Source organism: Chenopodium album, chromosome 20 (assembly GCF_948465745.1).
Source record: "Chenopodium album chromosome 20, dcCheAlbu1.1, whole genome shotgun sequence".
Taxonomy (NCBI): Eukaryota; Viridiplantae; Streptophyta; class Magnoliopsida; order Caryophyllales; family Amaranthaceae; genus Chenopodium; species Chenopodium album.
Window position 1 is genome coordinate 14,206,583 of NC_137853.1, and position 72,089 is coordinate 14,278,671.

A 72,089-nucleotide genomic window follows, 5' to 3' on the forward strand; every position below is an offset into this window, starting at 1 on the left:
TTGGTGCTCCAATAAACAAAATTCTTTAGCACACTCCTCCACTGAAGCCAAGTATCGGTCAGTTGCCACATCCACAACTAATATAATGTAGGTTCGTAAGTTGCTAACAGGATTGGGTGTTCATATTCCTCGCACTCTAGTCAGTTATTGTGACAATCTTAGTGCTACTTATCTTAGTGCAAATTTAGTTTTTCACTTTAAAATGAAGCATCTAGTTGTTTCTTTCTATCTCATCCGAGAACAAGTACAAGGGTACATAAAGGTGGTTCATGTTTCTACGGGAGATCAACTTGCAGATTTTCTCACTAAACCATTGTCCGACCGCGACTTGATATTTACTTGTCAAGATCAGACTTTCAGAACCATCGTCTGACTTAAGGGGGCATATTAGGGATATTATCTAGTATCTCAAATGATATTATCTCATACATATACTTACCAATTTTAGCTATTTTATATATTTTGGTTGACTATCTAGCTTTTTTTCTTTCTAATCTTTAATTAAGGCATTATTCTCTCTTAGCTATACATAATATTCTTCTATTAAAAATTATTATTATTTTCCTAAGTTAGATAATTTTGTGCACATACTTAGGCTAATCTTGTACTGTACAATATAAAGGCCTTTATTGAATAATATACAATTAATGTCTTCTTTCAGTGTAAATATTCATGTTCAAAATATATTAAAAAAGATTTCTATATACATACTTTTATGTGCCCATATATTTTAACTCAAAAGATAGTAATAAGGTAAATCATCTTGATTATCAAATCTTTTTAAATAAAGAAAACGATAAAGACGATTAATAAATTACTTACTTCAGGCTACGATTGTAAACATTTTCCCTTATTTATTAAAACATAATGATTACATACCTAGAAGATCTCTAAATACTCATGATCAAAATATATTATAAAAAATTTTATATATACGTACTTCTATGTGCACATATATTTTAAAAATTGCAACCATTAATCCCAACTTTGCTCCATCCGCTGTTATTAATCCCAACTTTCATTTATTTACTTTCACTCCCAGCTTTGCACCCTACTAATTTTTATCACTCCCAACTGGTCATCCAACTTGATATTGCAAGTTACCTGACACGTGTCAACACGTGAAAGGTCCAAAAAAATTAAAAAATAACATGTCAAAAAAAATAAAAATAAAAAAAATTCAAAAATAAAAAACTCAACCCCAAACAGCAGCAGGTGGCAGCCCTACTATCTGCGGGCTGTCTTCGGCACGAAAAAAGCAAAACAAGGAGAAAGCTCCTACCGGAACGGGAGGGGGCATCTCCAGCCTTCATTTCCGCCCCCGGCCCCCACCGGTTCCGTCACTTTACCCCTCCGTTTTCGCCCCATTCCCCCTTCCCATCGAATTCCAACCCTTCGTAGCCTTCCTTGTCGAATTTCAACCTACCCGCTGCCTTTCACTTATATATGGTGCATGAGGATGTTGTGGAAGAAACAATGGTTGGCGCTTTCCATCGGTAAAAACCGATGAAAGCCCCTTCAAAAATCAAGAATGGAGGTTAGTACTGTTTTTTTAGAGAGAGGAGATATTTGTTAACTATTTAATTTTAGGAAAAATACACTTAAATAATCCCAACTTTACTCAATTTATTTTAAATAATCCCAACTTTCGATTATTCTGCAATAATCCCAACTTTCACTTGCGTTTTCTTTCTTCAATGCCGATTACCGATAACCTGGAGAAAGGATTAATTTTTTTATAAATACATATAATTTCCACGTGTCGCTTGTTTATTGGGTTAGAAAATTTATAATTTTTTTTTTAAAAAAATGAAAACTTAAAAAAAAAAAAAGAAATAAAAAATCCAAAAGCCTACCACGGCCTCCCAGGTAAGCACATGATTTACTGACTTGCTTTGACACACTTTTCCCTCCTTAAATTAAGCGCAAATTCTATGCTACTCCTGGAGTACTATGTGCATGGTACTCCAGGTTTATAAAATTTATGTTATTTTAATATGAACTTCTTGTTATTTCAATTTATATGTTATTTTAAAATTAGTATATGTTATTTTATAATTGCAAGTTGTTTTTTTTTTCAACATTAAACCTTTCGCTTTACTCCAGATTTATAAAATTCATGTTATTTTGATGTTAACCTCTTATTATTTCAATTTATATATATGTTATTTTTTAAATAAGTACATGGAATTTTAATAAATGAATTTTTTTTATACATGATTTTAAAGTAAATAAGTAAATAACATATTATTTTAGCAAAATAACACAAGGTTTTAAGCAAAATAACATAAGACTTAGGCAAAATAACTCAAGTATATTGGGTATGGGGTAGTGGAGTACCGTGATCCAGGAATATATAATACTAATTGAAATTAAGTGTGTGCCTAAATTGAATGCGATTATCTAAATAAAAATAGAGGAAATATGAAACAGAGATAGTATATTTGTTGACTGAAATCCTAAGTTGATGATTTAACGTACTTACTTAATTTTGCTCAAACTTATTTTTGTTTGAAAATTTTAATTTATTTATATTTGTTAGTTTTCTTTTTTTAATTATTAAAAAAAGTTGTGGAGTACCCGAAAATTTCAATTCATTTTGTTGTGAAAATAAGGGAAAATATCAGGGATTGAGAGAGAATTAATCTGTTCATGTTATTCCATATAATAGGGGTATATATGCATAGAATATTATAAGTAGGGTTTGCTTAGATAAGAATAAACTCTAGATCTAGAATATTCTGGAAACATACAAAGAGGATAATGGATATCCACACAATATTTTCATAACACTCCCTTGGATGTTCATTATCGAAGATTGTGCCTTGTTAAAACCTTAATAGAAAACATTCTATATGGGACAAAAGCCTAATTAAGGAAAAAGAGTACAACATTGTTCGTAATACGCTCGAGATGCTGCCTCATAAAAATCCTTACCAGGAAAACCTAATGTGGGACAAAACCATAGTCAAGGGAAAAAGAGTGCAGCGCGTATTTTCTTCCCCTGATGAATACATAGCTTGAGATCTTCTAGTGCCGCAACAATGAATCCAAAATGTTTGGATATCTTCTCATATGTAGTAAGTAAAATATCATTACTTAATCTTCAATTCTCTTAAACTCTGAAGTTGCATCTTCAATTCTTCAAGTCTTCACGTGAACATGTGAAGTGTCTTCATTTCACCATACATGTGTTTATTTCCAATATCATTATTTCAAATCTCGATCTGTTTAGTAGTTGATTTAAAAATTAAACTAATACGATTATGACTTCTTCTGGAAGTCGTTAATGATAGAAATTGATGATCATTATTCGATCAAACTTCATTAATAATAATTTGATGACAAAACTTGATATCATTAATGTCATTCTTTAATTTCATATGAATTAATATAACACATGTAATTATATACATTTATCATGGTTCTTCTAGACCATAATAAAATAGTTTCACGCATATTCATATTCTTTAGAATATTCATAATTAACATGATAGTTCTCTTGTTAATACAAATAGTAATTCTCACTAACTTTCATATGCGCAATCTTCAGGTTGAGATGTCACTAGACACATTGACTTATCAAGAGTTTGATAATAATTGAATTGCAATATTCAAGATAAAAACTTTGTTGGGCTGAATATTTAAATACGTCGTACATCTCTTCTTACATGATTCGTAACATGCTATTCAATCGATGACATCAATAATTTTATCACAAGTATAAGCCCATTGGAACATAAGTATTTCTTTCTAATTTTCCATCAAAGTTGTAGATATGTCTTACTATACTTTGAATGAACATTGACATACACCATAATTATTATATAGACATTAAAGCATACAATATGAGATATAAAAATATGATAACATAATAAACAAATTATACAATGAGTAACGCATTTACAACTTCGAACATATGCAATGAATAATCCAATAACCTATGACTCACACATGCATATGAACATACATAATACTCGAAATAATGCAAGACACTGTACATTGTGGATTTTAAAAATCCATATTTCTATGGACTTTTGGTCCATGATAAATTTTATTATTATCATTATGTCGACATTAAAATGGACATATATGCCAGATCCCTTACTCACTAGTTCATTGTATCATGCATATTCATTATTTATCGGTTCCATCATATACTGGTATCATCATATAATTTCTCAAGGTACAATTTTAATTTGCATGCTATTTTGACAATGATATCTGAATACATTTTTCATTGGTACCATCATAATTTTTCTTACATCATAGGCCATCTATTATAATAACTCAGATATCTATACAACTTCAAAGGTATTTCATACACCTGGTATTAATATACTATTACACTTTTAAAAGTGTCAACTGCACTATCTTGCCATATATTACATCTTTATTTTGGAACCGATTATACAATCTACACTTCAGGTGTAGTGATTCAAGTATATACAATTGGCAAGCTTTATCTCAATGTGCAACATATCTTGATAGCATATGAACAAAAGTTGGCTAAAAAAACATTTCAAATTACCATTATATATATAGGGATCATCAGTTTAATCAATTTTTGCCAACTTACTCCAATTCTCCCCCTAAGTTGGTAAAATATCTCATATATAGGGGCATCACAATTCTTCACCAACTTAGTATACAAATTTGCAATAAAATTCATTTCATAGGAGGATCATAATCAATAAAATTTATCTCTCAAAAAAATTATATTAAACAAGCTTTTATCTCTTCTAGAGAGCAATTCTAAATCATTTCTTCATTAACTATACATTGCATAACGCCACATGTATTTATTATTAAATCTTTCATAATTTGTTCTCTTCAGGAGATCAATATATAATTCAACGTTAATGGGGAGACATATGTTGTGCAGTTGAATTTCCTTTTTTTTCTATTTCTTATGTGTTGACATATTATAGCCCTAATCAAAAGAATTGTTATTCAAGCATAAATCACTTGCTTGTAATTTTGCTAGTTGGTGATCTTCTAGATCTTTAAAGACTTAAATAGTGTATTTGGTGAGCTTCTAGTCACCTGATAGTTGACAATAATATATAAGTAATTTTAGTGAACTTTTGGTCACCCATTACTCTTTTATATAAGAAATCAAAACTTATCAACCCTTGAAATTTCATATATACAAATTATTACGAATCACAATCCAAATATAGTGCAATCTCAATGTTATGTCTTGTCATTCAATTCATTTCATATATTTAACATTGAGAGAGCGTCAGCACATTATCAATAAAACTTCAGGTTTGCATAGGGTAATTATTAAGACCCGAATGGCCTAATTTAATTATCACATCCAATCACTTCTCTAAAATTGAACTCTGGTCAGTTTTCTAACACTAGTGATAACTTTATTAAACTTACTTCATGCATGGCCATGAATGTGATGTGATATTAGAACACCAACATGTGTTCTTTATATAATTGGCAAGACAATCAACTAATATTTTATCCAATAATTACTTATATATACTCTGCTGGAGTTTTAACTATAATCTTGATATATGTTAATCTTGTTCGATATTTCATATTCTTTTGAAGTCTTTTATATAATCATAAGACAGATTGATTTTTACTAAAAATGATTTTATTCTAGAAATGTAATGGGATTTATCATTTCCTCAAATTTGTCATTGTCAATATTTGCTCTATTCCTTTTCCAAAGGTTCTTATTTTTTTTACTGCAACGCTTCAAACGTGCTTTAGGATCATTAGTAACCGATGTTGTCCCTTTGGGACAATAATTTTAATTGGAGCATTTACAACTAGTAATGATCAATGGCATTCATTTATTGACATTGATATTAAAGCTAATGTATGCACTACTGACCATCAATATATCATACAATTCATGTGTAAGGATTACATATAATAACGAAATGAATAATATCTTCCCCTAATCCTTGCATATGGGGATATGAAATAAATCTAAATTATCCAACAACCTTGATGTCATGTATCAGGCAAAGAAAAATATTTTTATAAAACTCTTACTTGTTCCTCTTACTTAATTATATTAATCTTTATATTGAAAATTATGTAAACTATGGGCATAATACATTCTTCAAGTTAATTTGCTCAAAATAGCATGTTTAATTAATTTCTTGAACTCATAACACTATTCTTTGCTCAAATACTTAAGAACATTTTCATAAGTTATATATGATCAAGAAAACAACATGCATATATACTTGTTAATTATTCAATAATCATGAGATTTCTCATTCATTTCCAAAAATGAGGTAATAAGTCTCGAATGACATATATAGGAACACATTAGTTTTGTGAACGGAGAATAATCCAGTCAACATACTTTCAAATCTATTAGACATTTCTAGATTGTTCTAGAAGGTTTCTAACCCATTTAAATTTAAGGAACTTCAGGTTCATACATCATGTTCAATTTACTTTCATTCCAATAATCCAATTTCAAGTAGGTACATAATACTATAATTGAATTTAATCACACATCGATCAACATAATAAATATACTATGCGTGTCATTATAGAGCATAAACATGTAAATTAATAGTAGTACACTGTTTTACCAATTTTAATAGTCATTAACATTAGCTCATCACAATGCAAAACTGTCAAATAAATACTAGCATGATTTATGGTCAACAATAAATATTCATGCAGTCATTAAAATACGTCTCATGAACACTTCATGCATAGCAGTTAGAACACTTCATGCATAGCATTTAGAACACTTCACGCATCAAGATCACACTACAGATTAGTATTACCATAAACATTTCAATATATAGCATTTGGTCTCATCATCTTAGTTATCACAGTTATAATCATTATACTTAAATCTGAAAATGATATGTCATTCAAAGAGATATCATATATTCCACCATAACATTTATTTATATATCGATCCCATAAATCACAATATTATCTACAGTATCATATGAAAGATGAATTATTGTATAAAGCTCATAAAAAACTACAAATGATCAATCTATATCAAGCATGAGTATGTATAGTGATCAAATATTATACTTCAATTAGCTAGATAATCTATAGTATTGTGCATATAAGAACAAAATATGATCATGACAGTAGCAGCTATATAATTGGAAAACAATAAAAAGACTTATACTAGCTAAGTTATAGAAACTATAGAACTAGGAAATATTAACAAGCTATAGGATATAGCTTGACTAAACAAGAAATCAAAATTAATCAATGTCGAACTAGTAAGAGTTAGTAATAGAAAATTGATACAGTTGTTGGAGTTAATTGATCCAACTACGGCTTGTATATCTCAAATAAGATGTTGCAATTTTAGTTTAATTTCCAACAACAGTATGTTAGAGATTTATTAAATTAGATAGTAAGTGCTTGATAGTGTGAAGATGTGATGAGCCCAAACAAAGAATATATAGTCGATTTGCCGTCAAGACTCAAGAGGCTTATACCAATTATACAATTACAATTAAAAAAGATATATACTATTTAGTGGATTATTCCTTGTGGAAGCTATACAAAATTCTGCGTAATATGAAGCCATATGATCCAATTCTCTTAAATCATTACCTACTAGCATATATATTGTACATGCTGCTAATGGAGGATCATGAATGGGATCAAGATTACAACAATTATTATACAAGTCAAACAAGAAAGTGTAAGGCGCGGTTTTATACTTGCAATTACCGAACTTTGAAACTGAACTTGCATGGACGGTATTGTGGCCTTGTGGGAAATAGTTTTTAACCAATGTATATAAGGGATTAGTTTTGTTATTACATTATTTTGGAATATCACTCCAAAATTTCAAGTTGTGGCAACATAAATCTGAAAATAAATAAAAAAAATAAAAGTCGTAACAAAATAACAAATAAGTACAAATACAATGCAAATGCAATGGTATATTAAGATAGGCATGAGAAAAAAAAAACAACCGGAAGCCATGTGATATTGGTTGGTATACATCAACAATACATAAAGTTATGTGTAGTTTTGTGGTGGTTTTTCATGTGGACCTCAAATTTGTAATTGTATTGATTGAATGCAGTGCATCAGTTATCTTGTATTTGTGTGCCACTTAAATTTACTTCGGCTGTCCTCTTATTTCATGCAAAATTCAAGGCTTCTATGTTGGTTTTAGGTTGAAGTTCCCGATACAATTAAACCCACGCGATTATGTTTTATGTGGAACATAGTTTTGCTAAGAAGTCTAAATTTGAAACATGAGACTCAACTACTTAAAGAACCGATTTTGAAATAGATTATATATTAACTATTTGCATAAGAATTAAATCAAATGAGAGTCTGAAAAGATAGGTAACTATAAGAAAAAATGTACAAAATAAGAGAGATTCCAAGTATGGAAGTTGATGTTAGAAAATGGTGAATAATGTAGATTTGCTAAAAACATTAAAAGTATAAACCAACAAAATTAAGAACTGTAAGAAAATACATTATAAATGGATGTACCACTATTATTTTTATTTATTTATTTATTTTATTTTATTTTTTGACAAGATGGATGTAGCACTATGATAAAGTAAAAACAACAAATAATATTAAATATAAACAAGAATTTAATTAAATATCTTACTACGGTTGTTTCACCAAGATATTTTAGAACTTGGACACAAATAAAACTAGGGAACTTTTTAGAAGTGAGAACTCATCAATTACCTTTCTCCTACTACTTCTAAGGAGCCTTGCTCGTTGAATCGGTTCGAATTGAACTTTTTTTAAGTTTCAATATATAGTGCCTTCTTCTTATCATAAAAGAAAAACTAATGATAATGATAACAGTAATAATAGTAGTATTTCAATTTTAATAAAAATTTTAAATTCATCTTACTTGTACGTAAATTGGGTTAAGGGGACGGAAACTAAGGTATGATCACATGTTTTGTAGTGATGACGGTTTTACACAAATATTTCGCCTTAATATATACGAAGATGTCAAACAAAATTCCAAATTTTTGAAGATTCAATTCCTTAACACTTAAACTTTACTTCAAATATAAGATGGTGAAGTAATCCTCGTTCTATGGCTAGCTTTCTGGCCCACCAATAATACTAATTGCTATGTACATTCAATGTGTTTACTTCCGTCCCAAATTTCGCTATATCCAATTCATAATATGGCAACATCAAGATGTCAGCCGCCCAGCCATCCAGGACCAACTAAATTCCAGAGCCATATATGAAAAATTTAAAATGAAATAAATATTAATCTTATTATGTCGAATTCTCTTGGAAAAAAAATTCCTCCATTGTTTAACAATTGCAATAATTTGATTATATTGTTTGCTACATAAATTGGAATATTTAATAATTAATACCAGTAGGAGTATTATTAATTATCTGTAAACATTATTACGGAGTATAAAGCTTGATTGTTATTTTTATTTTTATTTATTTATTTATTTTTTGACACAAGCTTGATTGTTTAAAACTTAATAAAAAAAAAAAAAAAAAATCTTTCCAAAAATAATGCAATAAGCCAAACTGTAATAAATAAGAAATAGTCAAAGGAAGTGTATACTATGCATGCGAATAAGACATAAATGTAAGCACCGACAAGAAGAAAGAAATGAATAAATAAAAGAACAAGCTTTCAACTCTGTATTGAAGGTAAACAGATTTTTGTTTTTGTTTATTATAACTATTCATTTAATTATGTATTTATTTATTTGGACTTTTTTTTAGGAAAAAAGAAGAGCTGCGTTTGCTTATGTGTATGCTTATGTCAAAGCTCTAAAGCTTACCCTTTAAAGATTAAATAAATAAATATAATAATATAAATAAAACTAGTTAGGTTCATATGTCATGTCACTAAATTCATATTCAATGGACTCACAGTAGTATAAAAATCTTGCACGTAACAAGCAGAATTCAAATCATCCTCACAATATACAAACTAACCATCTTTTCATGCAAAAAGCTAGGCATGGCTTTAAAAAACTTTGACCACCACCATAATCAGCTACATTTTGTGATGTTTCCATTAATGGCACCAGGCCACATGATCCCAAAGATAGACATGGCTAAGTTGATAGCAAAGCAAGGTGTTGCAGTCACTATAGTCACCACTCCAGTGAATGCCGCCCGCTTCGAATCAACCATAAACCGTTCTATTGAAAGCGGGCTGAATATTCGACTATCTCAGCTTGAGTTCCCTTGGCAAGAGGCCGGATTACCGGAAGGATGTGAAAATGTGGACATGCTTCCTTCTTTAGGCTATGCAATAAATTTTATTAAAGCTGCTGCTAAGTTGCAAGAACCTATGGAAAAGTTGCTTAAAGAGTTGCAACCCAAACCAAGTTGCATAATTTCTGATTTCGGGTTCACTTGGACGACTGAAGTTGCTAGAAAATTTAACATCCCAAGGATAGTTTTTAATGGGATATCGTGCTGCTCTCTTCTCAGCTTGCACAATTTGATTGCCTACAACGCGATTGCAAGTGTAAACTCAGACAGTGAACCCATCCCGGTGCCTGGTTTGCCTGATAGAATTGAGCTCACCAGAACTCAGGTGCCGAATGCGGTACACCAAGCAGGGGATCCTTTAAGGGTGGAAATGCGAGAGGCGGAGAGGACAGCGTTTGGGGTGGTAGTGAATTCATTTGAGGAGCTAGAATCAGAGTACTTGAAGAGATGTAAGGAGGCAAAGGGGAAGAATACTATATGGTGTGTTGGGCCTGTTTCGCTCTGCAATCAGGATGAGTTGGATAAAGGAGAAAGAGGTAACAAAGCTGCACTTACCGTTGAAAAATGCATGAAATGGTTAGATTTACATAAGCCTAGGTCAGTGATATATGCTTGTCTTGGAAGCCTCTGTAACGTTGTTGCATCACAAGTTATGCAGCTTGCTTTCGGGTTAGAAGCATCAAATAAGCCTTTTATCTTGGCTATGAGAGAAGGTTATAACCTAAAAGAGGTGGAAAGAATGATAGAAGAAGACGGTTTCCGAAAAAGGGTTGAAGGGAGAGGATTAGTTATACTAGGTTGGGCACCACAAGTGCTTATACTGTCTCATCCATCAGTAGGCGGATTCTTAACACATTGTGGTTGGAATTCTACTCTTGAAGGCATATCTACTGGTTTGCCGTTGGTTACTTGTCCTCTGTTTTCCGAACAATTTCTGAATGAGAAATTTGTGGTGGAAGTTTTGAGGGTTGGTGTAAGTGCCAGGGTGGAAAACCCGACGATGAACCCAGGTGAAGAGGTAAGGGGAATCTCTCTAGATAAAGAGCACGTCAAGCATGCTATAGATTTAGTGATGGAAGATGGAAAGGAAGGTAAAGAGATGCGAGAGAGAGCTGCAAGGCTTGCAGAAAGTGCTAAGAAAGCAGTGGAAAAGGGCGGATCTTCTGACAGAAATTTGACGTTAATGATCCAAGATGTCATCCAACAGATAGAGAAACAAAGCGAGGAGGTCAATAACAAAACAAACTAAAGCATGATTTAACAGAAAATCACATCTGCTGGTAGTTTTGTTTTTATATTGCGGTTGGTTCATAGTACTAACCTTAAGTCTTGGTATGACCTATTTTCTTCTTGTTGGATCGGATTGCTGTATTCAGTTAAACTTCAGACATAATTACAGGCTATATGTCTGAAATTAAGCAGTCAATTTCTTAAGATGTAACATATATAGAAGCCATTATAGAGGGAAGAAAGCACTATAAGGTGACAAACTTGGGATTGCAATTATGTCAACTTCCATGAGTAGTTTATCACATAAGGTAGGTCAGCCTAATAGATGCAGATCTTATCACATAAGGTAATCGATATTATCAACTAGATGCACATCTTAACAATCAATGTTTCATTATTATCAACTAAATTGATCTCACACTTTAGAATATATCCCTCTTGTTTACTCCTATAATCAATTTATAAGAGAACAATAATTTCTGTTATAGTACTTTAATAAAGCCCTTTACAAAATGTGAGTCTTAAAGCAAAGAAAAAGAGCAAAGTTAAGTTAGAAAGGGGTTGAAGAATGTTAAGACTGGTTAAGTTTCTAATACGCTCCAAAGTATTTCAAAACAAGATTTGATTGTTTTAGCCTCAAATTTTATTTCTTGATGGCTACTAATCTTTACCAGAATCCCTGTTTCATGGTTATTAAGCAAATTCGGGCATGTAAAATGCATGCAATTTGCAATACCCTACTCTAGCATTGTAGAGATGCTGGTCTAGTCAAAAGCCCTTGGAAATTGGATTCAAATTTGTTACTATAGAAATGAAAGTTAAATATTACTGTATTTTAAAGACTGTCCATCAAACATGACATAAATCTAACCAACAAAGGAATCAAATGTCATGCATGCCTTATAATACTTCAAAAAATTAATCAAGTAAAGATTCTAGACGTGCAAGTAAAAGGTTTCAACAAAATTGGTGAAGTATATAGCAAAGTGTCTTACCATTGACCGTTTGGGACCACAACGACCCACAATGCCCCGGAAAGACAACATAGGCCGAGAGCAATACTAGTATGTTGTCCACTGCGTTTAGAAAAGGCATTCATCAGCTTTTGTACGTGCATAAACGCTTCACCATGTCCTTCAGGAGCACTGCGCACCTGTTAATACAACAGACTGCGTAAAATGTAATTAAACTTCGATGTCAGTAAAGTCGCAAAAGCTGCCCATCAGCACTTGAATTGTCAAAAAGGAAGAACATTGTCAAGTAAATATATTAACAACAGAAAGGAGTGAAAAAAGGAAGGATCACATTGTAATGGAAAATATGTGGTGTACACTGCACAGCAATTGAATTGCACTAATACAACAGACAGCAAATCTTAACATGTTAATTGCTATTACTGTACAAGTGTGAAAGGCACTGTTTTTGATAACTCAACTGTAAATAGATTCATATGAACATAAAGAAAGCAGAGGTTACACCCCAAGCCATAATCTCTGCCTTAAAATAAAAAATGTACACATGGTCATTTACAAAATTACATGTCACCTTCCTCTGTGGTTAGTATGCGACCAATTTCTGTACATTTTGCTCACTATATGAGAATAGGCAACAATTAACTGAGCATGACTACAGACACAAGAGCTACTTTTCCTCCAAAGTTGAAGTGCATCAAGATGAGCTTCACCAACAAAAGCGGTACAAACATTCCTTGTGACTCGTGAGCGACTTTGTAAAGATGCTTTGACTTATAAGACACTAGGTGTGAAACCTCGCAAGCCTATCCCAATATTTCTTCGATATGCAGATACTATAACATTTTTAAGGGCCTTTCCGATTTGACTCTGCCTGGTCAAGTCGAGCTGATCTCCAAGAAAGTGAATAGCTAGATTTAAGTAAGATTCCCAATGATGAGGAACACGCTGCTCGGACAATAGCGTCAGTTGAGTGACTCATTTTGCTGACCAGCATGTCAAATACCTGCACAGTTCTATAACTTAGGATACTGTCTAAATCATGCTAGGGGTCCAAATATAATTTTTAATAAAAATAGCAAACTGGATGTCTGGATGATGTTTTCTGGACACACCATGCAGTGGTTGTTAGGGTTGCACAGTGTTTTAGCCCTTTTAGGTGTACCCAGAAGCATCATGTTCTTTCAGCTCCCAGATTTCAGAAAAGAATAACATATGCTGAACAAAAATATTAAGACATAGATTTGAAAATAACATTAAAATAAACTAAAATAACATACGTTGGAAAATATTAGTGAACGAAAAAAAAAGCATTATTTTCATTTCATGATGATGTTATTTTTACTTCTCCATTCTTTTTTACTTGACTTGTTCATTTATCATGCTTGCTAATGCATAAATCTAACCACCAATATCTTTCTTTTGTAATGAGTAAATTAAATAATAGATATTAGGATAGGATTTATTGAGATGATTGAACAAGATCTCACAGGACTATACTATTTTTTACACATACATCACAAAAGACTGTCAAAAAGTGTGTGTAAAATTGTAAATAGTGCAAAAGTCAAATTAGGTCAAGTAAAAACGAGAGATGAAGTATTAATCGTCATGTTATGTCTTGTTCATAATAACATGTTTTCATTTCAACATTATGTAAAATTTTGTCCATTTTCATAATTTATTTGCGTAATTTCATCTTCTCGTATGCTATGGTTTTGGGATTATGAAGAACATGCTGCTCAAGAGATTGAGAGTGCAATCTAAGACACCCCCGTCTTCAATTGTTGTCCTCTTAGGTAGGGGCACATTATCCAGAATACATAGTAGGTCATAGAAAATTTAGAATAAAAAAATAGATTAATAGAGAAAGATTTAGTGGAGGGCCTCACATCACATAGAATAAGAAGAAAGAGAGTGACACTGGGATAGTTAGAGGTAGGGCCCACATCACATGGGTTCAATGAGTTATGTGGGTTAACGGAATTTCATAGGACTATACTTGAGAACAGAGGGAGTAATAGGCTAGGTAGCATTCAGTCCTCAGCAAGGGATGCACAAAATATTCTTAAAATAAGGCAATATATATGTAAAGAATCCCCAAACACTATCAATATACTTCAGAATTTGTAGAGTATCATACTGGATGTACTCCCTAGCCATTGGTTCGGAAATAACCTGTGAGTAATAAAGAGCCAAAATTCGTTGATCATCTGTCTGTGAGAGCATACTACTGCAGAAATACATAGCATTAGCCTGAATTATAGGCCAAGGAGCATCAAACGCCTGCATTATAGAGGGAATATCATTAGACCTCGTGTTCTTAGAAGCTCTACTATGGATCAACAAAAAAATGATTATTAATTAGACTACTTCACAAAGTCTAGGAGAAATAACAAGATGATATATGCCTCAGAGCCAAATTTCGTTGAAAATCTCTCTCTCTCTCAAACACAGTAATGCAAACGGTCATGCATACGCACATACCCACTCATGCACACACATGCACCACTCACAATTTTCCTTTGTTTAACAGTTTTCACTTTTGCCTATGTGTATTAAGATCAAGAAACAAATAGCAAAAGGAACATAAATTAAAACAAAAGCATATTAGCAGCAATCTAATACAGCAAAATCTATTCCTCATACAAATGATTTTGGTTCAACATAGGTATGAAGTAATTTCTGAGCAAGATCCTACCTGAATAGCTGAAGCCAAGTAAGTTCCTATCCTAGAAGCCATATTTTGAGAAAAATGCTTTGTCAAGTCTTTGACAAAATCTTCATAGTCACTTCTGTAAAAAGATATGATATGAATAATAACAAAGCAAAAAAGCTCATTATCAACTAGAGCTCTTGGTAACAAAATCATACCGATGATCAGAATGAAAATAATGGGTAGTCAGAAGAGTAGAAGTTCCTTGCACATCCATAAATGACACAATTTGCTTGAGAGATTTCTGCCAAAAATAACACCAATGTGTTTATTCTTTCACCAAAAGTAATTAAGAGTGTAGATAGCACACAGATGCAAGGGCAACTGAGAAGGGGATATTAGGATAATGGAAGAGCAAGAGAATAGATTAAGGGCAGTTATGATATACCCTGCAAGCCTCACGATTGCTGACATCATCATCATGAAGATGCAAAACAAGACGTGGTAAAACAGCATGTACCTGTGACCAACGCACAAACAAAATAAGTCATGATAGTGCAGCAACGCTAGCTTAGTACCTTAATTCAGCAAGCATAATGCAGTTAAAAATAAAAAGTTGGGACCAAGGAAAAAAAAGAAAGAAAAACCTGCTCTAAGAAGGCGTCACGCTGTGTCCCAGCTGCAAAGTTGCTCAGTTCCCCAAAAGCAGCAATAGACTTGGCTCTGATCTTTGTGTTCATGCAAACCTGTTTAAAGATATTGACAACACTCATGAAAGGCAACATAAAGATAATGAAATTTCTGTTTTACAAGTGCTTGATTCAAACAGATACAGACCAAAAGGCATATGGCCAAATAATAATATCGACATAAATAAAATAGAGTTCTTAACAAACTTGGTATATGTGGTATGAAATGGGGGTAAGAACCAATTTGGCATACTTCCCCCATTCAATTTTTCAAATAGTTTTATGGGGACAATGTAGTAGGGACGTAGGGTGATAATTGACAAAAGTGGGTATAAACAATTTGGCATAAAAATAAATAACTAATACAAGTTAATTGTGGCCATTTATCCCTATGTTTTCCTGTAATTCTTTAATATCCCTAATATCACACTTGCATTTTATAATTATAAATTAAATTAAACCCTCCTAAAACTATGTGTTGGTCAAATACTCAAATGTAACACACAAAATAACAGTTAGATTCTAATGACTCATGATTCAATGGACGAATGAAAAAAAAAAAAAAAAAAGTCATTGAGGGCTACAAGTATGTGTTTGACAAACATATATATCAACTTGCAGCAACTTCAATTTTTTCACCCAGTTCATTGAAAAATTCAAGTTGATAGATGTGTTAATCTTTCATTATGACACTCATTTGATTTTCTATTAAAAACTCATTTGACATCAATTAAACACACATTTGACTTTTGAGGGATGTCTTAAATTCTCTTTTTACCTTATTCACAACAAAGGGATTCTGTGAATCAATTATAAGTATACTACCACCATTCCCAAAAGTCCATTACCATTACCATGTATTACTAATACTTTCTTCTTTTTTTTTTTTTTTTTTTTAAATAAAATTTAATTGCACGACTTTTAAACTATTCATACAATAGCCTTTGACCATATTTTCAGATTATTTGTGAATAAAATATAGTTATGTGGGATCTAGTCAGATTCATCTCAATATCTACGTTTCAAATATTAACTTTTTATTATTCTTATTAAATTATAATTAAAGAAATTAATCATCAAAGTAATGCATCGACAAGCATGAAATTACAAATGGTGCAATGAGGAAATATAAAACAAAAGTCGCTGAATCATCTTTATCTGTATGAGGTTCTTCCTAAATTATTCTTTTCTAACCTAGATAAGTTTATCCACTATTTTAATCTTCCAAAATACACTTATGAAGTTATGATTATAAACATTTCCATGCACATTAAATGCAATATTGCAAAACTTCCAAACACTTCCATTTTATTATTCTTATCTGATACTTTTTATATGTACGTAATACTCCCTTCATTCTTTTTGTATTATCCTATTTACAATCTTTGGGAGACTCCAATGCAAATGAAATCTACTCCTTTTGTTTCATATTGTTTTTCATGTATAATATCCTTTGTTGGTCAAAGTAAGAAGAATAATACGAAATAGAGGGAGTAGAAATTTAAGAATAAATATTTACTTGGACATAATCACGTGGGATCTTGTTAGATTTGTTTCAAGTTTTAGTTTCCAGATGTATAACTTTTAACCTTTATATTTTTGTGCAATACATAGCAGATATTTTAATTACAAATTGCATTGGGAACAATTAGATTCCATATAGGACTTTTTTTTTAAAAAAAAAAATTATCTTCATCTATATTTTGATTTTTTTTCTTACCAAACTAAGTTTGGCCAACTGGAAAAGAGAGCACCTTCCAACTTCATCGGGTTCAATCTCTACTAGGGGTAATTGGGGAAGGATCCCCTTACTCCAACCCACTCTTAAAAAGTGTCTAGCCCTTTAACTCAAGTCGGGTTAACTAGTGAGGAAAGGGTAGGACACTCTTTTTACCTATCAAAATATTTTTTCAAGTTTTTCCATTTTATAACATTCATTATTTGCTAAGCCGTCTTATTAATCACGTTGAATGATCGTAAAATTAAGTAAAAATATAATTGTTTTACTCTTATTGAGTGGGCAAAAACTTGGGTCTTAATTTTTACAGGAAAAATAAGGGGAGAGTCAGAGGATTTTAACTCAAATCACCTTGTAAGCACTAATAATGAGTGTTATAAAAAAAAGGGGAAATCAAGAAAAGGAGTATGTACGATGCACCACCATTTTTACCGGCAAATTCATAAATAGACACCAAATTGATTAAGACCTATGTTACACGGGTATGAGTATCTGATATGGGTACATATTTGAGTGTCTGATAAAGCATTATCGAAGTACTAAGACATGGGGACTCACTTGAAGGTTGCGAACTCGTACAGCAAGATTAAAAAGAACTGGCTCCACAGCTTCATGGGGTGATGAGTCAAGTACCTTATAAAATATAGAGTAGAAAAAATCAAAAAGGGTGAATAAAAGACAGGTTACATGCAAACTCAAGGAATATATATTGAATAGATTTAATGGAATCACCATGATCAAACATGACACAGCAGTAAGTTGCACCAATTCATCAGAATCTTCTAGCAAAGCTAGTATCACGCCAAGCACTTGGGTTGCATATTGGCTAATATGAGTAGAAGGCATCTGCAATCAGACAATATGACCCTTGGAAGTGAGACAAAAGACTGCTAGATTAAAGTACAAATACCTACTACACATACACAAGTATCAAAAACTGGGAACAAGTGCGTCAATGCTTCAAGCATTTTATTAAATGCACAAAGAATCCTGCCCGATACACACTCTAGACAGTAGAAGTCTGATAAAATGTATCAGACCATACAGCCACACATGCAACAATACAATCTTAAAAGAGAATCAGTAACCTCATTTGCCAGTAACAAACCCAGAAATTAAGTATAAGTCACCATTAGGTATAATTTTACGTTAGTTTGACGTTGCTTTAATTCTCATTCATGTTTAATTTAGGTTTAAGATTTTGCATGTTATTTTGCAAGTTGGATAAGATACAAGTTGAATCAGAATCGAGCAATAAACTATTAGGTTAATGTAGGATAGGTTTGAGGCTTTGTGCTTTTTCAGAATAGATCAGTATTATTTGGCTTAATTGTCACGAGACTCATAATAGTCCTAAATATTTTTATTTTCATCCTCAGACAGATGATAATAAATTAATAATGCAATATCAAAACTGAAGCTATACAAAGTAGGTAGATAGAATGGAAACTTCAAAATGGATTTTAGATCCATTTTGGTTGTATACAGTGAGGATCAAGTTTCATCTCAAGGTTTTATTTCCCCCCAAATAGTTGTTTAATCATAAGGTTTTTTTCTTTTTTGGAAGGAATTGTTTAATCATAAGGTTTGATTATCATATTTGCGTGAAAATAGACCAATGTCAGTTTTGTCAAGTCCTATAAGGCAGACGTCTGACAGTAATTCTTCTCCTACACAATACATGTACATATAAATAAGCAAAGAGAATCAAATTTATTATGATACCTGAACGAGTCCTCTAAGACAAAGCCGTCTTATAGTTGCAGAGTCATCAGATACGTGGCGACATAAGGTTTCAACCATCTGCTCTAACAAGCAATCATATCCGTCACTACAACGATAGAGGAAAAGTAACTGCATTAGTGGGGAATGAAAATCTCATCCAAGGTTGACCATTGGGGACAGAGGGGGTTTAGGGAAAAAAGTTACTGTTGTGCAATGATTTTATGGAAATTTTTGCTCTACGGTTTGAACGTCATTTGTGGATCTTAGAAGCTACATCATCTTTTACTTTGAATAAGAAGGTTCGATATTCCCTATATTTTCACATAAATCACTCAAAACATCCACAAGGCTTACAAAATCTTTAATAAAACAATTTTTCACATTGCTTGGTGATCCTTAAAGGTCTTCCCCCTTCTGAACTTTTTCTTCTATTTCCCTCTGCTAGTTAAGACACTCATTGTTAATTCAAAAGAAAGACGAGCCAAATTCCCTCTAAATGCATCAAATTTATGTCTTGGTAGTAAATAAGCACTTAAAAGAACAAAGGGAGTATGATTGATTGCCACACTTTCAATCATAAAAACACAAATATTTGAGATTAAAATGCCAATTATAAAGAAAAAAGGTAATTCTAAATTTAGGTCGCATGCATTGAGGTTTGGTAATGACAAAATTTCCTAATTTCGGGTATAGATTTTCCCTAGGAAAGCACAATCAGTTCAGGGGGTCTAGCTATATCAATAATTAAAATTATTACTTCATCTGTCACTAACTCTCAATTCAGAAACAAAAACCAAAGAACTGTCAAAAAAAAAAACAAAAAAAAAACAAAAAAAAAACAAAAAAAAAATAAATAAATAAATAAAAAACCAAAGAAATAGGGTACCATGTAGATAGAGTGTATACTAACATAGTCCACATAATTAATCAGCCATTGTATTTTAAAGATTCCACCAACATAAACTTGTTCAAATGCAATAAATAGAATTTAAAACATATAGTTCAGTGATCTTTCAACTTCTCCAGAGATAGTTCAGACTTCAGATTCATGTGACTAATGTCAGAAGCATATTATTATAAAGAACAACAAAAATTGCCCGTAAAGTGGCCTCTATGACCTGGTCCTCATAGTCAGAAGAAGCGGTGTATACTGTCATCAAGTCAGATCTGAGTATCTCATACAAGCTTACAGGACCATATACTGACACACTTCCACTCAGAAAGGGGTAGTAACCGATAGAATTTGGCTTCATACATACTTTCATTATCAAACATCTACTTGTATGACAATATGCATGCTAATGCTGAAATACCTTCTATTGTAAATGATTTCCTTTCAAAACATAACACCATGCATATATAGTTTCAAGCACCAGTAACTAATTCTAGTAAAGTAGTTATTGAATATCTCTACCAGAGCTACCGAAGTTTTAAGTTTTGACTTGCTCTAGATTGATGTCTTCCAATAACAATTAAAAAATCAGTGATGGACATGGGTTTGACATTTTGCCTATTGCAAGAGTTAAATATACACCCTGTAGAATCCATCATTTGTATACACTCTCCAGTAGAATCACTAAACACTCTGGGATATTGGCTCAGAGACAATCACAACTCACTAGCTCACTTATCTCTAATACACGACAGTAGTTACAGTAGCTTTATGAATATTGAAATAGAGAACATGAAAATACATTGGCACTACATTAATCTGAATGACAGAAAAACAACTATGCCTTTCTTAATAAAACTATTTATCATAAATGAAAAGCAAAGGATGTTAATCACGTCATACCTAAAGCGAACAAATTCAGACAATGAGGCAGCTGCAGCCTCCCTTTGGAAATTTTGGTGTTCATTTAAGGATATGCTTAGGATTGAACAAATAGCTGGAACCTGTGGCAGTCAAGCAGAAAATAGAAGTTTACAGTCATGAAATCATCACAAAAGGTAACTAGTTAGTGACTTAGTGGCATGTCAAAATTACTTTTATCAATACTGACACCATGACTCACCCTTTTCATTTACAGAGTACTAAAATGGTGACATAAGTAATTTTGACATTTTTAATTATAAATTCATTATTCTCCATTCATCACAATAAATGCAGTAACAACAACTACAACAACAAATGATGCTTATAAATTTTCATATTACAGCTGCTAAATAGACTTCGACTGCCATTCTGAAGAAAAGATGCAGAACAGAAGATGTAATTGCTTCCTAGTTTATCATATTACCTCCTTTGGTCTCTTTATAGATACACAACTTGCTATGTCTCCAATAAGACTCACCCACTTCTCATTCTGACTTTGCTCTCCATCTCTTGCTAAGATCTGATACATAGCAATAATATAATTCTTCTACCAAAATCTAATGTTGTAAAATTCTTATATGAAGATTGAGATGGTCAACCAAAAAATAATTAAAACATTGACAAACCTTTCCCATTTCAAGATCTCCCACACATTCACAGAATGCTTGAAATGCAATCAACAGAGCTCTGCAAAATTATAAAGAGGAACTGAAATTGACGGTGAAGAGACATATCCAAGTAAACAACTTTCCTACCTAGCCAACATCAGCAGTAGCAAATGTCATACAGGACTTTACCGTAAAGGTTCAGGTTGACCTGAACTAGCAAGACCATGACAGCTTCCAAGCTGAAGAGTAAGTGCTGCAAGGACAGTAGCATAACTCTGTTGAACAGCCTTCTTTCCAACTTTTCCACCACCCCTGCAAGGATACTCCATTGCTGTTATTGTCATCATACATTACTATTTGTGGCTTTATTGATTTGTTATGCCATACTTTACCTGAAGAAGGCTGTTAGAGCAAATATAGATGCTTGCAATATCTCATTCTCACAATAGTGGCTAGCACCATGACTTGAGCCATCTCCTTTCTCAGGTAAAAGTCTATTGATAGGAGTGTGACTTAGGACTGATATGACATGCTCCAAAAACAAATATGAAAGCACACTATGCTGAGAAAAAGCCTGCAACAGAGTATTTGTAGAGACTTAGCAAAGTTAAGGAGACGAAGAAACATGGAATGACAGAAACAGATATTCACATGACAATAACTCATTAGCTTCATTGTGAGTTTAAGGCAACAGGGGAATTTAAGAGTTACTCAGTGGAGGCGGAATTGGGCTAATATACTATCTGTTTTTGTTATTAATCAACATGTTTTCTGTTATTGTGCTCCCTGCTACTCTTAATCAAAATACACTTAGAAAAACAATAAAAAATAAAATAAGAAAATCGGTTAAGTAATATATTAGCATGAACTTTGCAGAAACATAATATCCTTAAATTCCAACTTCAAACTTCAACATAACCTGAAAGAGCAAAAATACGCATACAGCATAAGTTCAGGAGACTGGTGGCCACAACCTACCTACTCTTCTTTGTGCAAGCCCTCTCCTTCTACCTAACTATAGAGGCAGATGTGGGAGAAATGTGTCTTTTAATAGTGGTAGATCCATATTTATTCAACTTTTAATGAAAGTTCAATATATAGATTAGATCTAGGAATTGTTCCCCTTGACAATGGAATCTCCAAAGTAGATCTATCGTCACCATCTATATATTATATTAACAGCGCTCCATGATCCCATATCCCTGATACCTCCATATTGTCCAATCCACACTTCCCACAAACTGACAGCAAGCATGCCTATGTCCCTTGCCTTTAGCAATTTACATTTTTTATATATCTCTGTCTCACCTTAAGCATTAGGGTCTATCTCTTTTACATAGCAAAAGGAACAAAGCTTATTAAAGAGCGAGCTTAAAAATTATCGAAAACAAACAAACAGGGTTGAAGAACCAATAAGTTTCCCCTTTGAAGAGAGTTTTATTGAACAATAAAAAACTTAATGAACATAATAAATTTAAAAGTTCCATATATCATACCTAAGAACAAGAAGTGTTTGTCATAGATTTTTTAATATAGATTAAAAAATATACGATAAGCACAAATACAGAAATTATAGATATCTATGCACAATGTTAGGCGACGCCCGACGTAATTCATTTTTCCATTCATTGTATAGCAAATATATTAATCAACATCTGATAATTTAAATAAAAAAAAATGTAACATCCCATAAAGTGTCACTCCAATTAAAAACAACACACTCGGTTTCCTTTTTCTTTTCAAGATAAGATGAGTTCTTATTTAGTCGAAGGATAGAACTCTTAGAAGCAAGATCTGAAATACTAAATCAAGATGATGAGCAGAACAACTACATCATCACATAATCAATGAACACCCATTAGTACTCACACAAAATGCATCTTGCATTGGCCAGCCACCACGTAATCTAGATATGTCTTTTGTGACAATATCCCTTCCAGCTGTAGCCAACACTTCATCAAAAACAACTTTTGAACTTGTGTTTTCTGCAAGAGAAGATATCTTTCCATAATTAAGGAAAAAAATTTACAAAAATACCTAATAACTGTCGCATAATTTGCACAGCTATGTGACTAAGCAAATTTTTTGTAACAAGTAAAAAAGGATACAGCACCAAGAGTTTCCTGCCGCAAATATTTTTCAGTCACATGGCCTACCGCAGAGAGAAGGGATTGTGTTGTCCTGTAGGAGATACATTGAAAGAATAAGAGAACTCAATCTCCATTCAAAGGAAACAATAAAGAGATTTAATAATTTCAAATAAAGATGAAACCTTGAAACATCAGATTCATTGAGCTCACTCTTCCTCTTCATTACAAATTCAGTTACGGCTTGGATAGAACCTTCAGCTGATTGCCTGATTTTGTCACATATAGCAGTTGTGCAACCATGCAATGCAGCAACAAGCTGAGAGTGTATTCAGATTTCAGAACCACAAGTTGAGATTATTTGCAATTTCCATTGAACAGAGGCAATTTATTTCAAAAAAATTAGCCTATACCAGTGCGAGTTGTGCAACCCACTTAATACAAATACAACCATCAGAGAATATACTACAGTAATTAGGAAATTGCTCCAGATCAATTATCAATAAATCATTCAGAGGCAGTATAAGGATCAACTCACAACACCCAACAATTAATTGTACCACATGAATGGGTACATGCTAACTTCTTGAACAGCCTAGAGTAGAACCATTTTCTCTTTACTGGGATAGAATATATCTCCTTGGCCCCAGAAATACGAGTACTGATTGCAAACTTGCAAAGAAAATCTAAGATGAACAGGTGAAAGCATATATGGTTCACTAAAAAAATATGAAGTTTCTTGATCCTTGTCCATTATACCTATTTAAAAGAAGCCAGGGTAGTTGGCCATGTAAGTGTTTCTCAAAATGCAAGAACGATACATTCTCCGTCTCAAAATAAAGCCCAATTGTACCAAAAATCTTGTGCATAAGTAAAAGGCCCATTTCTTATTTGGGTGGGGTTTATCATCCACTGATTTCTTTTTTTATTCAATTTTGATCAACAAAACTTCTCTGACCCCAATATATTAGTCTTAGTTCTCTTTAAACAATAAACTATTCCTACGATCCTACAACCATTCGATTTTATAAAATACTACATAATACCCAAGCCGTGCTCGGGTTTTTAAATTATTGATAAATAAAATATAGAAAATTCTTGAGAAATATGAAGTATAACACAATAGTCTATTATAATAATAGTCTTCAATAAAAATAAATAATGAATTTCCTAGGAAAAATAATGCTTTAAAAACATTAAATTTTTTTTTTCTTATAAAAAAAAAAAAAAAAAATGGTAGAGTTTTAGGAGGGAAATTTTCCCTCCAAAAAAAAAAAAATTCAATTTAGTATAGAGTAATAGATTAGTCAACAATACCCTCATTACAACTTCTCTCCTAAAACTGTGCAAAAGAGATATGGAGAGTTACTAAGTAATTTTTTCCTTTTTGTTTGTTACTATTGTATTATTTCTTTGACTAAAGCACTATTTTATTTGCATAAATTTTTCCATTAGCTTCTTGCTCATAGAAATTTCATATTCTAAAACAAAAGAGGAAAAAAAATAACTCTTAAATTAAGTCAAGTACTTACCTCATCCTTTGTCAACAATATGCAAATAGACGAAATAACCCTGTTGAAAACTTCAGAGGGATCAATAGAAGCATCCTGTTGAATGATTTGAGATGATATAAAGGATCATGATTCATAGAAATGTTAATATGATAAATAGATGCAAATTGAAAAAAACTCACACTTTTCAACATTGCTATAACATCCTCCAAAGAGGACAAGGCACCATAAAACATTTCCACATTTCCATTTAAGTTGGAATTTGTAGGCCTTGGAAGTAAAAGGGCTATGCTGAAGAAGAGATCAATAATCTGTTCAGGATACGAAAGCCAACAATCAAGTTAATATGAGCTTCACCTTCAGAACAAATATAGGTGTGACATAAAGAATGATTCACCAAGATGCTAACAACCTGCGATGAAACTTTTCTGACTTCAGCATTAGTATCTGCACATCGTGGAAGGTACAACATGACCCTATCTCCAAGACATAAGGCCTCACGACTAGGAAGTACAAAAGCAGCTGATAATAAATCCAAAGCACAGGCATTATTGTCAATGAATACAAATAAACCAATTACTCTATAAAGGACAGTAACATAGATGATTTTTGAACGAATATTTAATCACTTGCCACAGTCATACTTCATCTTCTCATAGCCCACATTTTAGCAATTTATTGTTGATTTTATTTGTTAAATCTGTAATTAAATAATCCAACTTTACCACTAATTTTATTGTTCAGTTACACATTTTAGTTATTTTTTTGACAGTACACATTTAGTTATAAAGATGACTAGATTAGTAGCTTAATTAATTATATACTTCGTTTTTGGGTTCAAACTAGCAATTTAAATAGGAACTTGAACCATAACATAGCAGAAAATGTTAAAAGGGTGGCTATAAAAAGACTAAATAAAAACTTGAGGAGTTGAGGGTGGATAATTACTTATTAACTTCGTATAATTTAGGGGTGGCTATGCAAAATTGTATATAATGCTATCTTACAATGGTAAGATCTCAAAAGAGGGAGAAAATCAGAGAAAAAACCTAGCGAAATTCAGTAAACGGTATTCCTTTAAAATGTCAGGTTCAAGATATGCACAGTTGAGAAAATTACTTGGAAAGTTCGGAAAATTCCCAAGTGTGTTACGATCAATATGCTTGCTGTGTATACATGGCCCATGACAGCCTAATGGACAGAACCCACTAGTACACAGCATACGAAACTTAACAAGCATCTCATGTACAGCTTGGCAGCCTCTCGTCCTTTGATGATCAGCAGCAGAGGAAATATACGGATCAAGTTGTCGCAGAATATGCAAAAGCTGCTCAGCCCTACTTCTTCCATCTTCCCCACTGATCAACGGTAAATTTTCGCAGCAAAGAAGATAACAGTAAATATAAGTCTTCAAATGAAGATACAACAAGCAAAATAAGAACACTCAGTCCAAATTTTCAATATTATAAATTTGTAAAAAAATTCAACATTAAAAGTACGGAGCGATCAGTACATTTAAAGGAGATGGCTTTACTAACAAGGGGAAGAAAAGCCATTTAACAATACAATATAAAGACAATTGTGTTATTGCATCACTTATTCCATGTAAAACATGAAATGTAATTAAGCTCTACTATCAGCCACTGGAATAGGGATTGTGTTTCCTTCCCAATCATTGCTCACCAGCTTCTTCCACCTCCCAATTTCTGACCCGCATCCCTTATTCCCTTCAATCCTCTATGCCACAAACAACATGCTGTAATGTTTCTGTGACTTAAACCCCTTCAGAGCTTTTAATCCTCATGGATTACAGTCTACAGTCAGTTACAAAACTCGAAACACTTCTCTATTTCTTTCTATCGTAACTCATTAGTTTTTTTGCCTTCAAGGTAGATTTAATTTTTTTAAATTCCAATTTGTCCTGGTTTCATGTAACTTCTTTCCAATTTCTTCATGACTTTTGAATATAATCATTCAACCTTATCAAAATAGTAATATCCAAAAAAAATGAAGCAATATTTTTTCTAAAAAAAAAAAAAAAAAAATTATCAGTTGTCAAAAAATTTCCTACATTATCATGTCTATCATGCTACAATGCAGAAATAACAGCAGACAGTAAAATGAGAATGGAGTAATGGAAACTTTGAAAATTCAGTCAAGGAAGAAACAAGAATGAAAATATCCCAAGCACATTTGTAACCTATATTTTACAAATTATGGGATGTATTCAAAAGAAATTTTGACAATCCCCTCCATCTTAGTTTGAATGACATCTATCACCTCTTTATAGGTTTGACAACAAGCCTGCAAACAGTGCAAACTGAAGACTAGCAGCCAATATCCATAAATAGGAAACAGCTTGGTGGGAAATGACTGGGTGATGTTGGGTGACAGGAAGGTCAAAGAAGAAAGAAAGGGATAAAACAAAATCATATCTAGCACTTTACGGAGAATCAAAAATGAGAGCTTTAAGCAATGGAGACAACGGAACGAGATACAGAGCACAAATAGTTAATATACACCAATACAGGCAGGACTTCAGTGGAAATGAGAAAGCAATATAAGACTGCAGTTAGATATAAGTGTTAGAGATTGAGATCCGTAAAAAAACAAAGACTGGCTACCTTACAAGTCAGCTGTCAGCTTCTTTGCTTCCAAAAATTAAAATGATTACCAAAAAATAACCATTTTTCATACCAATATATCAGAGCGTAAGTGTGTTCAAGCCCATCAGCATGTTGCATTGAATATTTAAACAAATAATTTTGCAAGGCTCGAACCCGGCAAGTTTCATACACTTAATTACATGATGTTGATGCTCGAAATAATTCAGGAATGCCGAAAAACTGAGACTTAAGATAGCACATTCTGCACACAGATTATGAGCAACGATGGACTAAAATGACACAATATATATATATATATATATATATATATATTAATACCTTGTGAGTAAAATAGCACACAAAAGAGTAATGAGGTTGTCTATGAGGGGATTGACAACATTTGACGGCTCACTTGGTAAAGCAAAATATCCCAGGACGGCCTGACAAAGTTTGGAATTTTCTTTTATCAGGAGAGTAAGAGTGAAATTCATGACTGAAAATGCATGTAATCAGTACCTTCAAAACGTGGTTTCTAGTTTCCATGGTTAACTTTGGCTCCACTGAAACCAGCGTAGTACAGGCACTTAAAGCAAGAGCCTACATTGAGATTAAACAAAATACACATTAATAAGAAAAAGGACAGTAGAAAACTGATAAGAAAAGGGACTTCAGAAAAACTATTCAGCAAGTGTGAAACTAGAAGTAGATGCTCTGACCTGAGTTCGCAGAATCTCAACACTGGTACCAATAAATTCATCTTCATTGTCATGGCCCATCAAAGTCAATATATAGTCAAGCAACTGATCCCTTCTTTTAAGCGGGAATGGCGCACCACTTTCTCCGGCCTGAATGACAGCTTTACCTGGAAAGAATACAAAATGAGATTGCTATAACATCCTAACAAATAAAACTATTGAATTCATAGTATAAAGAAACCGCAATACCTACAAGCACCAAGCATCATACATATTTCAGGAGATTTGTCCAATACAGTGTTACTGAAAGCAAGGTTTGATCTGATACATGGAACTACTTGGGGAAAATAATTTACTGTAACTTGTTTTTGAGATTCATACAGTAATGGGTCTCTTTGTGGGGTCATGGTATCTAGTCCGTGTTTATTTATTTTTAAAATTTTTCATAACAATAGTCTTACAATTTTTTTTACTTAGATATCAATTTTTAACAAGTCATTTTTTTATGGGAACTTGTCGAGTGTCCATGTCCGACTCAGGTACATGTCCCAGTGTCCGACTCAGCCATTTTGTTTCCATGATTTTGAACTAAAATTGAAGTGTCCAAGTGTCATACCCATGTCCAAGTGTCAAGGGTCCGACACAGGTACGTGAGGAGAAATGAAGAGTCCGAGTTGTTGCGTAAACTACTCTTTAAGTAGCTTCATTTCCAATATAAATAAACAGCTTTAGATAAAGGGAAAAACAACAGCTTATAAAAGAAATGGGGAATAGTAATTCGTGTGAAGTACCAATACAGCAAAGAGTGAACCAGAGGTTGAGTGAATTGCCCATCTATTTAAGAGACTGAGTGGATCACATAGCAACAAGTGCAAATATACAGCATCAATAATAAGGAAAAAATTAAAACAGTTAAGTCACCCTCTTAATCAAATAACCATCCTAAGATTACACAGATTCTTTGAAACTTCCGTTCTCCTAGTTAACTTTAAGTGGTTTCCCTATTTCCCTTATTTAAATATCACAAGGTTATTTCAATAATCTGGCACTATATTGTAACAAAGCCATGGAAGAGGTGTTAAATGATTTATTAAGAAAATAACATAGTTATCCAGTTTTTTTTTATGCAAGGAAATTTTCTGAACAGCTACCTATTAGTTGTCTAATATTAATTTGAAAACAACTTCAAAATTAGATCTTTATTGATAGAATCTACGAGTATCAATTTTCATGTATTAATAAAAGCAACATTACTCATAAAACTATCTAGATAGAATCTACCATCACTGGGCCCATTTCTACCCTTCCTTTATCAAACTCCAGTCCTATTTTTAATTCTTCCTTCTTCATATCACTACTGCATACTACATTAAAGTTTAAAAGCACTCTCGCTCGAAATCCACCATCTTTGAAAATCCATGCAAATAAATTGTTAACATCTATATCAACTACCTAATTGAAACTTCAAAGTTATGGTAGCACTACCAATTAACAGAAAAGTAAGTGATGACAGGCATTATTTGGCTTTATCCAACTGCTAGTCAAATAAACAAATGTTAATAGGCATTTTAGAAGAAAAATTATCAAGTAATTGTTTTCAAAAGTCGATAACTACTAGGTAGTTGTTCAAATTTTCTTTTTTTAATTATAGTATTTTAAAAGTTTAAAAGGAGAAATTCACATCAAATTGAACAAGAGTAATGGGAACTAATAGATGTGAGATCAAAATAATACTTAAGACCAAAGTTACTATTTCAGAACAAGAGGAAAAACAAAAACAAAACAAAACTGAGAGTGGTTTCTCAATACAAACAGGTAACTTATTAATCGATTATACAATAAAGTATACACTGTTCTCAATATACGAAATAGAGACCATAGCATCACATACCTAACAAATCAATAGCAGTGATGACAGCCTGCTTTGCAACAGGGTGATACACATGAAGAAGGCGTGACAGCATATTTGTTCCCTGAAAATTCACAGCAAATTAAAAATGGTTTATGAATGATTAGAGGATCTAGAAGTTAATGAAACAAGCTTTTTTATACATTATGTCTATATGATTTGCCACAATTATTCCTGCACTAATACTGTTGTCATACTGACATTTGTTCACATGTAAGTGAATTTGTATTCAACGGGTATTTATAAATCATTAGCACAGTAGATAAGGAGAGCCAACCTGTAGGCCTTAATTTAAATAAATAAATGCTACATAATATCACAGAAAATCTTTAAAACACCATTTAAAATTTAAAACATAAATTCTTTGAAAAAAAAAAAGTAAAACATAAATTTAAAAAACTTCCATCACTCAATAAAAAGAGATACAGAGCAGTTCAACACTATATACTGGTATCAATCTAAAAGGAAGGCCAATTACATACTCTGAAATTCACAAGCTTTCTCAAGGCTATTCACTAGAATCTCTCAACTTCTATCAAAAGTTTACTCATGCAGACTCGAGTTTTTTCAATCAAAGGCTAGAGCTAAAGAGGATAACCTCAAATTTAATTTGAAGAAGAAAGATACAATTGTAGAATTTGTTGTGTATACGCCCAAATTATGTTGGTTTTGCTTGATATTGATCGAGGTAAGGAATAAAAGGCCCAATGAATAAAAAAGAGGCAGGCATGGTGCATAATTTTGGCAAAAGTCCATAGCTTCTTAGTTTCTTCTTGTATAAGGTGCATGCTGCATCAGTTGAAAGCTTAATCCCCATGACCCAGTTCAGTATACATGATGGCTAACTTCAAAGGATAAAAGAATATATGGAGAAAAGAATATAAAGATGTTAGTATTTGGAAGGTTTTCACTACAGCCAACATCTATTTCCCTTTGTTAGAGTAGAAGAGTAGTGTGTCATTTGAAAGGCTTTACAATGAGGTTGCGTCCATGCAGGATAATGCATTACCCCAATGGATTACAGGTTCATAATAGTCAAAAAGAATGAGGTTACACAACCTGGCATTTCATAGCCTTGTTAGGATTTAATCTTCATGTCTTTCAACCCTATGTTCAGTGGCTTTCATACATAAATATTAAACAAGGCATACACTTTAAACTGCACACAGAGTCTAGTTTGAAAAACTTACTATAAGAGCATCTATGCGTGCTTCGATAACAGATGACGGAGCATATCTTGCTGCATATCCATACATTAGAGCCAAACCCGCATGTATATCATCTGAATCTTCAATTTTAGCTTTATCAGTGAAGAAAGAAAGAAACCTGAAATTATCAAATTATATGTTAGTACACCACAAATTTTCTGCAAGAAATCAGACAAGCAACAACAAAACTACAGAAGAGATAGAAACCAAAGGGGGTTTCATAAAATGCTAAACCTTATAACATGTTTCCCTTTCTGTAAGAAAATAATTCTAGCCTCCTAAAACTTCAGGGCGAATACTAGTGCACTACAAAAAACTACAGAGTTGAATTATAAAGCTCTAAGATAAAGATTCAGAAACAGATATGCTAATAACATCCAACATATTTGTTCTGCACTATCCAAGCTCCAAGAGGCTAACATATAAAGATCAAGGCATTTTCACGTTTCATGAAGACTTCTAGCGAACCCATAACACATAAGTTTTGTGTGTCCTATTCCTATCACTCCCCTCAGTTCAAACTATCCTATACACAATTGCCCCTTCAGAATATTTCTTCAAAGTTCAAACAAGGGGCTTTTTTAAAAACAACTAGAAGCTACCTGCAGATAGCATATTAGCTATTCTTAAAAGCAACATGTTTTCAATTTCATAAAGGAAGTGGAGCACTTTCAGGGGTTGTCCAACTACGAGGGTGACGTAGTAGAGATGCTACAGCACCTCACCCACACCTGTCTGTAACTGACCGAAAGAATCCATCAATTTAGTGTGGCTCCCTCATATAAAGATCAATTGTCCACAAACATGTGGAATGGCAGAATAGCTATAAATGAAAAGATGCAAAACCTTTGGAATACACTCTGCCCAACATTGTCAAGAATTTCCTTCAGCTTTTCCAAGACCATATCCAAGTGAGAAGCTGCAACCTGAAGGACATTCTCGATTAAGAAGATATAGATATAAAACAGCAGATATGCCGGAAAAATAAGCAAACCACCGAAAAGGAGACTATATGGCATACCAATCCCATGCCCTTTGCTAAGCCAAGCCTATTGGTAGGAACTGCTATATTAGCCTGTCTGTACATCAAGTCAATCTTATCATGAACATAACTTTTGTCATCGACTTTCTGAAGCAGCATACCAAGGCATCTGGATAAGAAGAAAAAACAAAAAAAAGGAACTTCCTAAGCATCCATTAGTTTAAAATACATAGGCACTCATTAATAGAAAATAAATGTGTATGTGTGTATACATTGGATTATTGGAACTTCCTAAAATCCTAAACCACACCTCTCATTTTTGCTAGTGGTAGACCCAAATTTTTGTGGAGAGTAAGTTGGTTATATTAGGCGTGTATTTGTTTGAATTTAATTTATACTACTAATGACATATAGTTATTTGCTAATGAATATATTTCTAGTTTTTAGAAAGTCAATTGTTAAAAATCGATCATTCATAAAAGAACGAGATTAAGTAAAATAATAAAAATAAAAAATAAAAGTACGAAGTGAATAAATTTACAACAATTTATACAAGTCATCAAAATACTGGTATGCAGCGAGGTACCTGCAAGATGTCACTAGCGCGTCCAAGCAACTTATTCAATAGAACCAACCATGACCACAAACACAGATCATGAACAAAATCTGTTACTGTATTAGGTTTTCCGCTCTCTGCTATGGAGAGAGAGAGATAGAGAGAGAGAGAGAGAGAGAGAGGCACTACCCTCTAAAAAGTTTTGCCAAACCCAAAAATTCAGTGTACATAATTGCTTCTAAATAAAATGATGTGCAGCATAATAACCAAAACTATGGACTGAATGGAGTATCAAGGGTCATAGGAAGGTTGTACTTATAAATTCAAATATCAATTTATTGAGCTTTCACAAAAATATACAAAACAGGTAAACTGGAGTCTGGAAAAATGCAAGATACCCATATCGGCCATATGACTGGTCACTAACAAATAAATCATCATAATTACATGTTACAACATCAATTAACTTGAGCAGATGGAGATGAGTTCAATTGATTATGCATATTGTACCTGTGAAGAAGTGCAGAATGCTCATCTTCAGGTGTATACAGCTCATACTGTTTGGCAAACACATCTCCGAGAGCAATTACCCAATCAGCATCCTGACCCACATCCAGAGATTCTGCAAGAAACTACCAAGTAAAAGAGGAGGTAAATATCAATGTGCAGAAACCAAATAAACGATTTTTATCTTGTGGATCGATGTACAGTTTGAGCAGAGAGGGACAGGAAATACGGATATACTTAGTTGGTGAGGGATCAACAGAAGCAATAATAGACTACTTGTAAGTTCACAAATAAGATAAGCCACGTGACCTGACAAAGTCCTCGCTATGGTCTCAATAGGAAACATTTTTTAAATGCTACAAGAATGACTAGAAGCACAAGCAAATTGATATTTCAATATCAAAGGAATCAGTACATCAGAAGACACATCATCATGGTCTTAGTCATGCTATGATTTTGAAAGCAAGCACTAATTCGAGATCAAAAGAAAGAACATCATAGGAGACCCATCATGATCCACTCATGAGCTCTTAATAACAAGATCTAACAGAAAATTAGTTGGATACATACAACACAGCTCAGTCAAAGTAAGTTAAATTCATGTTTTCATGAGTAATGAATTATTATGTATATAAAGTGGAAATAACAGTAGCATATATGACGCTGCTAATTTTCACTCACATTAACGATCATGTCATCCCAGGTTTCGTGGCAAGAAGGATCCAGCTTCAAGTCTTCTGTATCACTGACATATGCCTTCATTTTTGGAATCTACAGCTTACAAAAAGGACAAACAAGGTCAAAGATTGGAAATACAAGCAACTTGCAGCAAAAGCTGATAATTACAGAAAGATAACATAAGAATAAAAGCAAATAGATTCAACATGAATTTGACTCAGGAGTTCAATTGATTTCTTTTTCATAAAAATTGGTTTCTATCAGGTCCACTTATTCCCATTTTCACAAACTTTTTCATTAAAATAAACATATACCCCAACTAACTACTGTCAAACCTACGTTTTCATTAAAATAACTGATAATGAGAGGTGTTCGAACTAATGTAGGACAGACACGTTTAAAAATTATGTAAACAATAGACAAGAGGGAATACTCCATAGCACCCTATAACCACTTCCTTTTATCATTTAACCATACCTCATCTTGCCAAAACATACTGACATTCTTCGGATAGAGAGGGCCCAAGAAATTTAGCACCTGACCATAGAATACATGAAAAGAAAAATTTTAGTTATAGATTTCATATCTTCTTTTAGAAGGTGACTTAGTAAGCATCAAGATAGAAGTGTAAACTGGAGCTCAAAATAAAAAAATACAAAAATAATCAAAAAACAAAAAGTGCAACCCTATGCTTCCTACAGATCTTATATATCCATATTCCAACTGAAACCTGACAAGGTAAATATAGACCTCAAGATAAACTTTGTGTATTTGAGTGTCTGCATGAAAAAAGTAACCATAATCCCTGTACAACTGTATGCATATATGTATCTACAACTGTATGCATATATGTATGTGTGCACATTACATTCATTCATAAATGCATAGTTGCATACATTCATAATACATACATGCATAGTTGCATACAAGCATAAATGCACAAACAAATTGACAGACACACTTATGACTGTACACAACTACAGCTTCCATTGATTTCTGTTTCCATGATTTTGTTTTACATTTGGTCCATCACTCAATAACTACATCTTCCATTGAAAAATATTACTAATACTAGTCTATTAAACAACAACAAAATATTTGGGTGAGTCCAATATATCTGACATTAATAATCTAAAATCTGACATTAATAATCTAATGTCAGATATTAGATTATTTATGCCAGATATATTGGATAAACGGTAAGTCCGGCCTCACGCAAAATGTTTCCATTAAACAATGTTCCAAGGAAAGTCTATTGCCACACAAAACCCTTCATGTGGTAGCAACTGCCAGATCATCCATTTCACATTCTATGTTACAGCATAGAACCCACAAAAAAAATGAAAAAAAAAAAATAACAATAAAAATAAAAACTCAAAGTAAAGTATAAACTTGGGATCAGCTAGATTATAGTTATTGGTCTAAGCAATAATGTCACCTATTATTAATGCCTGCATACTTCATAGAGTGAATTATAATAAAGCGGATGTAAGGGGAAAAATGAAAGTCCATACAAGGTTTAAAAAACATGATATAAAGTGATGAACCTGTTTCTCCAACAGTCCAACATATGTAATCACTACAACATGGTATTAGATGTAATTAATCGAGGCATTGCTCGAGCCACACAACTGTAAAAAAGACAAGCATAGATGGTCCTTGCGCCCTTTTTGGTCCAGGCGACCAATTTTTTTTCAAATTTTTTTTGTTTTATTTATTTTTATTTTGTTTACTTAGAGTAACTCACTTCAAAAGAGGTGCAGCTAAGGTGCTGCGAAACTCCTACTATCCTGGTGCACCTTGAGCTTTTTTATACATTCACCCACATACTAGGTTTATTATATCTCAGAGTTTTGGATGTTCTCTCACACGTGAATTTTTTCCCCTCTGTAACATGACATAAATGTCCATTGAATATTTATTCATTCACTTTCCCAACTTTTTTAAAAAAAAATCTAACATCCTCAAAACAATTATCATCAGCCCAATTAACACTTTCGAATGATAACAAAACTTGTCAATCAGCTCAAAAATAATAATAATTAAAATAAAATAATATTGGAAACCTGAATAGTTGTCCATATCAAATCAAACCTAATTCAAAAATAAAGCCCAGCATTTAGAATCCTTACAGAGAGAATATGAGTTGCTTGCTGCTCCCTTGCCAGAGGATCATGCAAAAGTACAATCAAGCGACCAAAGAGCTCCTGATATTTAAAACCAAACATGACCATAGATAAGTACAGGTATATAATTTAAGTAAATCTTTACATCAAAGAAAAAGCTACCTCAGAACTTGGAATGTCAGTGCGAGCTTTACACTCACTCAGCATCATGCTGCCACTTCCAGATCTATGCCTGCACAATTCTGAAATGCATCTACAAACCTGACAAGCATAAATCGTTATTTAATCATTGAATTACATATGTAGCAAAATTCCATGCAGACAACCAGAATAGAAAAGCATAAGGAGGCAGATTTTAGGAAATGGGTATTTTTGACTTTGATATTTCTAGAAGCTTTTTAAATTATCAAAAATCTTGACCAATTAATTCAAAATTAGTACATCAACTTTCTTTGTCTGGATCCAATTGTGACCAGCCCAGAGTAAAAGATGTTCTGCTAGCTTGGTAAAGGAAGTTGAAGAGCATGTGGATTGTTGACTTGTACAAGATAATACTTTGACTAGTTTGTGGATACTTAGAAAGTTAAAACGCAAGAAATCAGTGGATTCTTGAATGAAAATATAAACTAACTTAAGCTTTTGAAAATATACTGTCTGAGGATCTTGTATAGTTGAAGTTAGGCCATTTGTCACGTGTATCAGTTGTCATTGATTTTGTAGATAAGACTATGCAAGATCAAATAAACAGAGCCATTGAAGACTTGTACAAGTCAACAATCCATTGGTTCTTTATCTTCCTTTTCCAGGCTGTAGATTCATTTAGACTTGTAGGTATCCTGAGGCAGTGTATGAAAAAAACGCATTGGGGAAAGCTCTCAAGGTTATCAGAAACAGATCGTATTAAGTTTGAATAAGTATAGAATGTTTGAGACTTTGACTGCAATATTTTTCGAAGTAATTATTAAGGAAAATAGATCAGCTTACAACACCTGATAATTAGTAAGCGATAAAAGAGAAATTGTGAGAAAGAACAAAACTGCAATAACAAAGATAAGAGATGGAAAAGGTTATAAAGGAGCTGGAAACCCCAAAAAAAAACAAAAATTACCGTAGAAACTGCACCAGTGTACGCCCGAGGAATGATCATCTTTAACAGAAAAGGCCACAATATGTGCTACAGAGGCATTATATAAAGTAGCAGCAGTTAAAAATTTTAATAATCAAGCAAGCACTAAAACTTGAATTACCAAAAAACAAAGAGAGAGAGAGAGAGAGAGGATTCAATATACCTCCATCTCAGGGATTGTGATTGTCAGCAGAAGTAAGCCTTTTTCACAGACTGATCTCAACTCTTTCATGCTGATCATCCCATTCTTCGCCTGACAAGCACCCACATTATAATTTTAGAATAAAAGTAAACTTTTTTCAAAGGCAATAGTACAAGCTAAAATTAAAGTACATCAAAAGAAGAATTCTCAGTATAGCTTTTGTCAAGTGAAGAAGTCTTCCACGTAGCAGCTAGTCCTATGCCATTGTGTTCTATTCCCTCGGCACATGAGCACATCAATGTTTGGTCTGAATTGAATTTAAGCTCAAATAGAAAGATGTGTTTGTGCCCTAGTGGGTGGATAGACAACCATATTAAACTATTGTATATTTTTATGTATTTTTAAGGGGTTGATTTTCATTTTTTTTTTTTTTTCTTTTCTTTAAGATATTAAATCTTGCTGGTTACCAATGAAAAGTATTGACTTGGGAGGGAAATAAAGGAAACGTGACACTGGCAATTTTGAAAATAATAGCTTAGTTTCCTTATTCTTTTTTTTCATTAATTCATTTTTTTTAAAGCTTTTATTTTTGTAAAAAAAAAAAAATTCCCGACACTTTATATGATACCCCATATCCAAAAATTAACAAGTCAAGATACTCTTTTGACCTAATCCTTATATCAGCTAAATTTTTGGAGTAGAATCTCAGTTCCTCCGATCCTTACTCAGATGTAACACCCATATCCGAGTCTTGGAAACATAAGATAGACAGTTTCATTAATTAAATTATTGAAGCTAGTTCCTTTGACAATATGGTGGTATGCAGGGGAAAGAAGATAGCATTTTAAGGCAGATTGTTCACCTGCAGCTTATAGAATTAAAGTGCGTTCTCTAGTAACTACCATGTGTTGCATTCAGGGAAGCACTTGTTTACCCTTAACCCTAGGAGTCTAAGTAGAATTTAGCATAACAGCCAGAGCTAATGACGGATGACTAGCAATTGTTCTAGACCTTCTTTTAGACATAAGTTAGTCCACCTTATTTCACAAACAATGGGGATATCAAGTACCAAGATCAACATATTAAATGGAATATACCAACATCTCAGGTGCAGAGACACCGTCTATAGCCAAATAGCAGGTCGGCAGATAGAGATTGAAACAAATAAATAAATTTAAATTGAAAGAATGTTTACTGGCTGATAGAAATAGAAACAAAAGAATAAATAAATGCGTGAGATGACAAGTAAGATTCCAATTACAAGACGTCAAGATGGTTGATTTAGGAAGATAGACATTGAAAAAATATGAATTTTTGTGGCAAAATTTTCTGGTACTGTTGAAAAGAAGAGAGACAAGATATAAAACTTTGGATGTTTGGTACCTTCTGTTCTTGCCCTATCATTATTGTCACTTTCTTAACATAGCAACTTCCCAAACAGATTCCTAGTCTCTTTACTTTCAAAGTGATTTCATATACTTTTTGACGAATTTCATTAAAATTTACTAGGTTTTTCTTTACATGTAAAACCAAATTAACGAAAATTTATAAAAAAATATTTTTTTAAACAAAGAGATTTAAAATTGTTGTTAATGTTGTTGGTAGATGATTGACAATGTGTTTTCATCGTTTAAAGTTATACAAAGTAAATAAATAAAATAGTGTATTAACAGTAGTATAGTTGGGTATTTACTTTCAAATCAATTCTAATCACTCAAATGCTATTTGATTTACTTTTAACAGACAAAATTGGTTCTCAATTCTCATTTAGACTTTCTCATCAGAATCCGATCCTACAAATTTATATAAATACAACAAGAGTTCTTGAACATGACTTCTCTCCAAGAAAATTTGGTTGAAGACCATAAAAATAAACCAGAATCAAACCTCATATCTTCTGTAAGTTAAAGTATGATAAGAGCTGCTTGAGGATAGCTGATGTTTCTCTTGGTCTGGAAGAGCACAATGACGTACTAGGTACTCCACAAATGACTCCCCTGAAGGACCAATCAAATAACAGTGTGAAGCCATTACCACAATTAGCTGCCATGAAAGACAATAATTAGTAAACAGAAAGTCTCCTATTGTTTTGTGAGATGATAGGTGCCATGTCATTAACAAACCTCTGAAAGTGCCTTCCTTACTCCTAGATTTTGTTCATCGAGCAGCAATTTTACTACATCAACAAGCATAGGCCTGCTATTATGCCAAGCCTCGGACAATCTGTATAGCACATATGTAGGAAAGTCATTTGGAGAACCAGATGTTTTCACAATTGTAGATTATATCCAGAAAAGTGACCTGGGCAATAGATGTTTCAAGACACAAAGTGCCCCAAAAGTCAAAGCTTCTTCCTTTAACCTGCATTTCTGATAACAATATATCATTAGCAGAAGCTACTGGAAATCATGAACTTCGTTGTTTAACTTACACCATAATTTATTATAATAACAATAGATAATGTCTTCCCTTCAATAGTCTTGTAAAAAAAATTGATTCTTTCTAATAAAGTGGAAGTCACTACTCACATTTAAAAGAAATACAAAAAGATCTTCAGGGTACACCATGCCAACGGTCAGAAAGCAACGTTGAACTTCATTGTATGTCTGATGCACCAAAAGAAACTTGTTAGCAATCTATATAGACCTAAGTATGATGATAAGATAACAGCTAGCTTAATAAAGCATGTAAAGGATAACAGAAAACAAGAGAGGTACATACAAAGGGAGATCATGGATTGTCGCATAGATTATTATATCAGCTTGAAAATTGTTAGTTGATAGCAGCAAACACAAACATGAAAACTAACAGACCATGATAATTTTAGCGAGAGAGGCAATAAAGAGATAATAAATATACTATTTCCGGTAGAAAAATGTTTTCTTCCCTTCTTTTTCTTTTTTTTTATTGGGTTGGGGGCCTGGGGGGTGGGGGAGATAACCCAGTTTCATTTGCCAAGAGCAAGCATAATTGGCTTGCACAGTAGAAAGACATTGAATACACCATAACACCAACACCTTTTTTAGACTCATTTAAGCACATCAATCATGTACCAAATTGTACTTTGGTTTTGACTTTTTTGAAGAAGAGATCCAAGGGCCACACTTTTCGAAGATAAGATGTTCTTAAAGCAGAACACAAAAAACACTAAAGATAAAAAAGAACTAAAAAAAAGTCCTGTTGCAGAAGCATTTTTTGCAATAATGTACATAAATACTGATCCCCCTACTCCAATATGTTTTCCTAATAAGAGAGTTAGTGGGGCTTAGTCCCTTCCTTTGGATCAAGATCAACTCCATATCATCAATCAGTGATGCCCCTTAATCATTTTGCTCATGGATATCTCTTACAAGGTCCATCAGCCCTTGAGTTTTGAAAGAGTAAATGTTCACCATCAGCACCTTTCCCGTCATAGAATTTCACCCCATTCCATCAGGTTCTCTAACAGCCTATTCTAGAATTACAAGTTGAGATGTTATCTGAATGGGCAGCTTGGTAAAACTCTAATAGGCATTCTGCCTTGGGCCAGAAAAGTCAAGTTACAAATTAACTTAGGCCCTATTCATTTCACTTTAAAAAAAACAATATTAAGTAAAATTAATTTCAATTTTGTAAAAATAATTTCAGTTAGTAAAAATAAGTTCAGTTCACCAAAAATAAGTTCAGCTTTAAAATAAATAATTTTAGTTCAGTAAAAATCAGTAACCATAAAAAAAGAAATATAATTTCACTTCAGTAAATATAATTTCAGTTTAGTAAAAATATTTTCAATTTAGTAAAAGTAATTTCAGTTCAGTCAAATTAATTTCACATCAGCAAAAATTATCTCAATTCAGTAAAAATAATTTTAGTTCAGCAAAAATAAAATAAAGTGAAGTGAACAAGGCCTTATTGGAGTCAAGGAAATACTCATTAAACCCGTCACCTTTGAGTACAATATCTCACACATCTTCCCACACAATGTCTTCAACATGTGAGGGTTAAGGAAAAAGGATTACTTTGAAATAACATATTCCATTTACTTTTGCCTCAATGCATTTTTAATTGATCCACTTGCTACAGTCCAATGTCAACAAAAAAATTAAAGACGATGCATGCAGCATGTATCAAAAGTCAGGCTTTATGCAAAATCACAAGTAAAAAACTAAATCATTGGTTGCAAAGAATCTTTTATGAACAACTAATTAAAACACAATTAAAGAAGGTTATTCTATATAGCTTAGGAAAACCCTATACCCAAGAAAAAAACAACCCTCCCGACGACCACCAAATAATAAAAAAATAAAAAGATGATACACAGAATTAAACAAATGTACTCTCACAAAGTACACAAACTCATCCATGTAGAATGACAGAGCAATATCATAGATTATACAGGAGAATGGAGAGAAAGGGAAGAACCTTCAACCCAATAGAAAATTTTGGCTGATCTTTGACGTCATTGTTCATGAGCACTACTGGAAGAAGAGTGGACAGGACAACGATAAGTTCCTGCAGACATGAAATTGATTGTCGGACAGAAGATAGATATTATATAACTGAATTAGGTAATGTACAGGTACCCAGCTACTGTAGGTGCATACCAAAAAAATAAATATAATTACAACTAAAAATATTTAATATTTCTGTAATCCAGTTTCTTTCCATTCTAGCCAGATTTCAATGACCTTATCAACAGCCAAATGATTAGATTGGTACAAATAAATGATCCCTAGCAATAATTTGCGGAAAATATAAAACAAAAGAACTCCAGCAACAATTTGATAGGAAAAAAAAAACTTCACCCCTGAAAAAATTTGGTTTTTTAGAGAGAAAAAATAAAAAAAAACTCAGGCTTGGGCAAAAATCTGCACAAAATTAGTCATAGAGAAAAGTCTATTGTGGGATGGCGGGACTGTTAGTTATAGATGGGGCCATGACAGCCTTAGCACAAATCCGCACAAAATTGACACAAAACTAGTATGTAGCACGTAATTCATGAGCTATATATCGACTTAATCAAAAAAACTAATTAAACACCCAACAAAGTCATTGAATACAGTGATGTCATACAGGTTATGTAAGGTTAGGTTTTGATTAGGTTACTTTTGAGTCAAATCCACTTTCCTTTTTGGACTGCCTTATAGTAACACCCACCTAGGAGAACATGAGAGCACTAGTAGATATCCCTTCTATGGTGATCCTACCTAAAATGCCCCTAATAGGTTGAGGTATCAACCCCCTAAGGAAAGCACTCAACTTCCAATATAGGAAAGCCATAGGCACTTTCTACTATCCTTCAAAGAGCTTGCATCTGCAGACACAATTAAAGACCTTGCGTCCGCAGGCACAACACGATACCAATATAGGCCCTGATATCATCTATAAGGTGTACACAAGCCCACTAGGGTCTCTACTAAATTAGTCTTTAATATCCTAAACTTCCATCGTTGGAGAGCTATAGACACTTTTTCTGCTTAGATGAACATGAACCCACTAGTAGATATTGTCCTTTTTGAGCTAGGCCGGCAAAATTTTGTTTTGTTGACCCAAAAAGCCTCGGCTAGGTTAAGGTATTAGCCCCCACATAAGGAAGAATTTGTTTTACTCAACTTCCGATGTAGGACAAACCTTCTTCCCTCCTTTAAAAAGCATGTGTCTTGAATGCACAACAAGACACCGAAATGAGTCATACCAAAAAGCTTTAGGGGCAGCAAACTCTGAAACGCCTTGTGCCTTGAGCCTTTTTATACATTAGTCATACCATTTGTAAGTTGTAACACACCCCAAGTGTACATGAGCCCACTTATTTTCCTAGAGAGAACAATATCTACTAGTGCGCTCATGCAAACCTCGAGTGTTACACTCAGTTCCATTTTGTTTGTCCCAGTTATCTTTTTGCACAGTTTTCGTGAATTACGTGTTATCAGAATTTATTAAATTTAATACTTCTTTCGTTTTTTTAATTTATGAGTGCTCTGGATTGAGAAAAATATAGTGTTGAATAGCGGGGTGTGGAGGGAAAAAAAAATTCATGTCAACGTCATGTCGTGAATATATATACTTTCTATATTAATTTTCGCATTTAATTTTATCTTTAGCCCACTAATGTTTTATGAACTGTATTGTTTTCCTTTGCTAAAGTTTTCTCAAACCTTTATGTCTTCTACTTCAACGTCTTAACCACTCTTTTAAAACTTTCTTGAATTTTATTCTTGGTTCTCTTTTAAATTTCCCTTATTTTTTCTTAAATGCTCTTTCGTTTACTCACTTTACTCACCTTCTATCAAACTCTTTGAAATGATGATTATATTATGCCCTTTTCTTTATATCGTACGATTCCTTATGACGATTCATGTTAGCCGATCCCAAATCATTTTGGGACTAAGGCTTTGTTGTTGTTGTTGTTGTTATTGTTGATGTTGTTTTCTTTTGACTTATCTATTTTTTTTTTTTTGAATTATTTTTTTTAATTTAACCACTTATAAATTACTATTTTTATAAATCATTTATACTTTCACAAACAATACTTTTTGTATGCTATTTTAAACTTTTAGGCAAATGTGTAAAATAACAAGATCCCACATTAAATAGAATACCTTTTTTATGTATAAAAATAGTAAATTACTTATCTTTCTTGTGGAATAATGTTTTTTGTCCAAAGTGTGAAAATTCTAAAATTTCATTAACTTGCCCACCCATCATCCTTCTTGCTCCCATGAGGCCATGACTCCCATCCTCACCTTTGGATGCCCCTCTCTCTTTCTTTCTTATCATTAGGTAACGATTCCACAACAATGAACCAACATTCATGGGAAACCAACAGCAGCAATAACCCAAAACAACACTACTTATGCGGTTGCTCTATGATATAACATCAGTGACTCATTTATCACCCCACTGGCCACCACCACACATCTCCAGCCATCAATCAACCTTGACCACAGAGTGTTTCACCCTTTAGTCATGGCATTTATTTTCTTTCGAAAATAAAAGAAATGTATGACTTCCATCAAAAATTTAAATTCCATCAACTATGTTGAATAAGCTATAATGAAATTCTTGATTATTGAAATTCAACTCATTAAGATCTTGAATTTGTCAACATTTTCTTGATTCAATTGGTAGTGTTCAAGTTTTCAATTCTGAACCTTTAATATTGATTGACCAATCAATCAAAGCCATAATTCCATAAGTTGGGGTCGGCTACATGAACCGTTAATACTAATGACTGATGAAATTCAATTTAGGAAAAATCCAAATTTAGCTCAATTCAAGAATCAAGCCCAACCGAAAGCGTTATTTTTTTAGCTTAAGCTAAGCTTGGATACTTAAATATGAAGTATTCTATATATCTTTGGAATTATCTTTAAATAAAGAGCTAGTCACTCACGTGATAATATAAAGTTATGATTACTATATCAAAGCAATCACAAATATACAGTTATGTAACACTTTATAAAGGCTATTTCAAACTCATAACATTCCTCATTCACAATCAAGACATATTTTGTATCCGTCAGATAATCGACTTGTGTTATTGAAGTGTTAGACAATTCCCATAATATAACTAGAAGCTAGCTTTCGAAACTTTAATCAACAAAGCATGGAAACACCTGTCAGGCTTCATTTTAGTTTTCTGCAAACAGGAATAAGCACAAGGAAGAAATTCCTAGTAAACTTCCACATGGTATAAAAGTACATCAGCAGTTCAACAATTTAGCGGCTGGCAGAACATGTGAAATATGTGATACCATTCTTGCACATCTTTCAACCCATGAAACACCCTAAATAAACTGGATCAACAAAAATAAGTAATAGAAAACCCAGATTCATTGATGACATAGTTATAGTTTCAAATTGTGCTTATATGACATGATAATTCTAGACGTACTCAGTTGGCAAAAGGTTTTTTTCCCAATTCTTTTGAGCATTTCCTCTTTGTATACTAGAGATTTTCCATTACTGTTTCGGTGGTGTGCATTACGCAGTCATTTAATTGATAAACATACAAAATGGGAACCGAAGTAGTTTTCTAAACATAGAATGTGCAGGCCTCACCTCGAATTCAAGTAACGGAGGGCCAGTCTCCGACAATAAAGACGCATAGAGGAGATGATGGAGACTACATGTAGTAACATAAGCAACATCCTGATCTTTCTTGTACCTGGTAAACACATGAACCACGAGAATAGAGACAAATCATAATTAATAATGGTTTCTAACCCCTTGTGAAATAGCCTAAGCTTTCCAGTCAACCTATTTCCCCACACATATAGAAGGCATTACAGGTTTGTCAAACAAATTGCCAATTATCATGACATAATCAATTCAGAAATGGAAAAAAAAAATATTAATTAAAAAAAAATAATTAAAAAAACAAAAAATTTAAAATCTAAAACTTCACCAGTATCACCACAGCACTATATGAAGCCAGAAATATGAAGATCAACTGCATGACCAGCAGAATCACTTACACCAGTTGGATTATTCAACATATATAAAGTAAACACAGCACTTACAGGTCCAACACTGTTGGGATAAGTCGAGGTAAGGCTGTTTTAAGTTGTGGTCTAGTGATCAAACCAACCATCTGACCTAGAGCTTCCACAGTTGACATTCGTACCTAAAGAAAGAGTCATAAGTTTTGATTAAAAAAAATATTAAATGTTAAAAAATATTTCAATTAAAAAAATGCCAATGTTTTACTCATTCTGCACCAAAGAAAACCAATCACATGTTGGCATGATGACCATTTTGTTTGTTTCTTTCTTTGTGTGTGTGTGTGTGTGTATGTGTGTGTGTTGAGAGACTTTAGCCGTCAAGAAGTTGAAACTATGTGTACTAGAAGAAAGTGGACAATTTCTTCAATTAAGAGAAAGTACTCCCCCTGCCCCCACCCCCACCTCCCTCTGCTTGGAGGTTTCAAAAGATTACAACAGCAGTCAAAAGCCAACAGAAAGGCTGATGGAAGACCTGGTTCAGAATTTAATTGTGGGATGGAGTTTTTGCAACCCCGACGACAAATTTTAAAGAGATTCTTACTTTAATATTAAATGTGGAAACCAAGAACTCGATAGGGATTTTTTTTTTTTTTTTTTTTTTCCTCCATCAACACATAATTCATGCAAAGGTTTATCATTTCTAACTAATCCGAAACATAAGAATTAAAAATCCTGAAGATCAGTCAAATCAACTTAAAACCTAAAGTTATCAAATTATCATTTATACATAGAAATCAAACTCATTACTCCCTCTATGCCACTGATTCACTGAAGATGTCCACAAAAAATTTCAGAATTTACAATGTTGCTAGTCACAAATGCAAAGGCGGACAACTTAAGTGGGATGAAGGGAGTATTAGTTAAGAGAAGAAGAATGAGTAAGAGTTCAAGAATAAGCCCAGAAACCTTCAAGTCCCTCGAAGATGCCCAAACTCTTAAGAAAAGTTCGAAGGCTGAGTTCAAGAATGACCTGCACTACACAAGAACAGCTCATCAATCAGATAATATCATATAGAGTACAACTGGTGAATGAACAATTTGATCTTACATGACATCTGCGTCAAGCACTTCAAAAGAGGGAAACTCAATGTTGTATTGTGATATAGCCTGACACCAACACTTGAAGGCTGGATACACAGCATAAAATTAAATCAGTGTCTCGGAACCACATGTTTGAATGTCCTAATGCAGCAAACAAATACAGAAAATAGAACGTCAAGGAAATAACCACATGTTCCTTGCTTTTCAGCTTTTATGTTAGGCTAGGTTTTCAGGCAAAGAGAATCATAGATGAACCATAAGAATGTTTAAAGATCAAGAGTCTAATGGAGTAGTTGATAGATCAAATCACTCTATTGTAATGATTCTTGAACCCCAACGCATGATGAGCAAAGTTACATTTCTACTACCACTATTTCATATTATGTGCAACATTTACTGAAAATGGATGCTACACATTATGTGCAACAACTGTTTTCTTTCCTTTTTAAGTTGTCATTTATCTCTCTCTCTCTCTCTTCATCACATGCTTCTGTACCTCTCTCTCTCCATTTAGCACTCACACATACAAAATTTTCCTAGGAGTCTGTGTCAAGGCCTTTGTTGCACATAAATACAAAAAAAATTGATAATCTTGATTGCTACATTTGCTTTCTTGAATGCCTAAATCCTATAAATGGGGTCGGCTACATAAACCATTTCTCAGGTACAACTCCCAATCTTGATTGCTACATTTTTTTTTTTTTTACCAAAAAAAGCTTGGTTGCTCTATTATAAAAGAGGGTCATGTATAACCATTTATGACAAAATCACTCACGGTTCGAGTAATTAAACCCCTATCTATAATTGTTTGTTGCATTTTTTGTTTTAGGAGTCATAATTCAACTTTGATCGCGAATTCCTATTGATATATAGGAAAAAGCATAGTCATGTAGGATCTTGTTAAAATCGTTTAAGCAAATACTTTCAATATATCAACTTTATATAATTTCTACTAACACACAATTAAGGATATGAATGACCATTGCTTAATTAAAATAACATAGGTCTTCACAAAATGAACAAATTTCTTTATCAAATATTATACTATTCAGCCTTAGAATTTAATAGGTATTCAATTTTGTTTCTCTATATCTCCTCTTACAGACCTGTGTTCTTTGCTCAAACATAGTCATTCTCTCTCCTAAAATAGAATTCAATTCATTGAAACTTTAAGCTCAAACACTTAAGTTTGCCCAAGTTGGGTTTAAAGCCCCCCACCCTACCCAAACTTCTCATGCATAACCTGGAAAACACAAATACTACAACACAATCTTTAACTAAGTCTACCTCACATATATTATATTCACCAAGAAAAACAATTCCGGACAAAATTTGGACGCCGTAACCTTTCTTGCTTACATGATGTAGCTATATCAGAAATCCAGTATATGTTGACACACATATGAAACAATGGAAGGTGGAACTGTAAAGCCCAAGCATCACAGATCCAACACAAATTCTAATGAGGGTTCTCCATGATTTAGCAGCCTCATTAAGAAAGTAAAAACAGACCATTAAGGAGTAATAGCTGTTTACCAAAATAATAACAATAAGAATAACAATAACAATAACAATAACAATAACAACAACAATAACAATAACAATAATAATACTAATAGTAATAGTAATAATAATAATAATAATAATAATAATAAGATGGACAGTTCATCACCAAAACAGAGCTTGGACAATACCATTGGCAAATATTGATCGATGAATGTCTCTTACACTACCAAGAATGGGAAGAACTCGTGAAAGTACAGCTTTCAAGCGCGGTGTGAACAGCAAAGCTTGAATTTCATAAAAAAGAAAAATGCATTAGCTTTGAGTTAGCTAACATATCCAGAGAACCATTATAAAATTTGCTTATCAAAAATGCCAAAAAGAAAATAAGAATGACCAACCATCAGCAGCTGCAAAATCAGCAAGTATCTGAACCATAGCAGGTAAAGCTGAGCTAGCTCCGGATAGATGAGCATATATTTCCTCCATCATCTGCCAAACAAAATTCAAAAAAATAAAAAGTAAGAAACATCCAAGAAATGGTAAGGTACAAATGGCTTGTGCAAATGTTTGAGATGTGCAAATGGCTTGTGCAATTATTTCAGATTGTTACACATTCTCAAACCTTCCTTATCCAACCCCCTTTATTAAATTTTGTAAGTTTACATTTTATGCCAAAACTTCAATATATAGCTAATAAACATGATAACAAGTCATCATGTGACCGAGCCATCCAAATCAAGAGACTTACCAAATCAGGAAAATGTGAACCTATTGAAACAAGCAACCCTGAAGCAGCCTTCTGCCAGTCCGTATTGAGTTCCTGAAACAAATAATTTCCCAGTGAATCTGTCAATTTGAAGTCGCACACATATGACATGCACATAGAAACAAAAACTAAGAGGTAAACAATATTGATAAAAATAAATAAATGAATAAATAAAAAGCTGTGAGAATATTCTTTCAAATTATCACAAATTGCACAGTATTCTCCACATCCTACTTTTTTTTAACCAAAAGGTCCAACACAAATTGACATCTAACAAAAAAATTCAATGATCAAATAATACTAGCACACAGATCACTTCATAAAGTTTAAAATTCTACGTGGTCACCCACAAAGGATTTAATTAGCCAAAGTACAGGACTTGAGAATACCACTCCAAGAATCTTCCAAGCCTCAGTTTGACAGTATCAAACTTCATACCATGAAATTTTGAATAGCTCTACTTAAATGACAGATAAATTTAAACAGCAAACACGCCATAACTTCATAGTATGTATGGAAAGATCGGGAAGAAAATGGTTAAGGACTTTCAAAGCCTGAATTTCCCCTCCATATATTTTGATCTGCCAAAGGATTTGGCTTACTACAAGCCTAGGAAACCGGACCCCTTCCCCTCTCATTTTTCTCCTCTTCTTTTATATTCCCTTCCTTCCAACCATATCCATATAAAGGGAATACCGAAATGCATTCATCACTCTCCAACTCTTCATACATCATCAAACACACGGTAAAAGCAACTCAGTGCAAAACCCCTCACCGGCTGTACCTAACACATAAGCTTGCATTATCTTCAAAAACTTCAAGAGACTTTAGCTATTCTTGTCCGATTTCGAATTTGCACGTCTTGTAGACCATACAAAAAAAGCCTTTAAACTTATAGTTTCAAACTTCTTCATAAAGTCATAGCTATCAAGCAGCTAATGAAGTAGATTTTCTCTCTTCGCCTAGATTTTCTCTCTTCGCCTTAACGCAAGAAATCCTTAAAGCTAAAAAAAACACCTCCAAATTAACGAAAATAAAAATCATCCAATACTAAGCAATCTCATAACTGAAAACCCACTCTTGGTGGCAATTCGTAGAATTTCAACAAATCTACAACATTTCCAATGATCAAAATGAAATAATCAGCACTCAAGTATTCACACACACTACAGTTGTAGTACATTTAGCTACAAATAGATTTATAACACGAAATCAATTACACTAATCAATTGCAAAATGACTGAAGAATTACAAAAGAATTGAAAACTTCTCAATGATCAGCTAACCTTAGATGAGATCATTTCCGAAGTCGCAATCTTCAAAAGCTTCGACATATAAGTATGATCAGCATCTTCTTTATTAAGAGCATTAACACCAAATGCCATCACTTGGAATAATCCAGCCATATTACCAAATTTCTGCACAAAACAATCAATTATACACTCAAATTCAACCGAAATTGGCCAAAATCACGGCAATTGTTCAACATTTTGTGCTAAATTCTACCCGACGACCGCCACGCGATACAGCGGCGCAACAATCGAGCACCAGAAGAGGATTCCTGCAAGCAACGAGAGATATAATTGAGCAAAATTGCAGCATAGAACTAAAGAGTTGAATAAAATTGAGGAGAGAGAAAGTAGTACAGTGCAGCAATGTCTTTGAGAGAAGCCATGGAAGCTTCTCGAACAATCGAAGAATCATCCGCAAGAGAAGCTACTAGAACCTGTACAGCTTCTGGAGAAAAAAATGCAGAAATTCAAACAAAATTGGAGAAATTGATCAGTAAATTGAGAATTTAGGATTGAAATTGGAAGAACAAAGTGATTGAAATTGGGGGAAAATGGAGGAAGATTACCAGGAGCAGGAATTGAGGTGACGGAGATTGAAGAAGCCATTGAAATGGAGGAGAGAGAAAGAGGTGGAAGACGAACAAGGCTTTTTTGAGTTGGCGTGTGTTTGTGTAGATGTTTATAGTTACTGGGATTTTGGAGCATATGCTATTTCAGAAATTCCTTAAATTTTAGTCATTGTATGTATCTACCTGGCATGACCGTCAAAGGACAACATTGCCAACCAAAACATGAAGTTACATACGGACTATAACGGTGCTAACTGAGTAGAGCAACTCGAACTCAACTCGGTCAAAATTCAATTAAATTTGACTTGAGTTGTCTCGTGCTCGTTCGAATCAGCTCGAAATTCAATATGTGTACTAAAAATTTAACATTTTTCTTTTCTTTTATCACTAAAATCGAAGATTTACCTTGACACTTAATAAATTTAATTTACGGATTAATACTTTTAGTGTGAATATATAAGTTATATAAAAGAAGAAAATGTAATCAACAAATGTTTGAAAATAACCCCTAAAACCTCTTAAGACCATTTTTTGGCATGGAAACCGATGAAATTTTTTTACAGCGTTAGATTTAACGATTTTGGTGGTTAAATCCAATTTTCATGTATTAGGGGTGTTTATTTACAATTTAACCTAATTTGAATGATTAGTAAATTTTGGTCAAAATCATGTGAGTTGTTATTAATTAGTGTTTAATGATATCATAATACTAAACTAAAATCTGAATTTTCATTATTTGGATATCATAATAGGTACCCAATAATCGATCCGAAAATTCAATAACCAAATTTCGGGTATCCGAACATATGTTCGGTTCATGAATATAATCATATTTAGTGTTATTGGTTATTAGCTAGTTACCCGAACCGATATTGATAACAATTTAGGTACCCGACCAATGCTCACCCATACTCCATACCTTGATATGCAATAACTACTTTTTTAAGAAGACTACATCTATTAGGGACGTCAGCTGCGGCATAGGGAGGGGTGACAGAGGTGGCAAGTATGGGGAGGGGGAGGGGTGGCAAGCATGGGGAGGGGGAGAGGCGACAAGGCAGATCAGATGGTGGTGGTGTTGATCAGATTATTATAGAGTGAAGCAAGGGAAGCAAGGGGCGGTGGGAGTTGGGTTTTCCTTTCCTTTTTATGCTAATTAAACATAAACAACATAGGATGATTTAGGGTTTTGCATTATATTCTCCCTCAATCTTGTTCATACTTAGGGCCTGTTCATATTTACTTAATTTCATTTCAGTTTAGTTCAGTTTAGCTCCAATCAGTTCAGTTCAGTTCAGCTCTTAATTTCCCTCTCACATAAAATATTCAGTTCAGCTTAATTCAGTTCAGTTCAGTTCCAATCAGTTCAGTTCAGTTCAGTTCAGCTCAGTTCTGTAAATGTAAACAGACCCTTAATGTTATTCTCTTTTCCCTTTGCGAACCAAACGCCCCCTCATATTATCCAACCACAAGAATTTTTAACGTCGTTACCAACATAACCAAGCATGATTAATAAAGTAAATTTAGCCTTTCTACTGTAATTTTCAAAATTTGATCAATTAAAAAGCATTTAATTTTCAAACATATCTTATCCGAAAAATAAAAATAAAAAAAATCGTGATTGGATTTCTTTGTTGCCTAAATTGAATATAGATTTAACATTTCTCTTTGACAATCTATCATACTGAACAAGATGACAAGAGGATGCTTGCCTTAGGAAAAGGATTATATACAAAACTCCATATATATGCACTAAATTTTAGCACTAATCAATGATTGGGGTTTGGGAACAAAGAAAACAGCTATGTGTCGTAATGTATGATATTATCAAATGAATCACTTAAATGTCAAAAAATTACTCCGTATTCGTTCTACTTTATGAGTGTTCTTTTGTTTAAAAAATATTCTCTAATACTTGTATGAACTATAGAGGCTCTTTCTAACAATTTGGCAATTATTTTCTTACACGATTTCTTCTACCATGGTCAAGAACTATTTGGTAAATAAATGCAAACTATATATAATTTTTCAATCATATTACAAAATTTGAAGATACTTATTTCATATTCAGTAACAAAATGATTTTATAATCTCTCTTAACTTTCAATGCTCCATATTTTATAAATTCGTGCTAATGCATGGAAGAAACTTAGTTGGACAATTATGTTGGATCCTGTTATGCTTATTGCTTACCTATCTTATTTTCATTTATTTCAAGTATTATAAGGGTTGTTAATGAGTTCAAATACATTAGATAAGATATATTTAGAAATATAACTTCCGATAGGGGTTAAATATTAAGGACCACCGCCCAAGCTCAATATAAAACTAAAATAAGGTCTTGTAATAGATCTAATCAACTCAAATAAGTTGAAGTCTAAATAAGATCATATTAGATGGTTTCAAAAAAAAATATATATCATATTAGATGAGAATAATCAAGATAAGTTCAGTTCAGATAAATGAAAATTAGGAATTGCCAAGCTAAGAGACTTGGTTACTCTAGGCTCCAGCACATAAGTTGGCCAATATCAAGAATTATAGCCCATTTACTTTTTGTAATTCAAAGTGTGTAATAATATATCATTTAGTCATTCTGCCTAGTCTCATCTAGATCTGGCAAATGGGTCATTCGGGTCGGATATGGGGTCGGGTCATTTCGGGTCGGGTCATGTTCGGGCCGGGTCGGGTCGGGTCATTTCGGGTTTCGGGTTGATTTCGGGTCGACTGATGATCGGGTCGGGTCGGGTATCGGGTCAGGCCAGTTCGGGTCGGGTCAATTTTCGGGTCCAATTTTTGGGTCAACTTCGGGTCGGGTCAACTTCGAGTCGGGTCAATGCATTGAGTTAAATTCAACTCAGTATATATATTTATTTATTTTTAGACGAAAAACTCACTACATTTATTAAGGCTACTTTTTTCATGAAATATAGTAATTGTTTGACTTTTATTGACTTTGTTTTTTTTATTTTTTTATTTTTATTTTTTATTTTTTTTGTGTTTAGATTGAGAATCAATTTCAGAATCTTCTGAAACTAAGAGGGATGCTCTAACAAATTGAGTTATACGACTTATACCCCATAATTAGGTTTTTCTTGTTCAAGTTTTTTCAAACGAAACTCATAATAAGGTTTTTCTTACTCAAGGTAATTTGATCTCAAATTCAAACTTGATAGGATTAGATTAAACTTTTTCTGGGCTACTTAATAGCTCAGTCTCCGACTCTCCGGTTTAAATTACTTCATAGGATGTCTCATCACTATTAGTATATAATGAACTAACGACTTATGAACTATTGCAGTTATGTAACTATGCTTGTATCTATCTACCAGTCTACTATCCAATTAAAGAACTCAAGATCCTACATGACTATATTTTTCATTACATATAAAACACAAAATACAGTCAAAGAGAAGTGTGTGAATAAAGTCAAAACGGTCAACTTCGGGTCTCGGGTCACTTCGGGTCTCGGGTCAACTTCGGGTCGGGTCGTTTCGGGTCTCGGGTCAACTTTGGGTCGGGTCATCTTGGATCGGGTCGTTTCGGGTTGGGTCATTTCGAGTTTCGGGTCTAGGTCGGGTCATTTCCACTTCGGGTCGGGTATGGGTCGGGTCAGGTTGATTCGGGTTTTGGGTCAATTTCGGGTCACTGATTTCGGGTCGATTTTGGGTCATGGGTCGGGTCATTCGGGCCGGGTCATCGGGTCTGGGTCAGGATTGCCAGGTCTAGTCTCATCCTCTCTTACTACCAATCTATCATACTTTTTGGCGTTGTAACTCGTAACCTCAATAATATATACTCCATAGTTTAGTTGTTGCTATCAAGCTAAGTAGTTTAGTTGTTGCAATTAAGCTAAGTATCAACACATAATTAGAAAAATTAACAAGTTTTCAACGATCAAAAAAGAAGGGGTGAGACTTGAGGGAGTTATAACTTAAAAATCTAGAAAATAAGCCAGTGTACTAGACTCCAACAGCTTCATCACAAGAAGAAAAAATATATACATGCAAAAACAATTCAATGGAGACAAGGTAAGACCTCCTAAATATCAATCAAAGAAACATGTCTCATGGGTTAATTAGCTTTATGACAGTGCATTATTAACTTGATCAATTTGCTGTAGAAACTTGTATGTTTGTTCTGAATAGAAGTAGGACCTAAGTATGGCAAAAAAATTAAAAAAATAAAAAAGTTAACCAATTACACGCACAAGCTCTACGCTACATGACTCGATAAAAACAGACAACACCTACGTTTTTTTTTTTGGTGTTTATAGAGCCACAAGGGCGGGGGTGAGAATTGATCCCAAGACCTCCTGGAATCGGGAGGGAAGCTCTAACCACTTGAGCTATCCCTCACTCTCACAAGCAGCACCTACGTTCAATTGCCATAAGTTATGTTTATAAGATGAACTTATATTAAGCTTAGGACCGACCTAAAATACATATCAGTCAGCTCAACTACACAAGCTAATGCTTGAGATTAGAGTAGAGATTAATTAAAGCTACCGTCTCCAGCATGCTTGCGGTTGAAATGTTGAGAAGAGAAATGCGCCTACTATGAAGAACTCAAAAAGACGACTAAGGTATACGTACACATACGCCTAGCCCGGATGGATTCCTTAACACTTAAGCTTTTTTAACGCTTGGTTAGTTTGAAAACAAAAAATTATTTTATGTCTATACTTCCTCCGTTCTTTATTATTACTTGACCCGCTTTGACTTTTACACTATTTACCACTCCTCCTTTGATAGTCTTTTGTGAATAATATGTAAAGAAAAATATATTCATGTATGATCTTTTTGGATTCGTCTCTATAATTACTATCATAATATATAACTTTTATAATTTTTACTTATGCAGAATTTAAGTTATTGATCGTTAAAGTTTTACATTGGCAAACGTGATAAAAGAAACAGGTCAAGTAAAAAAGAACAAAGGAAGTATAACTTTAGAATTTGATTCAACCGGCGGCTTAATTACAATGATTTTAATTTTGCAGCGATGGCTAGTAATAACATTGTCAGACATGGGTTCTGGAGAATGTGGCCGGGTTTGGTAAATGACTTTTTAGTTAGATTTTGGCTTTTTTATGTGGTCAAACAGCCAAAAAAGGTGTTCGGTAATTGGTTTTTATTTAGCGCAAAAGTTGGCTTTTAAGCGAAACTGAAAAAGCTGTTGCGAGTAGCTTTTTTTAGCTTTTGGCTTGTTGGCCCACAAATTATCTAATAAATTGCCAACAACAAACAACTAAATTTACCAAACACTTTTATAAACATACAGGCTGCTTAAACAACCAATCTCAAAAGGACAAAAGCCATTATAAGCAGTCAAACATTCCATCTGGTCAAACAAGCCAAGTGAACCAACCAACTGCCAACATCCATTTGCCAAACAAGGCATATGTAAAGGTTATTATACTAGTAATGCAAACAACAAAGGATAAAGGGAGTAAGAACAATGAATATTCCTTCAACTGTACAACTTACACCTAGCTAATCAAATGAATTTGTGTTGCACATTGTTACAACATCTATATGGGAGATTGAGAGCTATCAATCTATCTGTAACTATACTAAAACAGAGGGCATTCAGCACCAAATCTACACGTGTCACCTTGACATTAAAAATTTTCCCGCTCTTTTCCGCTACATAAAATAAAGCAATTATTCACTAAATTTGTTAAAATCTTCTCTTTCCGATACGTATTACACATAATATCAGAAAATATCAAAGCCTGTATAAACTATTTTAATCTTATAAATATTATGCATAATTTTAGAAGTATATATGATAGAAAATTATTAATTGATCTTATATAATTTTTCTTATCAAATAAAATATAGATAATTTATTGATCCTATATAGAACTTTAAGACACCGTGAAACTGCAATACTCATTTATAAAATATTTTTTGTCAAATAAAATATAAGTTTTACAATCAGCTATTATATCTTTCAATACTTATATAATATTTTGAAACTGCAATACTCATTTATAGAATATACTTTTTCAAATAAAATATAAGTTTACTCAGTTAATTATATATTTCAATACTTATATAATATATTTTGTCAAATAAAATACAAATTTTACTGAGCACGATATTGTTAAGCAGACTAAACTACTTTTAGGAACCAACGTCCAACGTTAGTGTAATCCCCCGTATTTTTTAAAATATTATTAATGAAATTATATTTTATTCATAATATTTATTTGTATTTTTCCGGATTTAATTTCAATAATTTCAAATTATTTTTGGGATTGATGAACGATTTTACTACAAAGAACTTTTTATGAACCTTCCTTCTATAATTTATGTCCAACAAACAAACCAAACCCAATTTACTTTCTTAATTGACCCATTAATTTTATGAGGCCCAATATCCCTACTTACCCTACTACCCTCTCTCCTATAAATAACCCATACATCCCAAAAAATTTCCCCACACAAAAGGTTAGTCTTATTTTCTTTCTCCTTTATTTTATTAATTTGTGTAATTATAATTATTGATTAATGGATTTTGATTTTATTGTTTGAAATTAATTTAATTAGTATCAAATTGTATTTTGATGATTAAACTTTATAATATCATATTTTATATATGTCATAATTTTCAGATTTTGTAAATTTTATAACCTATGGGTTTTTTTTTTATTATTGAAAATCATGATTTTAGGGTTTTTATGAACAATTGATTTAGGGCTTTTATAGCGATGATGTTTTGAAATTTTGGTGATTATAACTACTGATTAGTTTAACTTAATTCGAGATTATTTTGTATACGTAAATTCGTGTTTTAATTTTTAGATTTCGGTTCGTTAATATTAATCCCGGTTTAATCCCGATCAGGTTCTGAACTCATCCGATTTTGATGAAAAAAAGTAGTGTTTTCCATGTAAAAACAATGTTTTAAGAAAGACTCGCTAGCTTTGGTAGTGAGCACCACCCTTTCGTGGCCAAATTTAGTCTCTAAATATGATTTTCGAACAGTTTTTTATTTTTAACGAAGTTTATTTATGCTTAAAATTTTATCCTTGGTTTGATAAATAAAATTAATTATATTTAAAGTTAATTAAGCATAAATATGTGTTTTTATTGAAGATTTAAGAGATTTTTCATCATATTATATTGTAGGAAATTACTTGGGTTAGTAACATTAATTGTTGGTTGTTTTCTAGGAAGTGATTATTCCCTAGGAGAATTTTAAGTGATTAAAAGTGGCACAAAGGATTATTTACACGAGGTATGTACATGTCTACTTCGTTGTAAGTAGTATCATGTTTAGGTACCCAAAGAAAAGAACTTGGTTTCATGATTAGAGAACACTTGGATGGAAATTATTTGGTTATACATTTGATTAATTCATGTGCTTATGTTTATGATATGAGACATGTTTTGGTGAATTGATTATGTTTGTATGGAATTATGGATGCAAGCATGTTGAATTATATTGGATTAATTGTTTGTATGGAATGTTGATACAAGCATATTTTATTGTATTGGTTTGTTAACCACATTTGGATTATTAAAGGATTGAAATTGAATAGTTTAAGTGGAATGAATTTATTAATTATTCCACAAGGTTGTTATTTATTTTATTTATTACTCAATCATGACTTGTTAGTATGTTGAGTAAAGGTGGATTAAGCCGAATGACTAGGTGAGTTGACTTTGTTCAACAATTTTGGATAATTTGGAAGTTTAATGGAATTAAAGGTCAACTTGTGATGTGATCACCATTGTTCTAAATAAGATTAAAAGTGAATTGATGTATAATTATTATGTTTGGTCTTCTTGAATGAGTCGGCTATTAATTAAAATTGTAATCACGTAAAGTGAAATATGGATGAGCAATAAAACTCTGGAAAGCGTGCACTTCTAAAGTATTGACAATTATGGGTTGGGGTACACGGTGGTAGCCCGTGGCTTTTCGAGGCTTGTTTGATCAACATGTCCTCTTCTCTTTTGGTATTTACATTTCATTTCGTAATGAAAGTTAGATGGGATCCTAGACTAACTTTGTGAGAATGGAGTCGCGCCCATTCTTGCATCGCGCTAAACTTTTATTTCAAATGGTCATTTGGGACCAAAATGATATGGTGGATTGGACAACCTGGTCTATTGCTTACTCCAAATTAAATTAATTAAATTAAATATAAAGAGTCAAGTGTTTGGAATTGGTTAGTAAGTATTAAGTGTAGAGTCTTGATTAATGAATTCGAGTTGTATGTTTATTTACTTTAATTGGTTGAGCGTGCCAGGTTTTGTGTGTTGTAGCTTGTATGTACTCAGCTTTGCTGATTGCGTGCTTTTGTGTGTTTTCTTTTGGTCATGGCCTTCGCCTTTCAATGACCCTGTGATGATCCAATTATTACACTTGTATTATATAGCTGATTGCATTATCATATAACTTTTTATGGGACCAAATGAAAGTTATATGATAATGCAATATAAAGAATATTCTAATTAACAACATTACTATATACTATAAAACATCATAAAATTAATTATTGCCAATAATTGTGTATATATTTAAGGCCTGTTCACTTCAGCTTAATTTCAGTTCAGCTCAGTTCAGCTCAGCTCCAATCAGTTTAGCTCCCATCATTCCAGTTCAGTTCAGTTCAGCTCTAATCAGTTCAGTTCAGCTCCTAATTTTCTTCTCTCATAAAAAATTCATTTTATCTCAGTTCAGTTTAGCTCCAATCAGTTCAGTTCAGTTTAGTTTAACTCCAATCAGTTTAGTAAGTTTGAACATGCCCTTAGTATAGCACCCGTGCAACGCACAATTTTACTATGAATCAAAATATTACTCCCTCCGTCCTTTTATTAAAGTCCTCTAATCCTTTTTTGGCAAATCAAAATTAAAATCCCATGGTTAGAAACTTTCCCATTTTAATAAGTGGTTTTTATAACTTTCATTCTCCTAATTTAATCCCCAAATTATCCGCAATTTATACTGATTTTTTTATGCCAAATATCTTTGTCATTTATTAATCCACCAACATATGTTCTCTCTCCTCATTCTTCTTCTTCTTCTTTTAGGTACTTCTTCTTCTTTTTGGCATTTGCTAAAACTCTTTTTTCTTTTTCTCTTACTTGTTATTTAATGCACTTAATGTACTTTGATATTTCCTATCACATGGTTTAAGTAATTTACAAAAACCTTAATTTCCGTGAAAAATGAGAATGAGACTCTAATAAAAGGATTGAGGGAGTATTTTTTTTCTCAAAATTCTTAAAACTAATGGCATTGTCAATATATGAATATTACAGTTTGAAACACTGAGTAGTTGTTGTAAACATTTGACTCCGATATATATTATTTTCCTATTAAATGTCTAATTTAACTTACACTCTTCTCGTTTAGACTGGTTTTTGCTTCAATTTTTCTTATGTTATAAAAAGGGAAAATGTCACTATAAGAGACATTTACTGAAAATGAGAGGACAATTAAAGTTAAATATATATTCAAGTTTCTAATTTTTTTTTTCTTAAAATAACATTTCAGCTTAATATTCAGTATTTGTTAAGGAGTAAAACAATCGATAAAAGTAATTATAATACTATTTGTATTGTAGCTTTATTGACTCCATAATTGATCTCAAACTAAAGTCTACCAGTAATTTTGTTTAATTTTCAGTAAAAAAACAATGTTAGGCTTTCAATATACGAAATATTTTTTTTTCCTTATGCCACTTAAATCATATTTATTTGTAACTTGGTAATGGATTAATCGGTCGTTGGACAATCACCCTAAAACCAAACAATATTTCTACCTAAACCAACCTAAGACAAGTCTAGGGTAAGTAGAGGATCGTATCCATAGGGAATGGGTAAGTACACCGAGAATATGAAACGGTTGCAATCTAGTTCGGCCACAAATTGGGGGTTTTGATTAGATATTTACTATGGAGACAAACACTGGGGGGAAATAGGGATCGACTCTAACCAAACCAACGGATCAAATCAATAGGCAAGCATGAACACAAATTGGGTGATAGAGAGGGCACTCAACATTGCCTTCTTTCGAAGCCACAACACTAAGCAATCCTAAACCAAACTTAACTAACAAGATAGGCCAACCAAGTCTTAACAATGGGAAGTAAACTTCTAACTCGGGTTTGTCTTTCGATCGGTCCAAGAAAGCATTATGGCACAAACAATTGGGATTTCTCACCTAATTGTTGCAACTAAGACTACTACATCATTCAAACAAGAAACCATAATCAAGAGGAATTTAGCATAATCATATATAAGAAAAGGCTCACAACTAGACTCCATATCTCAATGCAAGCATAGGAGTGAATAAATGAGCAATAAGTGGCCATCCAATTACACATGAAATTAACCAAATAATTAATAATCAATCATCAACCCAAAATGAACATGCAAGCACAAACATCAATCAACCCGTGGCTTGGTTGGGTTTTCACCCAACCCCTAGCTAATTAACTACTCACAAATCATGGTGAAGAACAATCTAGAAATTAAATTTAGGGTTAACATGAATTCAATTAAACTAGGAGAGAGATTAACCAAGGATGGTTGAACATGCAAGAACAATTAACAAATATTAAGCAAGGACTAAGATTAATCAAAGATAAAATTAGAAAATTAAATAACAAAAGAGAGAGAAAGAGTTTACTAATTGATGCTCCAAAGTTGAGAATAATTGTTGTTGAAATTGATAGAACAAACTTCCAATAGTTCTTACAAAATGATTGAGTTTTGGAAATCTAGACTAAGGGAGAGGAGAACTATGAACTAATTAAGAGAATAAGTCTAAAGGAGTTAAGAGGGAAGAAGATCCATACAAATGAGCCCCCAAAAACTATTTATAACCCCCAATTACATAGTAATCTCCGCAATAGAAAGCTCGCAGAACCTATCGGAAGAGGCCTCTCCAAGGTCTAGAGAGCCCGCTCCTAAGGACTGGAGAGGTCGCTCCATGTCTTGGAGAGGCCGCTCCAAACTGGGGGAGATTGAGGCAGAATGTTCCGTAGCAGGGTGGAGATGCCTCTCCAAAAAGGTGGAGAGGCCGCTCCCCTATGTTGGAGTGGCCTCTCCTCATCTCTTCTTTCAAATCTGCCAAGTGAGGTAGGAAGTTCAACAACGAGGTGGAGAGGCCTCTCCAAATAGGTGGAGAGGTCGCGACCTATGTTGGAGAGGCTTCTTCTCACAAAATTCCTTGAAACTACTGACCTGGAGAGGCCGCTCCTAGGGAGAGGTCGCGCCACTCTATGGAGAGGCCTCTCCACTGCACATCTCCTTTTCTTCTTGACTTGGCTCCTTTTCCTTGGCTTCTTTCCATCATCTTCTTGCTTCTAACCTTGGTTCATCATCCATAGGCTTCAATTGGTCGTCTTTGGACCTAAAATCTCAACAAAAACACTAACAACCCGTGAAGCATAGGATACACAAAAATTGCATAAAAATAGAGTGGATAATGAACTAAGGCATCAATTCCTCACATAGTCAAGATTAAAAACCACTCTATAATCATGCAAAATAGCATGCTATCAAATCCCCCCAAGCTAAGCTTTTGCTCGTCCCGAGCAAAATAGTCATAACACACCATAGTGAGGAAAGAACTTACTAAAGCCAATCCAAGGGAAAACAACAAGAGAGGGAGGAAAGGTAAGAAAAATAACTTAAAGCAAACACAAATCACTTTTAGCACAAGTAAGAAGCCATTTAAACCCACAAGTCGCCCTATGGGATAAGTTTTGATCTCGTGAGGGTTTCCTTTGAGCTTAACCCACAACTCACACAAAAACCAAACACAAACCATCAATGGTTACACAATATTCCAATGTTTTTATCGCCCAGGTCAACTCATCTGGATAAAAATTACAAGCAAGACAAGTGAGCAACTTTCGAGAATTACCAATCATACAAATGTACACATGAGTTGGGGGTAAAGAGAAGAACTAAGCAAGATCGCACTAGGCTATTTCCTTAGACCTTTTACTAGTTCATTAGAGCACATCTAGATATTCCAAAGTTGTAACAAGCCCTTTTTCAATTATAAAATCTCAAAATGCTAGTCCACCTCCCAAAATGCACACCCAAGGCCCTTTAACTACTCTCTAACTCGGGAATTCCATAAGATATAACAATGTAGAAACGGTGTGGGAGGCATCCATAAGTTGACCTCTAAAGAAGAGAAAATAAAAAAAAAAATTGAGAATTTTTGGGGGAGTTTTTGGTCTCCCTTTTCTTCTATGCTCTTCTTTTTTTTTTTCAATTTCATTGCCCTCGCCTCTTTTAACTGTGACTCTGTGAGCGACTCTTTTTCTATTCAAAACATGTGGCTTATTATGTCACATATTACACATGATACAAGTAGAAACAATTCCCTAATAGAATTTCATTTCGGGGATGAGGAGGATGCACATCAAGGGCACAAGGGACCGCAATTCAAATCAAACATATCCTTCTTTGGGCAAATTCAGACAACATCCTATGCTAGATGTGCAATTAAGCATTCATCGGTTTTCATTTCATAGATACTAATGCAATCAAGGTTTATAATTCTATAAATGACTCCAACTCTTGCATACACCCTTGTAACAGAACTTTTACTCATCACACAAGAGTCAAGCCAGCAAAACACATAAATATCGTCATTTGAGTCTCATCCTTGGGAATTTTTTTCATTTTTCACAATTTTTTTTTTTTTTTTTTTTTTTTTTTGGGAAATATTTACAATACTAACTAGAAAAGGGAAACTAATATTCACATTATAAGAATTTGGATTTCAAGGAAGCAAATTTGGATTTAGGGCCTTGGATATTAGAGATATGATGAAACAACCAAAACAAACGCAACCAAAACAAACCAACATGTCAAGAAGGCACGCAAATGACTCCCCCCCAAGCTATCATAAACATTGTCCTCAATGTTAAGCAATAAAAGCACATAAAAAGGGAGAGAAAGAAGACTAACTCAAGGATCGGGCCTTCTTTGAAGCTTGAACCCCTTGGTACCTTTGTTCTTGTTGGTTGTTGTTGGAAGACTTGCACTTTGTGTTTTTTATTTTTTATGTTTTATTTTATTTTTTTTTAACTTAATCCACTACAAAAATACTCGGGTTGCCTCCCGAAAGCGCTTCTTTAACGTCACTAGCTTGACGCAAATTCGAAAAATATCCTCAAGGTGGGATAAAGTTCTAAACCAACTTGTCACAATTGTTTTCATTGTTACAACTTGCCATCTTGGGCAAAACCAAATTGTTTTCATGACTAACACCTACAACAAGCTCATTCTCAATTTCTTTTGAATCCTTCTTCCTTTTTCTCTTTGATTTTCCCTTCCTCTTCTTCTTGGAAGCTTTGATGTCACCCTATTCATCACCATCTTCAAGCATAGTCTTGAGGCAAGCAAGCATAGCAATCACCTCATCAAACCTATTCAAACCTTGCTTTGACTCATGGACATTGAAAAGAGGATTAGTAGCACAAAGCATTCTCAACATATGCAAATCATTATCACTAATAGCATCTAAGGTCATGCAATCTTTTATGGGGGAAGGACATCCTCTCTTGGGGTCAATAGTAAGACAAAATTCATCATCACCCATATTAATGTGAGTTTTCCTTCCCTAACATCAATGATTGCACCACCCGTTGCTAATAAAGGTTAACCTAGGATAATAGGGGTGAGGCATCTTCCGTCATTCCTAGCACAATAAAATCAACCGAAATGGTGAAATTACCTACCTTGAGAGGGACATCCTCAACCTTACTCTTAGGGAATTTGGTGGATCCATCGGCAAGTTGAAGAGTGACATTAGTGGGTACCAAAGCACCTATACCAAGCTTCTCATAAACTGAAAAAGGCATCAAACTCACACTAGCTCCTAAATCACATAGGGCATTTTCAAAGGAAATGTTCTTAATAGAGCAAGGAGTAGAGAAACTTTCGGGATCTTTTTGTTTAGTGGGAGAGTGGTTTTTGATAATTGCACTACAATTTTCGGTTAATCTCACCGTGGTGGACTCACTCATGACAACCATCTCATCCTCACTTGACTTAGACACCTCACATTGTTTTTCTTCTCTAACCTCCTCATTCTCACTCTCTTTTTGCAAGCTCATGGGTGGAGTTTCAATTATGCTTGTCTCACATCTAGTCATGATTGCCTTACAATGTTCTTCTTGACTAGGCGAAGAGGTGCTAGAATTGTTGCTTTTAAGTGCATTAACTAGTTGAGTTAATTGAGTTTCTAGTATCTTATTGTGGACTTGCACTTTCTTGATAGTCTCCTCTAAGTCGTTGGTTTTCTTGGTTTGAGCATTGACAAATTTTTCCATAGTTGTTTCTAGGCTTGACTTAGGAGGGGGAGCTTGAAGTTGGAGAGGAGGTTGAGGGATAGGAGCAAGGGTAGGTCTATTTCCTCCATTAAAACCGGGTGGGTTGTTATTAAACGAATATTGACCTCTTTGGTGATACCTATTGTCATTTTGTTGATTTACTTGGTTGTTTGACATATAGTTACCATTACCTTGGTTCCTATAGTTTCCTTGATTATTATGTTGAACATTCCTTTGGCCACTGTATTGACCTTGACCATTTCCTTGGGTTTGGCCCCCTTTCCAACCAAAGTTTGGGTGATGTTGCCATCCCTCATTATAGGTGTTGGAACAAGGATCATACTTAGGATTGGTTTGACCATTATTAATAGCATTTACTTGTTCCATGAAAGGGGAGGGGGAGCATGAATCATTTAACAAATAGCATTCTGAAGTCACATGATCATCACTTCCACAAGCATCACAAGACATCATTTGTATTGACATGTTTTCATTTAATGAACTAGATGCATGTGAATTTTGACGTGGGGAAGGGGATAGAGAAGAGGATTGCAATTGATCAAACTTAGAAGATAAAGCATCTAATTTTGAATTAATCATGTTTATAGCATTTACCTCATAATTTCCTCCTTTCTTGGAAGTGCTTCTCTCATCGGGGCTCCCATCGGTGTAGTTTTGAACTACATCCTCTATGATCTTTAGTGCCTCCGTGGATAGCTTGTTCATGATAGGTCCACCCGATGCTCCATCTAACAATATTCGGTCCGCTCTCAAAAGATATCTGTAAAACCCATGGAGCAAGAGCCAATTCTCCATGCCATGGTGGGGGCATTGTTGTTGGTAGCTCTTGAATCTCTCCCAAGCATCATAGAGAGACTCGTCGGGGTCTTGTTGGAAGTTAGATATCTTTGACCTCAACTCCGTCGTTTTCCCAAGAGGAATGAACCTTCCGAGGAATGCCGAAGTCACCTCATTCCATGTGTTCATCAATGAGTTCGGAGGCAACCTATCAAGCCAATCACTTGCCTTGCCCGTTAAAGAGAATTTGAACATGCTTAAGAGAATGTACTCCAGAGTCACCTCATTTGCCTTCACGGTGCTACAATACCGTGTGAATTGCTTTAAATGCGCAATGGGATCCTCATGCTTTGCCCCGGAGAATTGATGACCCTCATTTAAGGTGATAAGGGCGGGCCTTATCTCAAAGTTGTTTGCTTCGATAGCGGGAGTAGCAATCCCACTTGCTTCTTGATATGGTGGAGGAACACCAAACTCTCTCAAGGTTTTGTTCGGAAGAGCCATTTCGAATTGGTGAAGAGGTGGAGAAGTTGGAGAACTTGTCGTTGGTAACTCTAATGGAATGGTGTCTCCACTAGACTCACTAGAACTAGAGTGATTGGACTCAACTACCACTTATGGCTCACTGGATGTAGCACCACTAGCTATCGCCTTCTTTTCTCTTCGATTTGCCCTTACCACTTTTTCAAGCTCAAGGTTCAATGGCACAAGAGGAAGTGTCCAATTGCTGCGTTTGGGCATAAACAAAGAAGACTAGATGGGAGATTAGTAGGTTAGTCAAAGAAAAGAAAGAAAAAGAAAGCTATACAAATAAACTAGTCTCACGAATCTCATAAGTAATTCAATGCTTAACGCTATTCCTCGGCAACGACGCAATTTTGGTAATGGATTAATTGGTCGTTGGACAATCACCCTAAAACTAAACAATATTTATACCTAAACCAACCTAAGACAAGTCTAGGGTAAGTAGAGGATCGTATCCACAAAAATCAGAAAATTAAATAACAAAGGAGAGAGAAAGAGGTTACTAATTGATGCTCCAAAGTTGAGAATAATTGTTGTTGAAATTGATAGAACAAACTTCCAATAGTTCTTACAAAATGATTGAGTTTTGGAAATCTAGACTAAGGGAGAGGAGAACTATGAACTAATTAAGAGAATAAGTCTAAAGGAGTTAAGAGGGAAGAATATCCATACAAATGAGCCCCCAAAACCTATTTATAACCCCCAATTACATAGTAATCTCCGCAATAGAAAGCTCGCAGAACCTATCAGGAAAGGCTTCTCCAAGGTCTGGAGAGGCCGCTCCTAAGGACTGGAGAGGTCGCTCCATGTCTTGGAGAGGCCGCTCCAAACTGGGGGAGATTGGGGCAGTATGTTCCGTAGCAGGGTGGAGAGGCCTCTCCAAAAAGGTGGAGAGGCCTCTCCAAAAAGGTGGAGAGGCCTCTCCAAAAAGGTGGAGAGACCGCTCCCCTATGTTGGAGAGGCCTCTCCTCATCTCTTCTTTCAAATCTGCCAATTGAGGTAGGAAGTTCAACAACGAGGTGGAGAGGCCTCTCCAAATAGGTGGAGAGGTCGCGACCTATGTTGGAGAGGCCTCTCCTCACAAAATTCCTTGAAGCTGCCAAGGAAGGCAGTAGCTACAGCAGCGGGGTGGAGAGGCCTCTTCACTGACCTGGAGAGGCCGCTCCTAGGGAGAGGTCGCGCCACTCTATGGAGAGGCCTCTCCACTGCACATCTCCTTTTCTTCTTGACTTGGCTCCTTTTCCTTGGCTTCTTTCCATCATCTTCTTGCTTTTATCCTTGGTTCATCATTCATAAGCTTCAATTGGTCGTCTTTCACTAGTGGAAAAAGAGCTATCCGTAACGGGCAAAAATAGTCCATCCGTAACGGGCAGCGGGCGTTACGTATGCTCCCGTTACGGATAGGCTATGTTATTTGTAACGGGCACTGCCCGTTACAAATAACTCGTTATTCGTAACGGACAAAAAAAGTGCCCGTTACAAATAACCCATTATTCGTAACGGACATGTAAAACGCCCGTTACGAATAACGGGTTATTTGTAACAGGCACTTATTTTGTCCGTTACGAATAACAAGTTATTTGTAACGGGCATTATATTTGCCCGTTACGAATAGTGTGCGATCCAAATTTAAAAAAAATCCAGCACATGCTGGACCATTTTATCAATGAACTAGAAAATTTTATATTTTTTTATTTTTTTTGTTTTTTTATTTACTAAAACCATATTTTATTCATTTTAAATACACATAAATTATACAATCAGACAAAACAAAATAAAAAGAGCAAAAACAAATCCTGATTGTTATAATAATAAAACAAGATTACTATAATTTCCCTTTAAATTTGTACTGTATTAAATAATTTACATCTTGCCTTCAAAAAAAAAAAAAAAAAAAAAAACTACATCTTCCACCATCAGAGTTGCAACTTGGTATCCTTTTCTTCGTCATCTATCCTTTTCTTCCTCGCGCTTAACAAACCTGTAGAATTAAATTTTTAGATCATAAACAATTCGGACAGATCTATTCAAAATCAAGTATCTAAACCCTAAAAACAGAACGAAAACAAAAAAAAATAAAGAAAACTAAAATAAAACACACAAACCTGTAGAATACAAGCAGTACAAGGGAGATGAAATTCGAGAAGCTTCAAAATACAAGCAGAAAGCTTAGATTCAGCTTTTCCAGGGTAAATTAGGATCAAAACGAGCATTATCATTCTTCTTTACAACACAACAAAAATGACCACTTATGCTCTCTTCAACAAAATCTCAATTTCACTTTCATGATCCCACCAACTCAAAAACCTTGCATTATGCAAACAACTCACTCAAAACACGAGGAAAAAATCGCAAATTCGCTACCAAAATCCGATGCAAATCACAACCATTATCAAATAAAATCAATCCCTAATCATTCAAATTCCAACAAAATTCAACTTCGAGACAAACATTTCCACAATATATCATCAAATTCCAAAACACAACACAAAAATAAAAAGAATTAAATTTTTAGATAAAAAAAACAATTCGGACAGATCTCTTCAAAATCGAGCATCTAAACCCAAAAAAACAGCACCAAAACAAAAAAAATAAATAAATAAAGAAAACACACAACCTGCAGAATACAAGCAGTACGAGTGAGATGAGTATGAGGACATTTGGGATCTCCGGTGAAGGTGAACATAGAGCGAGGGTTTAGATCGAAAGAGGAGAGGAAGGGGAAGATTGATGGAGGAGAGGAGAGGAGAAAGGGACTGAGTATGAGAAAGAAAGAGGTACAGGAAAGATTGATGGAGAGGAGAGAGAGAGAGAGAGAGTGAGTGAGTGTGAAATGAGAGAGAAAGAGGTGAATGCGGCTATTAGGTGAAACCCTAATAAAAAGCCAAGTAATGGGCTCCTCTCGTCAGTTGGGCCAAGTTTGGGCATTTGTATCGGGCAAAATACGCCTGTAACATGTAATATAGTATTCGTAACGGGCAAAATAGTGTCTGTTACGAATACTTATTTATTCGTAACGGGCACTAATTTGTCCGTTACAAATACATACGTATTCGTAACGGGCACTATTTTGCCCGTTACGAATAAATAAGTATTCGTAACGGACACTTTTTTGCCCGTTACGAATATCTTAATTGTAACGGGCAAAGCTTTGCCCGTTACAAATAGCCTGTTACGAATGAGATTTTTTCCACTAGTGTTTGGACCTAAAATCTCAATAAAAACACTAACAACCCGTGAAGCATAGGATACACAAAAATTGCATAAAAATAGAGTGGATAATGAACTAAGGCATCAATTCCTCACATATTCAACATTAAAAACCACTTTATAATCATACAAAATAGCATGCTATCATAACTTGATGACATTGGTGAATAATAGATGAAGTAAATATTGGTAAGATATTATAAGTTATTTGTAGTATTAGAGTAAATAAAGATACATAGTTACACAAAAAAATTTCTTGAGTAACATTTAAGAATACAACACACAAAGTATAATTTATTGCTAAAAATAAAATACAATATGTTGTTAGGAAATCATGAAGATCTTATGTATGTATAGAACTTGCTTTTTATTGATAAATTTAAGTTTGAAGTTTAACAAAAAAAAAATTATGCTTGAATATGTAAATAATAATTAATAGAAATATTTATATAAATAAGACAAGCAAATGAGGGAGTGACATTTGTCAGTCTCACATTGAGGTACTTGTCTTTTAGTATAGTATATAGATAGATAGATTGCACTATGTATAAAATTGACAAATCTTTAAATTTTAGTAAAATCAAACTATCAAGTAATTACATGATAGTGGAAAATTCTTACCTTAGAATCTTTTATTTTTTAATCTAAAGTTCACCTTAGAATCAGCTAACTTTTTCAATTATATACACCGATGTTAACAATATATTTTATTAGTACTTGTAGTTAATACAATTTTCAACAAGTTACCACCACTTTCACATGAAATTATACTTATTAAGATTATCAATCTACCAAAAATATACTTAAGATTATTAGTTAATAAAAAATATACAATTATTGTCTAAAATAAAATGGTGTAAATAAATACAAATTTCTCACCTTATAAAAAAATTCAATCATCCTCAAGCATTTATGTTTCAATTTTTTGATATAGAAATTGTACTGTCATAAGTGATATGATGTAATATTTCATAATTAAAAAAAAAAAATCAAGATAAAACATTCAATGCCATAATTCTTTTTAGAATCTCAAGAGAAAATAGTTACTTAGAATTGGATCGGTTGGGATTTTAATCATGCATAAGTAAATGGGAAATGAATTGAAATAAAAAGTTGCATACGGGTACGAGATCTGGTACATACGTGATATAAGTACACAATATAGTTGTTTAGAAGATAGAGGATACTGGTACGACAAATTAAGTAAGGTATAATATATATTTTTAAATAAAATTTTTTAGAAAATCTTCAATAGTATTTGATAAATTTTACTTTATACTCGTAAATTTTAGGAAGATGAAAAAATCATTCAAATTTCATCAAATTCAATATATATCTAGCAAATTTATTATTAAAAAATATATTAAAAATATAATAAAACTATATATTATAGTACTCGATATTCATAGGAATACGGGTGCGTATTGCGTGTCCGATACGGGTATGATGATCATTAGAAGAACTCATACATCATAGATTATAACAAAGAAAGTAATGGACAATTTTTGTCTTTAGACCTACGATCCGTAGGACATAAGCTTACTACTAATAACAATCAACAAGATCAGCTTATATTTGGGCATCCATGTCTTGTAAAAAAAGGCACCAATTTGGATCGCAATTTAATTTATTTTTTAAGGGAAAAAGAATGGTCTAAAATATAACTTAAGTACCTAAAGATATGACTCTATAATGTTAAGTTTTTTAATGTAAATTGTATGGTCTCTATTAAGTGGATGAATTTATTTTAACATGATGGTAACTTTTGATTAATTAATATAAAGTATTTCACTATGCA

General features: G+C 33.5%; 3 protein-coding genes, 1 long non-coding RNA gene and 1 other non-coding gene across 6 annotated transcripts; 2 read left to right on the forward strand and 3 right to left on the reverse strand.

The window, feature by feature from the left end:
• Nucleotides 1–9,952: 9,952 nt before the first annotated feature.
• Nucleotides 9,953–11,767, forward strand: LOC145596841 (UDP-glycosyltransferase 73C2-like). The gene has a single exon (XM_081653033.1). The coding sequence runs from the start codon at nucleotides 9,953–9,955 to the stop codon at nucleotides 11,459–11,461; it is 1,509 nt and encodes a 502-aa protein (XP_081509159.1). The 3' UTR covers nucleotides 11,462–11,767.
• A 961-nt stretch (nucleotides 11,768–12,728) lies between these two features.
• LOC145597464 (protein SHOOT GRAVITROPISM 6-like) lies at nucleotides 12,729–51,549 on the reverse strand. 2 transcript variants are annotated; one of them, XM_081653641.1, is made up of 51 exons: nucleotides 51,433–51,549; nucleotides 51,221–51,311; nucleotides 51,081–51,135; nucleotides 50,861–50,992; nucleotides 49,557–49,628; nucleotides 49,207–49,297; nucleotides 48,997–49,092; nucleotides 47,310–47,388; nucleotides 47,168–47,231; nucleotides 46,280–46,383; nucleotides 45,819–45,924; nucleotides 42,180–42,269; nucleotides 40,307–40,384; nucleotides 40,080–40,147; nucleotides 39,902–40,001; nucleotides 39,666–39,821; nucleotides 37,800–37,889; nucleotides 37,619–37,684; nucleotides 36,673–36,771; nucleotides 36,517–36,591; nucleotides 34,862–34,921; nucleotides 34,388–34,477; nucleotides 33,710–33,831; nucleotides 32,683–32,812; nucleotides 32,508–32,587; nucleotides 31,644–31,779; nucleotides 30,436–30,517; nucleotides 28,566–28,711; nucleotides 28,366–28,446; nucleotides 28,189–28,289; nucleotides 26,363–26,601; nucleotides 25,656–25,765; nucleotides 25,426–25,554; nucleotides 25,265–25,339; nucleotides 23,918–24,051; nucleotides 23,754–23,826; nucleotides 23,515–23,646; nucleotides 22,038–22,219; nucleotides 21,835–21,957; nucleotides 21,664–21,724; nucleotides 21,462–21,557; nucleotides 21,017–21,117; nucleotides 19,222–19,327; nucleotides 18,229–18,342; nucleotides 18,055–18,129; nucleotides 15,717–15,815; nucleotides 15,518–15,589; nucleotides 15,288–15,373; nucleotides 15,115–15,208; nucleotides 14,592–14,699; nucleotides 12,729–13,419 (listed from the first exon to the last, which is right to left on the reverse strand). In XM_081653641.1, exons 1-51 carry the CDS (start codon nucleotides 51,470–51,472, stop codon nucleotides 13,261–13,263), a joined length of 5,148 nt encoding a protein of 1,715 aa, XP_081509767.1. In that variant the 5' UTR covers nucleotides 51,473–51,549; the 3' UTR covers nucleotides 12,729–13,260. The 2 variants fall into 2 exon arrangements, with proteins under 2 accessions (XP_081509767.1, XP_081509768.1); XM_081653642.1 differs by lacking the exons at nucleotides 48,997–49,092; nucleotides 49,207–49,297; nucleotides 49,557–49,628; ... (2 more) ...; nucleotides 51,221–51,311; nucleotides 51,433–51,549 and having other exon boundaries at nucleotides 47,168–47,236; nucleotides 47,310–47,362.
• Nucleotides 51,550–64,788: 13,239 nt separating this feature from the next.
• On the reverse strand, nucleotides 64,789–67,060 carry LOC145596842 (uncharacterized). Its single transcript, XM_081653034.1, has 2 exons — nucleotides 65,165–67,060; nucleotides 64,789–65,046 (listed from the first exon to the last, which is right to left on the reverse strand). Exons 1-2 carry the CDS (start codon nucleotides 67,058–67,060, stop codon nucleotides 64,789–64,791), a joined length of 2,154 nt encoding a protein of 717 aa, XP_081509160.1.
• LOC145599848 (small nucleolar RNA R71) lies at nucleotides 66,573–66,679 on the forward strand. The gene has a single exon (XR_014104104.1). It is a non-coding gene; the product is annotated as a small nucleolar RNA R71 (small nucleolar RNA).
• Nucleotides 67,061–68,682: 1,622 nt separating the features above from the next.
• LOC145599076 (uncharacterized) lies at nucleotides 68,683–69,963 on the reverse strand. The gene is made up of 3 exons (XR_014103694.1): nucleotides 69,699–69,963; nucleotides 69,187–69,388; nucleotides 68,683–69,062 (listed from the first exon to the last, which is right to left on the reverse strand). It is a non-coding gene; the product is annotated as an uncharacterized LOC145599076 (long non-coding RNA).
• Nucleotides 69,964–72,089: the final 2,126 nt, after the last annotated feature.

Bases quoted from the DNA above. Each gene is read 5' to 3' on its own strand.
- LOC145596841 (XM_081653033.1), top strand. From the start codon at position 9,953: ATGGCTTTAAAAAACTTTGACCACCACCATAATCAGCTACATTTTGTG.
- LOC145597464 (XM_081653641.1), bottom strand. From the start codon at position 51,472: ATGGCTTCTTCAATCTCCGTCACCTCAATTCCTGCTCCTG. The intron at 34,478-34,861 runs GTATGGTTAAAT...TGTAAGCTGTAG, and splicing joins GTATGTTTTGGCAAGATGAG to ATTCCAAAAATGAAGGCATA. The intron at 15,209-15,287 runs GTATGATTTTGT...ATCTTTTTACAG, and splicing joins TATTTTCATTCTGATCATCG to AAGTGACTATGAAGATTTTG.
- LOC145596842 (XM_081653034.1), bottom strand. From the start codon at position 67,060: ATGGCTCTTCCGAACAAAACCTTGAGAGAGTTTGGTGTTCCTCCACCA. The intron at 65,047-65,164 runs GTAGGTAATTTC...CATTGATGTTAG, and splicing joins TTGAGGATGTCCCTCTCAAG to GGAAGGAAAACTCACATTAA.